The sequence below is a fragment of the Rhipicephalus microplus genome, chromosome 8 (assembly GCF_043290135.1).
Source record: "Rhipicephalus microplus isolate Deutch F79 chromosome 8, USDA_Rmic, whole genome shotgun sequence".
NCBI lineage: Eukaryota > Metazoa > Arthropoda > Arachnida > Ixodida > Ixodidae > Rhipicephalus > Rhipicephalus microplus.
In genome coordinates, this window is record NC_134707.1 from 69,974,737 (window position 1) to 70,046,825 (window position 72,089).

Below are 72,089 nucleotides of genomic sequence, written 5' to 3' on the forward strand. Positions count from 1 at the left end.
AGAATAGGGAAAATTCAGTGATAGGAAATTGCACATGACGGAGCTGCTGTAGGCTTCTGAATTATAGCTGTGAAATATTTTCCAGCATGTGTTTGCATCCCAGGTAGTTGGCAAGGTGGTGATTTCACTGCTATATAGAGCAGCAAAATCACCACCACCATTTGACCATGTTTCTGCTTCACGTAGAGAAGCGGGAACATAGTCAAATAACAGAATTCTAAAGAAGGGCTGAGAGAGGTCATCACTTCTCACGATGAATTCACTTGTAAACGCAGTAGTATATATCGGCATGAGTTAATGTAATATACAGATAACCAGAAAACAGTCTAAAGTATAGTAATAGCGTGTGATTAAAGTATAATCACGAAATACAATTTTGTAGTAGCGTTGCTTCATTGATCACTGTTTGTTTTCATAATTTTGTGGGTGGGTTCTACTTCCCAAAATGAGGGGGAGGAAGGGGAATCAACGTTATTGAAGAAACCAGCAGGTTTACGGGGCCGGGCCTAGGCGTCCCGTGAGGGAACATCAAGGAATTGCTCCGACACCGCCTCATGGGCGTGCTGGGTCGCCCTGGTTTGGTCGACAAAAGCGGCGCTCCACAGAGCGTCAAGGAGCTTCGACAAAAGGTCATGGTGGTAGTGTTTCTGTTGTCCTGGGCACTCCCACATCACTGCAGCTTCGCGAACCCGCAAGTCTAGATCCACGCTTGTCTGGGCTGCCATGCTGCAGCCGCTCTGCGAGCCCAAAACTCTGGACTGAGTTCCCGCGCAGCCGCGCTGCAAGCCGTCCTGTCTTCATACACAACAAAGTACACTCCATGAACACAAAAGCGTCAGCCGGGAGCAAGCGTGCTTTATAGCTCTTGGAGCGCCACACCAAAATAAACAGCTTGCCACGAGCGCACACGCAATCACCGCTTTCCTCTTCTACGGGCGTGTTCCCGGCTGCTGCTTCCAGCACGTGCAAGCCAGGACAAAGGACATCGGAGGGACAAGGCTCGACCCTTTGAAACTTCTCCCCTAAAATGCCGTAGGCTTCTACTCGCTGACTGCATGGCATGAAAATTGACTAGCACAATGCTTGGAACATGAAGAAAATTTTCTGACAGGAATGTTTGAAACTATATGCTCAAATCAGAGAAAGGCGAACACTTATTTTTGGCCTCTATGAGGTCGAGGGTGGGCTAGACATCGATTACCAAACTGCGGTAGAGTTAGACCTCACCGAGTTCTAGCTCAACTGAAGCTCCCATCCTAAGCAGCTGCAAGACCTACAATTTCCGGAAAAAATCATGAGGTATGTTATCATTTACAGCCGATTCACTCTCACACTTGCTATTTTATTCGGTCAGTTCTGCTACCCGTATTTATATATATCTGTGAATATTCAGTAACCAGTGTCAGTGTATGATGATCACAGCGAATATAAGACAGACGGGCCCTCTGGAAGCTTCATGTTCGAAATATGGGTCCCCTAATTGTCACGAATAAATTTCTATTAGTAGCGAGAAAGACTAACTAGTGCCAATTGACTACAACCTTCGAAGCTAATATTTAAATTATTTCGTTCGTTCGTTTCATCAGACTGCGTTTTTCTGCATTCTACTCCACCTTTTTGTGCGACAGTATTGAGTAAAAACTCACTCCTAAGATGACAATTAGTAGTGTGAAAGGGAGCATCGCGTAGTTATCCTCATCGCGTTTGCCATTTCATCATTCAAAACGAAGAAGTGTTGTCAAGCGTGAACGTAAGCCTTCCACTAATTTCTTAATTCCAACGTCAAAAGGCATCGCCCCAGTCGGCGCCAGGTGCGTTTCAAGAGGCCGACCCCGGACGTCCCAGCTCTTCCGCGAACCAAGTGCACGGCGAAAACCTCAACTTATAGATTTTTTTTGCGCTGTGCGCTAAAGCGTGCAAGCGGTTCGTGCGTGTCCTGCGACGAGCGCTCATTGATCGAGCTTGTTGGAACTGGCTTAAGAACGCCGTGAATCAAGCAGTTCTCGGAAGTCACCAGCAGAGTCGACATTTTCCTCTGTCATTGGCAGCATTTCTTTCGCTTTCAATGTGCGTGCCGCCCGGTGTTTAGTCATTCGAGTTGCTGCGCCACTTAACTCAAGGTAACGCGTAATAGTAGAGAACCGCGGAGTTTTGAAGAAAAATAAAAAAACAACTGATGAATGTCAATGGCTGCTTTCTGAATACGACACTTTTTTTGTGTGCACCTTCTCTGGCCCATACTCATTCTTTCAGAATATGATAGTTGGTCACGCTATTTTGCCCGTTTCACGAAAAGCTTTCTCTTCCATATTCTCCGTGCGTTAAGAAGTTTGATTACAATTAACTGTAGTTGAGATGCAAAACATATACACGAGTCATAAAATGTATATGAAGAGTGCCGTCTGGCAAATCAATTTTATCCACCTCGTCGGGGGCAGGGCAAATACTGCAATCAACTGCTAATCCGAAAGTAACAAGTTCGATCGAAGCCGCAGCAGTCACATTTCGATGTAGGCAAAATCCTGAAGGTCCGTGTGCTGTGCGATGTTATTGTACGTTGAAGAGTAACAGATTGTACAAAAATGTACATAAAACTTAAGGGGGGGGGGTATCACGCAGTACCCCTGCAAACTGCAGATAACTATATTTCTATGAAAAAGAGGTTTACTATCGTAATGCAGCTCAGAATAACTGAACCTAAGCCAGCGATCTGGTTTCTGCATGGCCACCTATCTGTTTTTACGAAGTTGTTGCGGGTTATGCTGCAATGTTAAGCTCTTGTCATAACTGCTGTATTTTTTTCAAGCTTATTTTTAGTTTCTAAGTTTGTCGCGTGCCACGCCGTGGTGGTCTGTGACTAAAACACTCGGCTGCTGACCTGTAGGTCATGGGAACAAATTGCGGCAGTGGCGGCTGCGTTATCGATGGAGGCGAAAATGCTGTTGGCCTGTGTGTTCATATTTGAGCGTATGTTGAAGAACCCCCGGTGGACGAAATTTCTGGAGCCCGGCATTACGACGTATCTCATAGTTGTTATTATTACTACTATTATTATTATTATTATTCTCGCGAGTACTTCATATGTTTCTTATTGTATATAAACTCTCGGAGTTATCAGTCGTATATACTGACCTGCAAGACGGCACTTGTTGCGCCCTTCATTTTTTGTGCATATTTCTTCCACCATGCAGTATTTTGAAACATTTCCTCACAAACACAGATTCACGTTCTGATAGACTAGATTGTACTGCTCGCTCTAATCAGCAGTGCGCAAGAAGACACATAACACGTTTTGTGCGTTCTAAGAGTGGAAGATTTGCTCGTTTTTCTACTGATAACTACGGAGATTCGCATGAAACGCAATAAAAAAAGTATTGTCTGCTCGCTTACTTGTTAAACTTGTCAGGTTTGAAAGAAACTGGTTCGTATGTTAGCCCCCCAAATCGCAACGTAGATACACGGCCAGCTTTTGTGAGAGGTCTGCCTCAGCGAGTGAGTCCCGAGTGTAAACCTGGCCTCATGGTGTGGGTGTGTGCCATACGATTCAACGCTGTAGTTCACATATCTTCACATCGAGTTGTTTGAGGTGCTCTAAGGTGACACCGAAGAACCAGTCGTTAGTATAGGGACTGCTTTTCTGCTGCATTCTCCAAGTAAAATTTACTCACGGCAAAGTTATTGATGTTTGGCGTTCCAACGCAAGTATGTACTCCACATGCTCATCATATGCACGAAACCTAGATTTTGTCAGCGTTTCAGAGGACATATGTTCTACTGGTATGTATTTCACAATGCTATGTCATTCTTTACGCGGTAATCAACATTTTGTCATCTAACTTTGAATAGTTTTCATACCTTGGCACGCACATCGGGTCGACGTGGCACATCATTTTTCATTCTTCGGATAAACTTAGATCAATACTTTCAAAGCGTAAAAATGAGAAATAGGTGAATAAATAAGAGTGAAACGCGGACACAGAAGTTCACAAAACTAATCCACTCAGAGTTCTTCCGACAGGTGAGTAGTTCGCAAGAAGCCCAATAGCGCTTGCACGGCCTTCTTCTGTAATAATGAGTGATGAGTCCATGGCGCAGTATACTTCTTTCTGACAGCGGCTAGTCACCTAACTTGTCGAATGTATTAGAAAGGTACTGTCTTTGTAGATTATAACACGGGCAATCACATAGAACGTGTCGAATTGTCTCTTCATCTTCGAAATGTGTATGGGGGGCGTTTTCGGCCATCCCTATACGAGACACGTACTCACAGGTAAACGCGACGCCCAACCATAATTTGCACAGAACAGTAGCGTCACCTCGTCGTAGTTTTGTTGGGAGCCGTAAGCTTAACCTAGGATGAAGGGATCGTAATTCTGCATGCGTAAAAATTCCCAAACCCCAGTGTAGGGTAGCATACCGGACATTAGCATCTGGTTAACCTCACTGCCTTCCCTTTTTTCTCGTTTTTCTTCTCTTCTTTAGAGCTTCGTTTCAGTGATAGATTCTGCTTTGTACGTAGCTGTGGGCAATAGCGATAAGCAGAAACTATTGACATAACTGAATATTTTTGTTAAAGTGTGTCGAAACCCCGTATGATATCATATTGAGCACGCTTCAGTAGGCGTTATGAAAGCTTCGAATGGGATACAGACGGAACGCTGGTATAGAAAAAAACAAGATGAACGCTGTGATTGCCCTCTATCCTCCTGCTCTGATGTCCCGACTCTAGCCCAGTTTAAGGTTTTTTAGCAACTGGTTCCCCGACAAGCGTTTCTAAGTAAGCGTAAATTTTTACTTCGAATGTCTGTTAACGTGGTGAAAAATTTCTGTTTATGGCGTTTTTTTCCGTTTTTTTAAATGTTCTCATTGAAGTAGTACTGTGCTTAGCTTCCCAACAAAGAAGCGGCCACTGCTCTTGGACAGGCCGACACTTAGAAGCAAATATCAAACCCACCATAAATAGAGACAGAAGAGGTACAGTCGCGAACTAAATGCAACTAAGTGCAGCAACACAGAAAAATAAAAATACAGAAAAATTACACTAAACGAACGTCAGGTGTCTTCCAACCATTCTTTGAATAATTCAAAAACAGCTTGCCCTCGAAAAAGCGCATTTTTAAAGAATCGAAAACCAAGTTGTATTCAACAGCACACTGTCACTGAACTTTGAATACAGAAGCATTCGCACGTGAAAGCAACTCGTTTTTGAGGAAGCCTTAGTCACTTTTTTGCTGAAAAGGAGTTGAGAATGTGTAAAGCGTTTCCGTAAGGAGGCGATGGAAGGTGTTTGAAATGGCGTCTCAGCGTCGAGAAAAAAGCGTTTCTGTTTTCTTTTTTTATCGAAAGTGCTTTGTTATACCTCATCGCAAGTGCCTTGTCAAAGCCGCAATTGGGTGGGGGGGCGGGGGGGAACGGGAGAGGTGGGTTTTATTAAATGTTCACGCGTTAATTTGGGAGAACCGTGTTGCCGATAAACACTTCTCTAGCACACCGCAGTTGAAAACAAGCAAGAAAGAGAGCCGTTCATAAGCCGCTCGTCGTCCCGGACGTCGTGAACGTATACGTTTCGCGCGGAGAAAAAACAGTGGAGCTTCACGCTGCCTCGCTGAACTCGTGTCATTACAGGGTGATCCTTTGACAGTTGAGCCCTTAGCGTCAGCGGCACCGAAGAACGAGCAATTAGCGCTAGATTTGACAACAAGAAAAAAAGAAACAAATAAGAGTAACATTATGAACATACCACAGAAAAGAAAGTAGCGTTCTGCGTTAAGGCGCTGCGCCGCAGTCTGAAGCAACGTCGTAAATAAGGTGCCTGAACTGTCGGCACACGAAGTACTTCCTTATTTGAAACAAAAAGAAAACGAGTGCTTCATTTCTTGCGTTTTTTTAGAGTACATCACGTTGCTGTCGTCATATTCGGCTCTCCAAATACTTTAAAAGAGTTGTCTGTGGGCGACTTGGTGTTTTGACATAAAACCATTCTGAGTTGCGCAACTAAACCAATTATACAGGAAGAAAGAGATGAGCTCTGGTACACACTGATTTTATTGAAGGCAGATGCACGCCTTCACACATTAACATACTGCGCAGGGGCATCATCACAACAACAACTGTAGATAAAAACGAAAAGTGAACTGAAACAAGGCGCAAAATAAAAATTGAACTTCACTATTGTACAGAAAAAGTGGAAGTGTCACTTACACACCCCTCCCTTGCTTTCCTGATCAAAAACAAAATGTTTCCAACGCCGCTATCATTATCGACGGAGCTTGGGAAGGGACTGGAGGGCATCACCGTTTCCTACACCTCACCCTAAGTCAACTGCTGGACCTAAAATAAAGTATTTTCGTATAACAGAACGCGAGGCATTTTTCACGTACTTCCATGTAGGAGTTTTCCAAACCAGAATCACGGTTCACAATGCGAGCATGTCATGCCGTGGTCAACGAGGTGAATTCTCCTTTCATTGTTAAGATTTCTTTCGTGTTCCCTCAGTCGGCCCTTCAGGCAGCGCCCTGTTTGGCCGATGAACGTTTTACCCGATGACAGTGTAGTCTCCTATACGCCCTTGTTGTCAAGCTCAACAAAACGTTTTTCATGCTATCTTGAAGAGCTATCTTTTTTCTCCAACATTATGATGAGACCACTCGGTAGATAGACTCCTTCGGGGCCAAGAAAACCAACAGCACGTAAAAATGACTAGCTACTTTTTTTTCAGGCAATGTCTGACTTCGTGCATCAACGGAACTGCTTCTGGTCTCTGCGTGTCCACCAGGGACCTCACACCATGTTTTGAGTCGCCTGGCTTGATCTTCTTAAGAAGCGGCTCGGCAAAAGACACGACGACCGACCCAGGGAAGCCGGCTGAAAAAACCCTCTCCTACTGTCATAATCGTAAGTGCGATGCCTGAAATGAGAGCAGCTTGAATACATTGCCTTGAGTTGCTAATTGCGAAGCCAGTTTAGCTCGACGTACGTATGCAGTTACCATCAAAAGGTGTGCCGCTCTGTTATCGATGCACGTTGTCATCCGCGGGATGTAATTTTGTAGCAACATCTGCGACGTGTTAAGAAAAATAAGGAAAAATAACTCCGTCGACTCAAGAGGCGGCTCCGTAAACGCGCCTAAAATGCGCTCCACGTCACCATTCAAAGTAAACACTGCTCGAAAACACTTACCAAAAGCGCCGGAGGACCGCTTGCATGAGCCTTGTGTGCTGTTAACGAAGCTGCATTTGTTTAGCTTTTCTCGTTTCGAAAGCGTGCGAGTAGCGCGTGTCTGTTCCTAATTAGTTCCACGACCGAGCGTGCACTGAATTGCTTCGAGCAAGCGACATATTTCGGGAAGTTGCTGTCGCCGAGCCTGTCAGACCAGTTTGAGTGAGCTGTTGACGTGGCCAGTCGTTTCAGCCTTAATTTTTAGCCCGAGGCAGCTCGCACGCGAGTAATTACGTGACAGTATTGCTGTCATTCAAACAATGTTATCTTTGTTAGCTTCAACTCTGCTAGCAATAACGGTGCAATCATAAGGTGGCACACTCATAATTTGTTTTGACCGTCCACGTCAGAACACATGCTCTGGCTGTGTGCCCGGTGACACTTGCCCAGTCTAACGACTCTGCCACGTTGGATGAGCCCTTCTGGCCGACCAACTCTGTATAGAGCCCTTCTGGTCGACCAACTCTGGGCTATCCAGCAGGCTGACGATGTGGCCGAGTGGTGTGACTTTTTGGTGCATATACATTGGAGCGGCTGGTTGCGTGATGAGACGCACTCTGTAGGACATTAATAACGTTTTTATATACATACCTGAGAAGGGCACTTTTAACCTCAGGTTCCCTTAATGTGCCGGCTAATTCATTTCGATATTTATTTTATTATTTAATCATAAGCTAAACCTCTTTTGAGGGTCGTCACAGAAATGGCACAATCAATTACTCCAAGCACAAACATATAACAATGGCCAACTAACAAGCGAAATTATATTGGACATTTTACCTGTCTAAAAATACCAAAAAATCATGTATACATCATTTGCTTGCACAGCTTCCTCTGGTAAACTATGTAAATGGAATTGAGTTTAGCTATGGGAGAACACAATGCGGCACATACCACATTAAGACTAAGGGGTCGGTGAGACAAAAAACTGTTTAGTATTGACGGCTTTCATCCGTTCATCTTAAGGCAAATGCAGCGCAGACTTCAAAAGGGCAGACAAAAAGTTCCTTTAGGCGGGCTTCGAAAATGGTGCACTGCTATTGCTTTATGATGACCAAGCAACTACCTAAAGATTTGTCTTTCACCCCTTTAAAACCGAAGCAACAGACGCGATAGAACCACGAGTCTTGATGCGATATTGATATATACCTGTGACGATCACCTCGACGACTTCTCTAATACACGTATAGTGAAACATTTACAGAAAAAGAGTACAGTACAAGGGATTATCGCTTGTCAACACCATCGGAGTTCTGCTGTTATCTGCAATCCGTTTTTTTAATCGAGCTGAATTGTATTACGGCAATGTGTATGCTAATCCAATGGGATCACATACAAAACGGACTCATATAAGCAGAAACAGCTTCAAACAGGCAAAGCTAATTCTTTAAAACCTTGTTTAGTGGCCGACACTTGTGGATGTGCAGTAGTCGCACGTATATTTTATTTTAAGCCCCTTTACTAACAGACTTGTATATCTATGGGCAAAATTCATAGAATAATCATTCGTTACGTTCCTTACGATTTCTTATATATATATATATATATATATATATATATATATATATATATATATATATATATATATATATATTTATATATATATATATATATATATTTCCTTATTTTATTCGGTGAGTGCCCCGCTTTGCTCAAAAAGGCGTTACAGCAGGGGGGTTACAGACTGAAATAAAACAATTCTTCGTTTATACAGCACACTTGCTTGTCTTGCAGCCGGTTCCAATCTCTAATGGTCATCACAAAAAAGTAAACATATATATATATATATATATATATATTTATATATATATATATATATATATATATATATATATATATAAATATATATATATATATATATATATATATATATATATATATATATATATATATGTGTGTGTGTGTGTGTGTGTGTTTTGTTCGCTTGATGACCTGTGATTTGCAAGCAGCATACGCCCCTACAACGTGTTGCTGGCTAATTGAAACCATGGTATAATATATACAGGCTTATTGTCTTAGTTGTAGCCTTAGTATAGTCTCATATTTCATTATTCACTCTTAAAACTACGTGTTCAATTTGCACGCTGTTAAAATTAGTGATCAACAGCGACTGAGAAATGTTTTGGTCACTGTAATTATTTGTCTATCATACTTAGATCAGAAATGGTAATGCTATACTTGAGGCTGTCGCATAGGCATGCCAGTAATTGAATTAAATGGAAACGAAACTAATTTAGCCATCAATTTTACATGGGAGATGGGCCAGTTACATTTGAACATAATTTACGCTTGTCTTAAAAATCTCCCTGCTTCCAATTAACACAGACGTCACAACACCTATTGTTGAAAAGAAATGAGAGTGCATCATATGGAATTGATGAATATTCATTCAATAGACTTTCATTCTCTTGTGAGATAAGATATTACATTTCCAACTTACACATTCGGGTCTGGATATGTTTTAGTGTTAACTAAAGTGAAGCAAAAGGCAAGTTCTGTTTAAAAGCTCTCTTTTTACAAAAATGGAAACAAACAAAACACTCAGGATGGTCTTTTTATTTTCTCAATCTTCGGGTTTCATGAGCGCGGATTAAGGACGAGAGTGTTGAACCCGAAAACAAGGGCTCCTTCGAAGCCCGCGCATATGAGAGGCATGAAATTCTGTTTTTTAGGGCCCCTGCAAGCATCGACATAGATAGCTTTTGTTATGCAAGTCTGAGCCACGTTTAGCTGAAGAGAAAGTAAGAAAGGCTCAACTTATATTGTCCTAAGAGCTCTTCACTTCGGTCTGAATTCGTGGATCTATTGGGCTATTGACTTTGGAACTCTGGTGAAATCTCTCTCTCTCTCTCTATTGTGTGTCTGTGTGTGTTTGTGCGTATAAAGAAGATCCGTCAATTATATGACGCATTTTCGTTCTTAGTGGAGCGCCTGCGACTGAGACGCATTTCTTTCTTGCTCTCCTGCCTTTGAATTTATCCCAGAAAGGAGTTTGCTCACGCAGTTCAGCCTAGGGTGAAAACGAGTGCTTTGCGTCGGTTACGAAAAAATCTTCCACTATGTTCGATAAAACACTGAGCGCTAGAATACGATTCAAAATTTTCAGGGTGCGAGGAAATCAGCTCAAATAAAACGTGCGGCGTCTATAAAAGGCTATAATTATAGCTTTTTCTTCATTGTCTTTGTGTCTGAATGAGTCATGCGGGTGGAGACGTCCATTCATTCCTACAATGATTCAATTCATACACTCCATACGTTCTCACTGGGTATGGTACAATGCTAGGAGGGTAACAGCAATACACTGAAGAAATGGTAGAACTAACTTACTTTACAGCAACAACAACGACAATAATAAAATTAATAATAACAATAATATTGTAGGCGAACATAACATTATACTTCGCGTTTTACATGGGAAAACCCTAGATATGAGTGTAAGACAGGCCAAACAACCGTTTTTGTGAGGGCCATGTAACAAAATTACACTCGTTATGATTTCTTGCTTCTCGCGAGAGAGGCGGGCTTCGAAAATTTGGCCAGCTAATGAAATTTAACGTGGACTGACATACCAGAGTATGCTGGCATCTAACATTTTGCTGCGTTTGATGTATGTGCAACCGATACGGCTCGAGCTTTCTGGTCATCATCCGGATTCTGGACACCTTAACCGCGAGCGAAAGATATTACAATACATTCCGATCATGACAAAGTTAGCGCTGCTTGTACATACCATGATGAGCATCTGATCCATTACGTTGTAGAGGGTTTTTTTTTCACTTTTTGAGGGGCAACCTTCCTCTGTTTTTTATCTCTTACACCAGGCTTATGTGTACGTCTTAAGCAACCTCCAGTGATTTATGTTATGGGGGGGTGCGGAGGCGCGATCTCCGACGCTGACCACAACCTAAAGACGGTTAGAACATCAATCAAAATGCATCACACTGCAGATCTGTTGTTGTTTCGTCCTGTTTAAAACGTATATTGTTTTACTCCTAGCTTTTGGGATAAATCACGGAGTGTAGTGGCGACCTGCCGGAATAAAGTAGCAAGCTTTACTGCCTGTTTTGTAGTGTCATCACAGACTGTTCTCCTCTTTCGTCGTTTCATGTCCTCTTTCCTTCTCTGAAGTAGAAGTCACACAACCAAAGCTTTCCTCTACGTAATTTCCCTGCCTTCATTTACTCAGGTTCGCCTGGGTGACAAAGTAGTTACAGTTCTCTGCTGCTGCCTCGAAAGTCGCGACATAACTGCATCCTTTAGTGGTCGCATTTCAGTAGACTTGCCTTCTGTGTGATACGAGTGCGCGTTAAAAAAAATATCATTGATTTTCACCTATGCTGCGTGCTTCGTAATCTTATCTTTGTTTTGGAACGTAAAATACCAGTACGTTGTATTGTTATATTATTATTTTAGCGTTCTCTGACACTTGGCATAACTCGAGTCCTCACTGGATGACTGACGTTGATGAGCGCTTACAGTAGCACCTCATTGTTTCCCCTGCGTGACGGGTACAATCCTTCCAGAAATGGTGTGTACGGCAAGGCCAGGAGGGTGGGTGGTCAAGTAACCTGGCCCCATCCCCCCACAAAAAAAATTGAATTCAAGAGTTGTTTTAGCGAGAAGCAATAACAAAAGTAGGTCTTTCTTTTCAAGGCTTTCAACAAATCTCTCTCTAACTGGAAAAGTTCCCTGGCCAAGAGCTTGGCCGTCTCCTAAAAATACAATTCTTATGCGAACGTATACTACAGTCGAATAACTACGTCCATAAGACAGTCTGAGGTACTTTTTTATTTTCGCTTTATGACCACATACCGCATGTATTTGTCTATTGCGAGACAATTATTCAGTGATTTGTATTTTGCATGACCACATAAATTGCACGACTGAGTAGTTAGTATCGCAGTAATATCGCAGTGATACTTTTGAGTATCAGTACCTCTCTATCATGACACATTTGAAGAAGGTGTTTTTATTGGAAATCAGATGTGTGAAACTTTTGTGGCTTCGTACTACAAAAATACGGTTGTCTTGTATTCCTTCATGTTTCTATCTCAATGCGAAATTATTTCATAATGTGTTGATTGTATCACAGTACTGGCTACTCCGCTGGTATGTCATTACTTCCTTTTTTTGTCGGAAAAGAACCGTCGTGCTGTTAGGAAAAAAAAATACTTTTCTCTGCTATGCTAAGCAAATGGGCCCTCTCGTCGCTGACACAGGGTAGGTATAGCAAAAGGTTTTCCATGCGCGAAGAATGACCCGTAAGGTAAAGCGTCTGAGAAACATCACGTTATAAGATCGTGAGTCGTATTTCTGAGTGCCTCCGAAAAAATTCGCCATGTCTGAAATCAGGTGAAGCACCCCTAATTTTTTTCAATGGAAAGCATTTTGTGAGTTCACGGATGTTGCGTTTAAGCCGTATCGACGTAATTGAGACGACAGCTTAACCGAGTAGGTAAGGTTGGGAAAGCGCAGCTTACGTAGAAATCTTCTCAGCAGAATAGATGAAGTTTGTAAATCGGTGTTAATAAATGCATTGATTTCTCAAATTTTTTATTATCATTAGTAATTGTTAATGTTTATACAGAGCATTAGCATCCCTGGAAAAAGCATGTATATCGGTGTGTGTATTCCTGTAATTGTAATCCTTGATCTTATTATCTGGTTTGTCCGAAGTATCTCTGAAATATTCTGTTACCTCTCAGATAAATGTATCTCAATCCCTGTGTTTGATGCTTCTAACGCATGCCTTTCGATATCTGTACACCAGAATACTTTCCTATCTCTGCTAAGGTCTGGTATTCCATCACCATAAAAAGTCTGTACACGCATTACATGCATGTATAACTTGCTATACAAACACGGGAAGGCATCATGAATATTATCCGGAAATGCGTGTCAGTAAAAACTGCGCCAGAACTCCTTACAGAAAGCGACTGTCATTTTCTTTTTGTTCTCTTCCTGAGCCCTTCATTGTACAGAGTTTTTTTTTTTGCTGGATTTATTAGGTCGGTGAAAAAGCGGTGTGCTCAAAATTTTCTTTTTTTTTTTCTCTCAAAAACTGACACACGCGGTGGCTTGCCCATCGGGCTTGCATGTACAATTCATGTTTACATTGCGCGTAGCCGACGGGGTTCTGAGAAGAGGATATACTAAGCAGACGTGATTAGTTCATCCAATCTTGGCTCTTTTATCCGTAGTCGGCCGCCTTCAGCCCGAATGAAAAGAACACGTGCAGACCGAGCTGCTGCACTGTGGCGTAGGCGGGGATTGGCGAAGGAACAAGCGATCGTGTTTGGGTTGGCTCTATCCGTGTCTACTTTCTCCTGACATTTTTCCCGCCCCTCTCTTTCCGGCTTTCTCACCGTATATATATATATATATATATATATATATATATATATATATATATATATATATATATATATATATATATAATAATATATATATATATATATATATATATATATATATATATATATATATATATATATATATATATATATATATATATATATATATATATATATATATATAGGCAGGCATGGTGGTTGAGTGGCCGTAGCGTTGCATATAGTCTAGTAGATCCTCCGTGAGCGGTCACAACGTGGTTTATTTCGACGTTTCGGCCTAGAGTCTGGCATTCATCAGGAATAAAGATAATACAGTTTGTCGCTGCTCAGCTTTATACAATCTCGAATCAGAGGGCAAGGTAAGAGGGAAAAAAAGGAAAGAAAAAAAGAAAAAAAAGAAAAGGAAAGAAAAAAAAGAAAAAAGAGAAAATTAATATACGGTGAACGCCCCTCGGGTGCCCCCCTTCCACTTTTCCCTCCACCCCCCCCATCTCTCTCCCCCCTCTCCCCTCCACCTTTCTGATGTCAGCGGTCTGTGTATGTTTCCGTTCACTAGCGCATTCCTCCCGATCAGACGGCGCGTCCTGGCACTGGCGGTTCGGTGCGGGGCAAAAAAGAGCTTTTCAGGAAGTCCTAAGCCTTTAACTACTCGGGGTTCCGTAAACAATTCGTCGTAGAAGGACGGGGGCCGCGTATTGTGGCAGAGGCTGGTCAGCGGCCATTTTAGGAAGTTCTAAGCCTTTAACTACTCCGCGCCCTGTCAACATTTCGTCGTAAAAATAGGGGTGCCCCGTATTGCGGTAGGCTGTGCAAGCGCGTGCAATGCGAATTCCTGGCCCGCTTCTAAATTACGCGTGTCGTGGGGGCCTCCCGGCTGTGCACATGGTTGCTGTTGGGCATGTCGTGCATGGCACAATTGATTGGGTAGTAAAATAAAACAGAAAACAGACGACAGCTGCACTTAGGAAGAGTAGTTACACTTGGAATTGTTTTAGGTTGTCCAGTGCCCTTCGCAGCTGCAGTGCCGTGAACTCAGTTACTATTTTCATTGTTGCCGTTATTGTTTTCTAATGCTTTAATTGCTGCCAGTGTACCAGGATTCTCATTTATTCCTCTATCGAGGTTGTTAAATCGGTGGATAAGGTATGACTCTTGTTGTTCACGTTCTCGATTTGATTTAAATCCCGTCTCTAAGAGCGTTACTGATAGTTTGTCGAATGCATGGTGGGGAAGATTGAGATGTTTTGATAGAGGTAGACTTGGGGCTGATTTCGCATGGGCTCTGTGATTATTGAAGCGAATCGTAAATGGTGTTTCTGTTTGTCCGATGTACTGCATACCACACACGTTGCATTCGAGTAGGTACACCACATTAGAAGAATCGCATGTTAGGTTTCCTCGTATGTTAATCGAAAACTTGGATTGCGTGCTGGTTGCTTTGTCTGTTTCTCGCATCGCCTTACATACAAGACATCGTGGCTTTAAGCAAGGGCGGCATGAATTGGGGGGTGATGTGTTAATTTGGGAGTGGACAAGGGTGTCTTTTAGGTTACGTGGTCGTCGGTAAACGACGCCTGGAGCAGATGGGAATGCGCGTTTCAGACGTTCACTTTGTTCCAGAATGTTGTAATGTCGTTTAAGGATTTTGTTTACATTGGGGAAGTTTGTGCTGTAAGTCAAGCAGAGGTTTGTTCGTTGTGGGTCTTCTCGTGGTGGTCGCTTCATAAGTAAGTCTTCACGCTTTAGTTTTCTCGCTTTTTGAACAGCGTCATTAATTACATGTGGGGGGTATTTTTGTTGCTCGAGCATAAGTTTTAGCCTCTGTGAGCTCGTGTCAAAGTCAGCGTCTCTAGAGCAGATTCGCTTAAACCGGTGAGCCTGGCTGTATGGAATACTGTTTTTACAGTGGCGTGGGTGATCGCTTTGGTAATGAAGGTATTGTTGTCGATCCGTTGGTTTGCGATATAGGGTTGTAGAGAGCTTCTCTTCTTCTATCGTTATGGTAACATCAAGAAAATTTACGGTAACTTGCGAGTATGTGTGTGTGAAGTGTATGTTCGGATGTACAGCATTGTAAGTGTCTCTAAAGCTGAGAAGTTCGTCCTCGCTGTGGGTCCAAATAAGAAAGATGTCGTCTATGTATCTTCTGTATAACATTGGTTTCAAGGAACTTTGTGCAAGAAATTCAGATTCTAGCTTTCCCATAAATATGTTGGCATAATTAGGTGCCATTTTGGTGCCCATAGCGGTCCCGCTGATTTGTCGAAAATACTCTTGGTTAAACTCGAATGAATTTAATTCGAGGACCATCCTCGTCAATGTTGCAATGGCAGAGAAATCTGGGGTGTTAGATTGTCTATGGTTTGTGTACATGTTTTGTAATGCAGCTATGCCGTCATCGTGAGGAATATTTGTATATAATGAAGAGACATCACGAGTAACCAAGTACGAGTTTTTCGGCACACAGATACCCGCAATGTCTCGAAGAAAATGTGTGGTGTCTTTTATGTACGACGCGAGGGTGCATGGAATGTGGCTTATTAGTTTGTCCACGTACCCTGATATGGGTTCAGTTATTGTACCGATGCCTAATATGATTGGTCGACCTGGGTTACCGGGTTTATGAATTTTTGGGAGGATGTAGAAGCGACCTGGACGAGGGTATGCTGCTTGCATCAGTTTGTGGTCAGTGTTGGTTATCTTTTCTGCGTCCAACAGTTTCTTTAGTTCTGTTGATACGATACGTTTGTATTCGTCTGTCGGATCACCTGGGAGGCGTTCGTAAAATCTTGAGTCGTCTAGTTGGCGGTATGCTTCTTGTAGGTAGTTGGTTGTATTAAGGACTACAATTGCTCCTCCTTTGTCAGCGGGTTTTATCGTTATGTCTGTCCTAGATGCCAAATTTTTCATGCTTATTTTTTCAGATTTGGTCAAGTTTTCTCGGTTTCCTTTCTGTCTGTGGTATTCGTGTACTATATCTTTCTGTACTGCGGTGATATAAAGGTCCAAGCACTTGTCTCGATTACTGTTCGGTGTCCAATCATTTGATTTACGACGGTGAATTGTTTCGTGGTTAGAAGGCATATCTAAGAAATATTCGCGCAACCTTAAGCTTCGAGCGAAGTTGTCGAGGTCTCGGAGTAAGTGGAATTCATCAAAAAATTTTGTGGTCGGGCAGAAGCTTAGTCCCTTAGATAGCAGTTTTACTTCGTCAGGTGACAAGCTCGTGTCCGATAAGTTTACAACCACAGTGTCACACGGTGTGTTCCTAGATCGGTGCTCGTTTGTACCATTAGTGTTATCCTGGGTGGTGGTGTTGTAATGATAAGGCACTGTATCAGGGAACGCGGGTTTGGGCACATGGTCTCTTTCGAGTTTATAAAGTTTTGTGGTCCTGATGGCTTGGTATTTATTCTGCTCAAATTCTGTTAATTGCGTGATTTCTTCGTTCGATAAAGTGTTGTGGCGGAGAATGGTGTTGGTCATAGCGACCAGTTTCTTTACCTGCTTGTCACTATGATTAAGAGCAATTTCTGTTAATTTAAGGGATGCCTCAAGGAGGACGTTTTTCCATGTTATTTGGTCGTGTTTATCTAGATTTGTAGCGGCTGGTGTGAGGGAGAGTGTCATACTCTTGGGGGCTATTCTAGCACGAAGGTACACTTGCAATGTTGATTTATGCATTTCATGTCTAATTCGTTTGTCAGCAAGTTTTCGTACTTTAAGGAAAGTGGCACTGCAACTGGGAAGTGATGAGCTGGACTTACATTTCAGAAGTCAATCGTCTTTTGGGTGCGGGGGTGGCACTGATGAGGTGCGCAGGTTGTAGTTATGTCCGGCAGGCCTTCGTCGTTGTGGGGAGAATTTTGGCGTTGGGCTCCCGGCGAACGTGTTCGTTGGCAGTTCCGGGGTCCGTAATAGGGGGACGCGGTTCCGTAGTTCGGCAGGCTTCCCTTTGAGGAGTGGTGTAGTGGTGCTGTCGTGTAGTGCTTCTGGTCTCGACATCCGCAATGGAGGGACGCGTGTTGGCTGTTCTGCAGACTTCCCCCCTAGTAGTGGTGCGCTGTTGATGATGGTGAGGGGGTGCTTGAGGCTCGCGGGAGTCACAGTTTTGTTGATCGTCGGGAACTCATCTGTGGTGTTGGGTGGGTGTGGGGCTCCTGGTGTATGTTGATATGCAGAAGTCTTCTCGTGGATGTCTTGGATTATATGTCGTGGATTATATATATATATATATATATATATATATATATATATATATATATATATATATATATATATATATATATATATATATATATATATATATATATATATATATATATATATATATATATAATAAAACGTTTCAGGATAATTGATGACCCTCCTCCCCAAACAAAGTGCCCCTCGCAGACGGTGCAGACTAAAACTCCATTTTCTTGCACTAGAAACAAGGAGCAGCAAAAAGAAAAATAAACAAGTTGAGGATATGTGGTTCTATCTACCGTTTTTAGAGAGAACATTCTTTTGATCACTGAGCGAATGCTTCGAGGCTCCAATACCTACACGGATGGCCTCTCTTACAACTCCGTGTACAGCTCCTGCAAAAGAAGTCCACGGCTTCTGAAGTGAAATCCATTGACCTCTTTTCCGATTAGAGCAACCAGCCACCGCATATTAGATACGTACGAGGGTATTGCACTACTCATTATTTCATGGCAGTGGTGGCTGCATTTCCGATGGAGGCAACAGTGCTGTAGGCCCATGTGCTCAGTTCAGGTGCATGTTAAAGAACCCCAGGTGGTCGAAGTTCCGGAGTCCTCCACTACGGCGTCTATCATATACATATGATAGTTTTGAAACCTTAGACGCCAAATATCAATCATATCAGTCATTACTACCGATTTCTTTAGTCACTTATCTTCGCGAAGGGTAAAACTGCTGTACTAGTACCAACCGTTTTGTTTTCTGCCTGTCCTCACACATCGGCATTCTTGTAGCCTCCCTTTAGGCCAATGTCGCAGTGCACTCGTCCTCAGCTATGCCGTATACAGCGTAGTCACTAAGGTTCAAAATTAAAATGTCGTTCGGTCTAGACATACGCGTTAGCTAATTAAGCGGCCGGTTGATGGTGCTAAATACAATATTCTTCCCTTACGGCTGTTCAATATGAATAAGCGGATGACAATTTCTTCTCGGTCCCGTATCTATCCGACAAAATAATGACACACGTTTAGAGAAGTCCCCCTTTGTGCTACGTGTGTTGAGGACAAATTTTTATTGTCTTCAAGAATGCTCTTCTGGATTTTCAATTTATTTAGCCCTTTTAATTCTCTTTTTCTGCCAAAACACCGTAATGAGAGAACTATCTCCCGGTGAATCGATTAGGCAATCATCTACCGGTGTATCGATTAAGCAATAGCATATGTTTGAATACTAGTTAATGCTAAACTTGCTGACAATACCTTTTTTTCCTTAAGAGCTTTCAATATTGAATGCTCGATTGCAAGAGGTGTGTAGACGCAGTTGCAATGTATATTTTCTGCGTAGAATAAATTAATGGTGCCCAAACGGTTGCAAGAATACGCAAATTTGTCCTGTCCTGTAATAACCGTTACCTTGTAATAGTACAGCAGTCTACTGCGTAAAATTCATAGCTTCAGGAAAGGCCTCCTTGTGGTTTTCTTTAATGGGTCAAGAGAATGGGTAGCGCGTGCTTGGGTTCTGTTCACATTCAAACTTTCAATATTTATTAGGCAGTGGTACCGCCCTCAATGGTTGGGTGAGTACTGATGTTTTACGAAACTTTATTTGCTAAGTGACACACAGAAACTTTGGATACCCAATTGATTTCGTTGTAACACCACATTATTTTGGCCGGCTATGTTGCAAAGCGAGTCATACTCATCGTATGCAACCCTAATTTAAAATCACTGGTATTTATAGAATTGCGTGAGTGGACGTGTTGGTGCATACTATTAGGGAAAGAATACGTCGTTTCTTTAATAAGCAGAGGCTTTCCTCATGGTGATTCCGCAGAGATGCCACTATGCTTGAAATGTCTTCGATTGTCAACACGAGGAAAGCAGATTGCTACATGCGTGCCAGCCATTACCGCCACCCACAGGGCACGTCTAGTGAGTCTCGAGATAATCGGTTACGTTTTCTATCAACTTGTTTCTTCTTCGAAAAGTGATCGATGCTGAATGATATTCTGCCATTTATAACGCTGTCGGGATAATATGACATGGATGTTCTTTCTGGTATGAATTTAGAGTGCCCTCGTCAAACCCCAGAAATAGTGACATTGCTACGAGTGCGGAAAGCTAAACGTCCAATGCAGTTGGCGTTGTTCCAGCGCTTAGCTATACTATTTAGCAGTGTCGTAATCTTCACTGAAGTTTCAGGGGTGAAGTCATTGCGCGCCGCAAAATGTCCCTTCATTCAGTATCCTCTGCCCGGCGTCTACAGTAGATGTAATGTACATGGTAACCCGAAACACCTGTGAAAAACAAAGCAAAGCAAATCAAACAAGCAAACAAACTGTTGCGGTGGTCTAGTGGTTAGGGTACTCGACTGCTAACGCGAAGATCGCGGGGTGGAATATTGGCTGTGGCCGTTGCATTTTCGATGAAGGTGAAACCTCTATAGGCCCAGGTGATTAGGGTTCATGTTAAAAAAAAACTCCAAGAGGTCAAAATTTCCGGACGCCTTTACTACGGCGTCTCTCATAATCATACGGTACTTCTGGGACGTTATATCCTTGACATAATATTATTAGTATTGCCAATAATATTATTTATGAACATTATCAAGGATATTGATGTATTATTATTATTATTATTATTATTATTATTATTAATATTATGAGAAAAATGTTTGTCATGTGGCTGCTAACCAGAACAAACAAAATAAAAGGCCGCAATCTCCGATTTGAGGCACACAACTTCGCCTCATCATGATCATTTACTCGCTTCCTTTGCTGTTCTTTTCTTTTAGCGGATCAGTCTAAAAACTCGCTTACTGTACTTCACTAGCCCAAATTTTTGAAGACATAAACACCACAACAATTGTGTAGCTCACATTATTTAGGTGTTTTTGTTAGACATTATTATTGACGTCAAGTGATAGGAGGTAATTGCATATTCAGGCACGAGGGACGCTATATCCCAAAGGAGATTTAATAGAACTATGGGATTTAGGAGCGGGTAAACTACACAGGGTGAGACTTAAGTAGAAATGACAATCTCCAGGTGACACTCAAGACATGTGCTCGATAAATGATAGCCTTTGCATGTACGCATGTGGCTTTTATTCATTTCTCGTTACAAGTGTTTCAAATCTTTTTGTGCTAGAAAAATTGTAAATGGTATAGCGCATAAAATATATATATAAAAGTGCACCTCGCCGATGTCAACAAAATGCTGGAGTACAACCGTCTTCGGACTTCCTCGTGTGTTAGTGAAGTTCGACTTAAAGGAAGGTGGTAATTTTTATCAAAATGTCAAGAATCATACTTCTCCCTACAAGCAGGAAGTGATTTTGTGGAATAAGATACTAAATTAACTCGTCTGAAACTTGAAGATTTTCTTCGTGCGTTCGGCAACCTATAGAATGTTTTCTGTCTCCTTTCACGTGGTGTAGAAATGCGCTGTGTATACCTCCGTTTAATCTTTGACAAATATGGCACCGTTATCAATTCTAGTGCTATCTTCTGAAATGACTTCCAAAATGGCATCCTGGCTGTGATGCACGCAACTGTCTCGAAATTCTCGAAAACGTCCTGCCGCAAGTTTGCAGTAGTCTCGGGAGGAAAGGGTTGCAGATGAGGTATGATCCAATATTGTTCCTGTTTGCTCCTTCCTAATTATCTGAAGCTGCAATGGTAGCAAATGCCGCCTGAAGTGAATACTTTTGGTACGTGTCTGGGTGGCAGGGCACCGACGAGGATTTGCGACTGGGTTGTTTACCTTTCGGTCAATGGGTTGGGGGACCATGAAGATTAATGAACGCATGCGTACGCTCCTCAGAACATTCTGGTGTCTCTTGGGGGGCTAAAAGAAAAATACGACAGTTTGTTGCCTGTTTTCTTTTGTACCTTGTTCAAGGAACAGTGGCACTAATACGAATGTAAAGGAAGTGCGCTCGAAAGAGTAGCTGAATTCAGTATTCAATCCGCGAAAGTAGGGTGATAGCATACGCCAGTGTCGATTCGACATGAATGATGAAAAGGCGTGTAGTTATAAGAGTGGGTGATCGTTAAGGCTTTTGTATGAATGGTTCGTGGTCACAGTGTTGCGCTACACTTGAATAACAATGTTATGTGAGTTTTTGCTTTGAAAAGCACGATATTACTACGAGTGACGCCACAGTGAAGGACTCCGAATAGTTCAAACACTTAGTGTTCTTTGTCACTCACTGCAATCGTACACAAGATTCTAGCATTAGGATTATGTCGAAATGTGACCACCACCTATGCGGTCGAACTAACGACCTTGCAGTGGACAGCCGAGCACAATAACCACTGCTCCACCTCGGCGGACTGGGTTTCACTTTCAGGAAATTCGGTGCACACGATGGGGGGACAACCACTGATAGAGCGGCGTACTAAGCTGCCACTAACTCCATGACGAGTTGGCAATTTACGTTGTTGTGGGCTGTGTGATTTTGTTGGGCTGTGTATGGTATATTAATAATTCTTAAGTAGATTTACACCTGATCTCACTCATGTGACTCTTGGCCCTCTGCGTGGAAGACACGTTTTCAGACGATGATGTGCACTTAGCTTAAAAATCAAAACGAAGTTTAGACAACTTTATGCAGTAGGTGTGCCATGATGACGCAATGAAATGACTGATGCGGTTTTTGGTGGTCTAAACCTTACGGGATCTGTGCGACCCACCAAAATGTTTGCATTATTGCTGCGGAAAGAAATTTTCGTTCCTGCTTGCTTGCTTTCCCAAGTTCGAATGGTTGTTTTTTCGACATTTTGGGGGTGTTCACATATCTAGGACCGATAGTCACGCAGCTGAATTATCAAGGAGTGTGCTTGTTGCAGCATTCAATTTTGATCCTCTAGTCATTGCCGGACCCATTCAGAGTGTCATATTTTTTTGTCGTGTGGTGGTCGTAGTCATTGAGAAGGCTCGCACTGTGTGGTATATTGAAGGTTTACATCGAAATATATTAGGGCAGAGTGATGTCTTGCGCTGTCCCGGTCACAACAAGTAAAGCCCTAACCACAACTCTAGCACCTTGTTGCGATAACTTTTCTAACTCCACATATACAAGTCATACGTATCAACTAGTTTCCCCTGTAATAACTGTTCTGCCACTTGTGTGCCTAACTAGTAAATACAACTTCAGTAACACTCGGAAACATGGCAATACCTTCGAAAATAACGCTGTAAAAAGGTAAACATCAACGTCGAGATTGTTGCAAATAAATTGCTTTACGTTATTCTTTTTACTGAACACACATATTATAAGGTTGAATCGTCGTAACACATAAACGTAATTATAGTGAAAATGTAGAGAAAAAAATATAAGTTGCCTGCAGTGGTTGTAGTCCAAATAAGTCGTTAAGCCCACCTATGTCTAAGTTTATGGGCTCTTTTTTTATGACGACGTGCCTATGCTGCTTGCTCAGTTGCGAACATTTTAGTTAGCTCCGCTTTCAGCGGGAACTGCACAGGCTCCACTTCACGAAGATCTTTCTATTGTCCTCTCCCTAGTAAGCAATGTCAAGTTAGTACTCGTCAAGTTTATTCTAAAAAACTCGTCTAGGTTTAGTACTCGTCTAGGTTTAGTATAAAGTACTCGTCTAGTTTAGTATAAAGTTTAGTATAAAGTACTCGTCTAGGTTTAGTATAAACATTGTTTAGACTAAACTATGTTTGGTCTAAACAGATGCCAGCAGTTTTGAGGAGTGTGAGTTGTTGCCAAGAGAATCGGAAGCAATGTAATTGAGTAGAAAGCGAGGAAAAATAATGTTTTTAACGGCTCTGGCAGTTTGTGTCTGTGGTGGTTGCCATATTTTTATAAGCTAATAAAAATTTCGCGTCGACATATGGTAAAAGGCAGCAAAACCAGAATTTGAGCAGCGTAATGCATTATAGATGATAATATTATGATTGAATATGACATAAATGTTGGCAATATTAGTAACAATGGTTAATAACACAATCGCGTTAATAACACAAGAGTCGGTATGGGGCGATGCACGTTATTTATCAGTAGAATTGGGGTAATGTTTTTCCATGTTACTATTCATGCGATGACAACATGGTAACTGCGAAGAGGACAAATTTCATACAAAACTTTAAACATATAATTTTTTTCAGACTGTATAATAGTTTGATGAGCTATCTGCTTCATTAGGGTGCTTTAATTAGAAAACGCTCAAGACTGAACATAAAAAACGACATTTAGGAGAAGCGTATTGTCTTGTTCAGTTTTCCACCTGTTGGGATCTTCCCGCACGTTTCCTCCGTTTCGCATGCTTAACCGTGCGTGTACAAGATGTGTGCGCACGTATTCTAAATATAGAGAGTACCTGCCGAGACTCTAGTTACATATTGAGCACATTCCTCTCGATATTTGAAATGTTCAAATTGAACACCCTTTTTTAGATTGTTTTGTTCTGTTTTATGAATACGTATTAATTATTCTAATTAAGACATCCCTGTGTTTTGAAGCTTTCTTTTCCGCTGATAAACCATTTATCAGTACTCTTTGGAGGAGAAGGAGGAGGAGGAGGAGGAAGAGAAGCAATGAAAGGCAGGGAGGTCAACCACACGCACGTCCCGTTTGCTACCCCGCGCTGGGGGAAGGGGTGAGGGGATTAAAAGAGAAGAGAGAGAGATGTGAAGGCCAACGTGTGTGTAGATGTGACCTTGTCCATTGCACGCTTATAAGCGATCACGTAGTCCGGTCGTCTTTAGAAAACTTAGCAATGCTCGCGTCGATTTGCTGGCCAGCGACGCGTAGAGCCATGAGCCAAGTATCTTCTCTTCGGAAAAAGGTGTACTGTCTAGTGTCTCCAACGTTTCGCGTAGCAAGTTGCGTTCGCTCGCAAAACGTTCACATGTACACAGTAGACGTTCTATTGTCTCGTCAGTGTCGCACGATTCACATCGGGAGCTGTCCGCCATTCCTATGCGAAAGGAGTGCGCCTTTGTAAAAGCTACTCCTAACCACAGGCGGCACAGTAAAGTTGCATCCTGGCGGGAGAGGTCCGATGGAGCTTGAACCTTTCTCAATGGGTCCAATTTGTGTAGGCGGCGGTTCCTGACACTGGGGTCACTCAGCCAAGTTTCCGACATGGTATTAGCGAACGAGTGAAGGCCCCTTGCAGCGTCGGTTCTCGACAATGGAATCGGGGATGTCTGGGCGTCCGCGTGGGCGGATCGGGCAGCATTATCAGCAAGGTCATTACCGACAATACCACAATGTGCCGGTAACCACTGGAACACCAAGTCATGTCCTTTCGATAAAACTTCGTGAATCACTTCTCTTATTTCATTCACTAGTTGTTTATGCTCCTTCTGTCGTAAAGCTGATTGCAAGCTCTGAAGGGATGCCTTGGAGTCAAAGAACACAGCCCATTTTTGAGGTCGGGCTTCCGTGGTATAAAGTATAGCAGCACCTAAGGCGGCAAGCTCCGCTGCTGTAGATGTTGTCCTATGCGACAGTTTGAGGTTTATAGTGACCTGGTACGCTGGGATTACAACAGCACCTGTGGAGCTGTTAGCGAAGACCGATCTATCGGTGTAAATGTAGGTCCTCTGGCCATATTTATCATTGAGTAGCGACAATGTCACCTGTCGTAGGACCACTGTTGAATGATGGCTCTTGTTCGTTATTCCCGGATTATTGAGGCACACCTGTGGTTGTTGTAGGCACCACGGGGGTGACGCTGGTCTTGTTGCGGGAGTGAAGCCAAAAGGGAGGCATTCTCTATAGGCAGAAATAATCTTTGAAAAGATCGCGTGTGGTCTTTCAAGTGGCAACACTGCAACATGGTGACCAGGAACTCGGCAGAGGTGTCTTATGTGGGCTCTCAAATTGTCAGTGGTGATGTATGTTCTAATTGAATGCTATCTTGCGATCATAATTGCCCCGTAGGTTGACGTGCATAGGGGCAATCCTAAGCACACGCGTAGTGCTTGTCCTTACAGACTTTCGAGAGTGCGGATGTTCGTCTTGCACGTACTTGTCAGTAACGGCAAGCTGTAGCGCAAAAATCCCAGAAACAGTGCCCTGTATAGCTGCATCATTGACCTTATCGATGCGCCCCAAGATTTTCCGCAGAGGAACAGCATTTTATGGACAATGGAAGTTAGCCTTCTCTTCAGGTAATTGCAGTGAGAACTCCACGAAAGGTCCCTGTTAATAATCACACCCAGGAAGCAATGGTTCTTCTGGTATGAAATATTTTGTCCATTGATGGTAACGGGGTATTGTGTCATGGCTCTGCGGGTAAACGCGACCAATGCACATTTCTCCGTTGAGACGGAAAGACCTTGCATGCGGAGATATGAGCATGCCAGGGTGGTAGCCTGCTGGACTCTTGCACGTACTTGTAGACGAGTTACAGCCGAAGTCCATAGAAAAATATCGTCAGCATATATGGATATGAGGATGGCACTTGGCAATATTTCACGAAGTCCTACCATCACGAGGTTAAATAAAGTGGAACTTAATACGGCGCCCTGAGGGACGCCACGGGAGTTATAGTAACTGGTGGTAGGTCCATCTGAGGTTTGTACAAAAAATGACCTTCTCGTCAAATAATCCTGGATTCATTGGAACATCCGACCACCGATTCCAACAGCTTCCAACGAGTCTAGGATGGCTTTATGTGTTACGTTATCATAAGCCCCTTTGACGTCGAGGAAGAGTGCCAGTGGTATGCGCTTGAGGCTCTTCTGTTGCTGAATAAATGTTGTGAGATCAATCGCGTTGTCAAGAGATGACCTACCTCGCCGAAAACCCGTCATGCAGTTTGGGTATACGTTATAGCGCTCAAAGTACCATTCTAGGCGTGTAAGGATCATCCTTTCCATGACTTTTCTTACGCAACTTGCGAGGGTAACAGGGCGAAATGATGTCAAATTAAATGGTGACTTTCCTGCTTTGAGCAGTGGCACAAGTCGACTTATCTTCCAATCCTGGGGAACATAGCCCGCCAGCCATGAGTGGTTGTAATAGCTTAACAACTGTCCCCTTGCCTCCTGTTGAAGGTTGGCTAGAGCGGCGTAGGTGATGCCATCGGGTCCTGGTGAAGATTATCGTCGGGAAGCCGCCAAAGATGCGTCAAGTTCTTCTATAGTGAAAAGATTGTTCATTTCGTAGATGCGGGGTTCAGGAACAACACTCCTATTGGTGCCAGCCGACAAGGCGGACACACCAGCGACTTGCGTACAAAACTCATTTGCCACTTCAAGTTGGGTGTGGCCTGAATGTAGGGCTAAAGCCATGAAAGGATGTCTTTGTTGGTGAGTCGAGCGCAGGCCACGAATAGTGCTCCAGATGCGTGACAACGGCTTTCGGGGATCCAATCATTCGCAGAACGATTTCCAGCGTTCCTGTTCAAGTATGTCTAAACGTCGTTGGACTTTTTTCTGTATGCATCGTGCCAGCCTCAAGTCGCATATTGCTTTCGTCCACCTGTATCTTCTTTCCACCCTTCGGCGAAGCGCGCACAGTTTTTCCAGTTCAACGTCGAAATCTGAACGCTTGCCGGTGAATGGGAGGAGACAGGAAGCTTCTCTCATTGCCTCTTTGATGACATCCTCCAAGTTCTGGTCAGGGTGTTCACGGCATATATTTTCCATGAGTCGCTGAAACTCGGACCAATCAATTCTTTGTATTGTGGTCTTGGGAAAGGAGTTAGTAAGACCCCTTATTCGCATATAAGTTGGATTGTGGTCACTCCCATGCATTTCGATTTCTGAAAACCAGTGCACTTGCGACCGGAAGTTTCTGGATACCAGAGTCAAATCGAGCAACTGCTGTACGTAAGGCCCCGCTGATATGCAGGACTGCCATCATTTAGGAAACATAGGTCATGCTTGGAAGTGAATGACACGAGGTTTCTTCCTTTAGCGTTGATCGTCGAACTACCCCAGATTAAGTGATGTGCGTTGAAGTCTCCAGTTATAACCCATGGGCCCGTTGTTGTTGTCAGTATGTCTCGTAGTCAGTCTTGTTCAAACCATCCGGATGATGATATGTAGACACCAATGAGTGTGAATGACACTTTTTCCTTTTTAACACGTAAGCAGACATATTGATTGCCATCATGCGGTTGAACTGCATGATGCACATATGTGAAATCTGTGCGAATGTAAACAACCACCTTGCTGCGTTTCTCGCACGTTGAATAAACGAAAGATTCATACCCTGATAGTTTAGGAAGTTGTTGCACGTTTGGTTCACATATAACTATCATAGGAATACGATTCATGAATATATACTGACGGAACGAAGAGATGCAAGATCTCAGGCCTCTCGCGTTCCACTGCATTATCGACGCTTGTCGGACCTCGTTGCGGGAGGAGAAAATTGGTCGAGCCATGGTTGCTACTGGAGACTTGCAAATACTGGACTTAGAGCATCCAGTACTTGTAGTGCACTCTGAGCAAGTGGAGACTTCAGGCTGGTGCACAGCTTTCGCATGGCATCCAGCAGTGTTCGAAACATATGATGACTTCTGTGTCCTCCTCAGGCAGCTTGTCAGCGGCTGGCTGGAGTGATGTGATTGTCGATGTGCGCTTGGGATTTGCAGGTGGCTGTGATTTCGGCAATGAAGGCCAAACTGATTCATCTGCAACAGTGCTGCACGTTTGTTTGTTGACCGCGCTGGCCGCCTTCGGTCTGGGAGGCAAGGGCGGTGGAAGAGAAGGGTGGTGGAGTGGTGCTTTCGATGCAGCGTCTGCGGCATTCTTTGATGAACTGCGGCGACGATGACGCCTTTTTCGGACGGTCCTCGCAGCGTCTCGATGCGACGAATTGTCTTTGACCATTTGTTTCAATACCGCTATTTCTCTTTGGATTTTGGGGCATTCTTTCGACGAAGCTGCATGTGACCCATGACAATTTGAGCATGTGAGGGTAGTTGCTTCGCAGTCATCTGCAGAACGGGCTTCCGCGTAACGAGGACACACCGTTCTATTTCCGCATACGCTTTTCACGTGGCCCATCTTCATGCACTTATAACACTGTGAGAGCTTCGGTATGAAAGGTCGCAATGAATGCCGAAAATGGCCCACCTTTACGTGTGAAGGAAGAGAGTCGCCCTTGAACATGATCTTCAAGCAGCGTGAGTTTCCCAAACGGACAACTTTTGCGATGACGCTGGCTTCATTTACCTGTTTGACCAGAACATCGAAGTCGGAGCTGGGAATGGCAGTATCCACATCGTAGATGACTCCAGTGACGACGTTAGAGCTCACAGGAATGTAGGAGCGAACTTTCATTCCCCCCAACTGGTTGACGTCGCGCAGTACATTAAGTGCCGCAGCATGCAAAACGTCGATGGCCAATACGTTCTTACGCGTGTTCACTCTGATGTCTGTGATCTCGTTTGGCACGAGTCCTTCCAGCATTACCGAAACAGATTGCCTGTTGAGGCGCTTCATGTTACCGTCCGGTACCTCAGGGACAAAAAGGATAGTGTTTGTCACGGGTCTCCTTGGCACTCTGTCGTTCAACGTACTCGATGACGAAGATGTTCGGACGTTCCGCCTCTTCGCTTTACGGCTCAGCACCAGCTTAAAATTGTCGTCGTCAGAAGGCTCTTCGCTGCTCATTGAGTAAACAAGAGTGCCCTCGCTGTCGTAGTCGCTGTAGAGTCCTGTACGCTTCCTGGATGCAGCCACCGCCGACGCCGCCGTAACTAGCGGACGTCCGTGGGGGTCCACGTCCATCACCGACGGACACGGATGTGATATTCGCGAAGTTCACTTAAAATTAGGTGAAAAAAGAGAGCACCTACTGAAACTGCGATCTGCTAAGCAATCACTTCCAGTACTTATTGGGCGACACAAAAAGTGGGTGTAGACACTATCGGCCGAGCATTTCTTTCGTAACAGTACTGTTTGAAATGCAAGTCTTGTGCGCTTTGCAATTCGCAGACAACAAGCAGTGGCGCAGTCTCTCACATCAATGAAACTTTGAACTTTTCTCGAGTAAGAGCACTATTAGTGTCAAACGTTGAGGACAACTCTGTACCTCTTCAGAATGAATAAACTTCGTATTTGACACCGACCTAACCCAAAGAACATGTTTCATTTATAGCCAGCGCGTACCAGGCTCTGTACACCATCACTCCCTCGTTCGTTTCAGTGAACGTACTTGATATTGCAACACATAACTCTCTGGGCGGCGAGTGACGCATTCCGGGCGCTATCGAAATGACGTTGCCCTTGCGAAACCACGGTTTTTAGCGCATATGTGCCTCCTTTTGCATGTGAAGATATCAGCTTCGTAGGGGCACCCTCAACAAATCAGGTTCGCTCAAACATTGCGAAGCAATGCTGTAATGTAATCTCAAATATGACCAGGGTCTTTGCTGCTTCCACAATCACAGGTAGCCTAGCAAGGTCTCTCTGGCGTCATATACGTAGCACAGTGATTGCATTATTAAGATCTATGAAGACAGAATTAGTTTTGTGCACTAATGATCCAATGTTATGCATCAGCATGCATCACTAGCTCAGGTTTTATCGCGTTTCTCTCAACTTTACCTATCGACGAATTCCGATTTGCTCTGGAGCTCTTAGATGGCTTAAGTTACTTATAGAATTTTACATAGCTCTGTGACTTTGCAAAAAGTTGCCAGCACGCCACTCAACTTGCTGATCTTATTCATTTTGTGGGAAATTTAATTGTGTCATTTCTTAGGCTCGAGAGTATATACGGCCCAAAAATGCGCCCAGTAACACGATTATTCTAGGGATCGATGTTCAAAACGACCGCTGCGCAATCATGAGAGCAATGCATTGCTGCAATAGTTGCCAAGAAATAACGAAAAATTTTCATTCATCAGCAGAAAAAAAGAAAAAATTTGAAATACTCTACAAATTAAGTGCAAATGGTAAACATGAATTTCTTGATGAGATTAAGCATTTTAAACAAATTTACAATCCTTCAGTATTTAATTAATGGTGGCTTTTATAGTATACTACTAATGATTTTAATGTTTTGTGAGTACTTGTAGAATACTAGGGCAGCCGGAGGACTCGAATGCTCCATCTGCCTTTCAAGACTCTTGGTAGGGCAGAGACAGACGTACGAATGTCTGCCGAGTTACTAAAATATTGCATACAGCCCGTGCCACAGTTTTTTACTTCTCAAAATAGTAACCAAGAGAATGGAGTGAACATCAAGCAGCCACATATTGCGAAGTTTAGACAAAGCACCAAGAAAGAATTCCCTTAGGGCAAACTGGCTGTCATGAAAGTAGCACTGATGTGCCAAATCTTTGTGGGCTGCCTCCACCAACCTGTCTGCAAATCACAGGAACGCAGTGTTATACTCTAAGACCAGTTCTATGCTCAGCCATGTATCCTTTCTGCTGAGACATCATACTAGCATTTGTACCTTTATAGAGTGTCACCAGCAGACGTCGCCTTTCAGAAGTCGTGATGGTTTTGCGACACTTTTTTCCTCTAGGAGGAATGCAAAAGGAGAGATTTGGAGAGTGCAATGCAGCGGAAGCACGAGAACTTACTAAAAGTTCTTATTTTCTTTATATTTTTTATCAAGGGGAATGCATTGGGTATGATTTTAAAAGTAAATGAATGAACAATAAATTATGGTTGAAGTCTCCACGGAACTCCGGACATTTTTGGTACGGGCTCTATTTTCTTTCCCGTGGAGTTGTTTCACTGAAGCATAGAAAGAAACAAGAGAAGACGAGTAAAATTGAGTTTCTCTGAGTCGCATGGTACTCGGTTTCGATTTTCGCATAACGAGATGAAATCGATTTTCTCAGTTCAGCATGGATGGCTTCTGCTTTCATGTACGCACAGCACAGTGATTCTGAAATGTAGACGACGGGGTCCTGCCCTTAATCCCATTATTTTTTTTAAAGCGAAGTATTTCTTAGGGGAGTTCGGCGACTTTTTCGCTAGCTGATACACACCAAAATTAGTATTGCGTGACGTGGCTGTATGAAAACATAATTGACAGGTTCATACATAGAAAGCATGATACGCACAGCATAATTTAATTTTTGCTGGCTGCTGCTTTGCCTTAACTCAAATTCCAAAATGTCTGAGATCTGCTGGCTTTTTTTTTCATTAGCGTGAAACGTCAGTATTTGACGCTGCCTTGCAACAGGTAGACTCAAGTTATTGAGCGCTATGGTCGAGTGATGAGCACTGCGGAAAGCTTTTTTAAAGTGTAACCCTAGCATGGCGCGGACCACTCCTCCTAATACGTAATTAATTTGTTGCTATATCCGAATCATAACATTTTGGGTCAACAGTCCTCATCTTAAGCCTAATATGGAGCTGGAATACCCATTTGTTGCTTCCATATGCCCGTTGATCCTTTTAAGAAAAACATGCTTCTTAACTTTACAGACACACGAAGTAAGATATATTGGCCCCATATGCTGAATGGCTCGCAGCTTTCCGGGCTTAGGTATGAGGACCACTTCTGACGTTTTCCATTATTCTGGTATTTTGCCGTTCGTCCAACACGTGTTGATGTAATCTATGAGGTCTTTGTCACCTGACTGTCTAGGTTCCGGAGAATTATTTTCAACAGCCTATCAGGCTCGGTGATTACTTTGGTCTTGAGGTTCAGCCAGGCAGCTCTTATTTCTTGTTTTTAGTAGTTCATATCCAGATCTTCATTAAATGAGCCTTCTCACTCCTTTTGATTTTTGTGCGGAGGTTTCGCAAGCTACAATTATACAAGATCTTCTCCCAATACTCTCATTGATATGTAGCGTTTAACGTCCCAAAGCCACCATTTGATTATGAGAGACGCCGTAGTGGATGGCTGCGGAAATTTCGACCACCTGGGGATCTTTAACGCGCACCAAAATCTGAGCACACGGGCCTACAACATTTCCGCCTCCATCGGAAATGCAACCGCTGCAGCCTCGATTCGAACCCGCGCCCTGCGGGTCAGCATCCGAGTACCTTAGCCACTAGACCACCACGGAGGGGCCATTACTCTCACGTTGGCCTTGTATTGGTGCTTCATCTTAGTCGTCTTGGCTCTCGATGCTGCGTTGGTGTTGTCTGGGTCGAGTAAGTGTCTAGGAAACCTCCTTGTCTTGGTCGTGCTTGTGTTTTTGTCCATAGTTTTGCACCTCACTGCATAGCTATACGCAAAGCTGTGTGCAGTGTTATTCAATTTGCTTGTTTACTTGTGTGTCTTTTCTCAGATTTCTGTTGTTTTTTCGTGGGCATTTGTTCAAGGACTTCATTTATATTCGGACAATAGATGAACACGTGAGCGGCCTATGAGTCAGGCTATACCGCACTCACAAGCCGTGAAGTAACAAGCAGTTGGTGGAACTAGTGGCTGCATTCCAGCAAAATATATTGTCCTATTGTCAACTGCACGTGAAATCGAACGATTTGCAGTGGCAGTGTAGAAAGCGATTCTTCCACTCCTACAAACTCTGCACGTCGTACGCGCTATAGCAAAATGTCGGCCACCAGCGGTGGGCGGGCTCTAGAGCCGGCAACTTCTACGTCTTCTTTTACCCCGAATATGCTTTTACGGCCCACTGTTCATACCTGTGCTACAGACACTCAACCACTAGGTTTTTGCTGAAAACAAGTTTCTGGTTCACCATGTCATGACCACTTTAATTCTTGTGCGGTATTTCTTATGTGGTTGCAATTTTTTCACTCCGATTGTACATGTCATGGGCTTTGCGCTGGTCACATTTTAATCTTCTCTATATTCTTGACGTTCATCATCGGACAGTTAGAGGACTATTTTTGACGCGAATTTGCGAGAATTGTTTGTTGATCCATGTTGTGATACACACAATCCAACATCGCCAAACGTGACAAAAATACCAAATTTTTTGCCGTGTCGCCTCTCAGGCAGCTGAAGCAGGTCTAAGCTGGCCATTTTGGTGTCTTTACATCTCGTCCGACGATTTCATTACACGTATTTGTTTTGAAAAATTTCGAATCTGATCTTCTTTGTTCCTATCATTTTTCGCCGAGTATATAAAGCTGCCCTAACAGAAGCAGAGGTTCGGGCAGCTTTGCAAAGCAGTAAGCGCAACACAGCACCCGGTACAGACGGGATTACGTACACACTTCTGCGTAATTTATATTACCAGTCCATCGAATATTTACCCGCTTTTTACAATGAACATTGGAAAAACGGCACGCTACCACCGGAGTGCCGACACGCAGAAATCATACTTATTCCAAAGCCTTGCAGGCCGCTATCCCTCCAGAATCTTCGCCCTATATACTTAACTTCATGTGTAGCTAAACTCTTTGAACGCATTGTCCTCTCTCGACTACAACCATTTCTCGAAGACAATCACTTTTTTCTGATACAATATTCGGCTACCGTCCTGGTATCTCTACACAGGACGTATTATTACAGCTTAAGGAGGGCGTGTTAGATAGCCCCACTTCAAACCAGGTCCGAGATATTCTGGCCCTGGATATGAAGGGTGGTTTTGACAACGTCTCCCACGACCTTATTCTTCACAATCTCGCTTCATCTCAGTGTGGCTCACGTATCTACAAATACGTCCGGTCCTTTCTTTCTGACCGCATGGCCACCATTGGGATTGGAGACCTCCGTTCGGACGTCATTCGTCTCGCAGGCAGAGGAACACCACAGGGCTCGGTTCTCTCGCCCACTTTGTTCAACGTGGCTATGGCCAAACTCCCTTCCTTGTTACAACAGGTTCCCAACATCCAGCATGCCATCTATGCAGATGACATTACAATTTGGGCAACCAAAGGATCAGACGGAACCATTCAGGACGCCCTGCAGAAAGCTGTGTCTGTGGTACAAGGCTATGCTGCTGCTGACAGCCTTACGTGCCTAGTGGATAAGTCGGAGTTCTTATTGGTATACAAGCGGCGCCGCAAAACCTCTGATTCTCCTGACATTTCGCTGTTTCTTGATGGCCATCCTATTCCTCTGGTACCACGAATTCGCAATTTAGGCCTCTACCTTCAGTCCAACGGCAAGGCCTCGCACACTACACACCTTCTGGCTCAGCAGAAAACTCAAATTACACACATGATCCAACGCATCACCAATCGCAGGAGAGGCCTCTGTGAGAAGGATGTCCTCCGCTTAGTACAAGCACTCATAGTTAGTCGGCTCACCTATCATCTTCCCTTTCACAATCTCACGCTAGCTCAAATAAAAAAGATGGATATCCTTCTACGAATAACTGTGAAGGCGGCTATTGACTTCCCTCCACACGCATCTACACAACGCCTCCCTCAATTAGGAGTCCACAACACCATAACCGAACTCATCGAGGCCCAGCACAACAGTCTACTCCAACGGCTCAGGCAGACCCGTCCGGGCTGCGCCGTCCTGTCTCGTCTTGGCTACCCGATTCCTCAAAAACCCGCACAAGTACCGCGACATAAACTTGCTTCTACTGTCCGCGCACTCATCAAAGTGCCTCCGATTCCACGCAATATGAATCCCTCCCGCCACGCCGGTCGTCGACGTGCCCGAGTTCAGGCTATGACACGCGTCTTTGGTGATGGTACCTCAGACTTACAAGTACTTTACACTGATGCAGCACGCTACCCAGAGAAGTTAGCCATGTGTTTAGCCGTGACAGATGACACAGACGCCCTTGTGGCGTCTGCCACACTTCGCACTACAGACAGTGGTCTCGCAGAGGAAAGAGCTCTCGCTCTGGCAATTGTTCACGCTACGACACTGTCACATGACTCCCCTGTCACCATTGTAACAGATTCACAAGCTGCTTGCCGTGCTTTCGCTCAAGGACTTGTGGCTGCACATACACACAATATCCTCTCTTCTTTCTCACCGTCTGCATTACGTCCTGTGCGTATCGTCTGGACTCCTGTACACGCCTCTCTCCATAGTAATGAACGCGTTCATGCGGTCGCCCAAGAGCTGACCGGCCGGGCTCCATTGGAAGAGCTGTCCAATCCGGACGACGCATCGACAGAACCACTAAACTACAAGGCCACGCTGGAGTACTACCGACAGGGCCGTTATACATATCCTTCCCCTCATCCTTCACTTAACAGAGCAGATGCTGTCGCTTGGCGGCAAGTACAGACCAATTCATTTCCTTGCCTTTATATGCTAAATTGCTTTCATCCGACTCTCTACCCCTCCTACTGCCCCTTCTGTGGATCCGTACCGACGGTGTACCACTCCACGTGGGAATGCTCTGCCCCACAGGGCGTTCCTCCCATTCCCAATCCCACCCCTTCCTCTTGGGAGTCTGCTTTGCTCAGCTTACGCCAGCAGGAACAGCAGCAGCTGATCCAGCGGGCTCGCAGGGACGCGCAAGGCAATGGAGCCCTGAACTGAGGGCCCCACCCAAAGAAGGCTCAGTGTGCATTTGTTATTATTCAATGTTTATTCTCTCTCTCTCTCTCTCTCTCTCGCCAAGTATAACGTGATATTTCACGCAAATTTCTCGCGTTTGGTAACAATCTGTTAGATGGTCAGTGTGTACTCTCTTGTGAAAGTAACGATGCAGCAGTCAGTGGAATGCAATTATTTCCATAGTAAATTGATATATTTCGGCAGCAGTGGTGGCAAACTACCGTGCTTTCCAGCCAAGACACGTCGCAGGACACACATGGCTGCAGGCGCAAGTCGTGGACTGCTGTTGAAGCTAATATACAATACCCAAAACGGGACACATATACATGAGTCAACCTGAGCTGCCAACGAAATTCCAAAAAATTAAAAGATATTACAAAAAATGCGAGAAAAAAGGCAAAGGGAGGGTGGTAGGAAAAGAATAGGCAGTTTTATGCCAGAATAAAACCATCTTAACTTGTTTGAATAGTATTTGTTGGTGTTTGTCATACCGAAACCACTACATGTTTATGGTAGACGCTGCATTGCAGGCCTCAGGAATTTTGGACCACTTTGGGTTTTTTAATGTGCATCTAAGTATAAGTACAGGGAGCTCAGGCTTTTCCGCCGTCACCGTAAATGCGGCGCAGCTGCATAAGGTAGGTGACTCATTAGCTTTCTGGCTTCACACAAGTCATCATCATCCACTTCGTGGAGAAGGCAGGATTTCTTTTATCTCTACTCGTGATATCTGCCAGTGATGAATGGCTTGCTGTGCGTGAAGATTATTATTCACTTAGGGGGAAGCCGCTGATCTGCTGCTAAGGACAGCTTAGAGGGTGTCAGTCACATAGTAAAAATGAGTGCGGTACATGCACGTACATTTTATAGCGACACTTCTCTTATCTTGACTTAAACAAGTGACGAAGCAAGGAAAAGCTGGTTCCGTGTCACGAATCGCGCTTTTTGTGGTAGAATCAAAATGCATACAGCCAGGCTGATTAGGTCGAGACTTCCTGAATAACTCATAAGCGGACGCCCATGAAATGTGCTCGAGTGTTCAGTTGTGCGCGAAAATGGATGCACTAAAATCCATTACCTGTTATTTTGGGGCTGACCTCTGGTAAGCCAGATAACCCCACATAATAATCAATCTGTTGAGCCAGACTTTCAGTTAGCAAGCAATACGTCACGCATTCAATGATGTAAACAAGACAGAACAACAACAAAAAAACAGACTCTTCATATACCTATCACACAATAACCCTACACGATACCTCATTAACGTAAAACATTGATCATTCGGCAAAGGCTTATTCTGCGGTGACCCGCAAGGCCGCCGTCTCTGTTATTTTCTAGTTAATTACGGAGCTGGCGCCCAGCTACGAGATAATGCGCTCAGCCTGTATGGACCGAATATGCCTTTCTAAACAGAACAATAAAAAAGATGACCTCGGGACTCCTTCCCTACTGAAACGTTCCGTATGAAATCTTACGGAAAATATATGGACTCCGTAACATTTCCTTATGCTACATACGGAAGAAATAAGGAGTTTTATGGAAATATACGGAAGTTGTATGACATTCACGGAAAGCTTCTTATGGAGTATATGAAAGGATAAGGAAATTGTATGGCGTATACGGAAAGCTTTTTATGGAGTATACGGAAAGATAAGGAAAATGTATGGCATATATGGAATGCTTTTTGTGAAGTATATGGAAGGATGAGGAAGTTTTATGGCCTGGATGGAGTGAGTTTTATGGAAAATATGGAAAGATAAGGAAACTTATGGAGCATACGGAGAGTTTATTATGGAAGATATGGAGGGATAAGGAAAGTGTATAGAGTGTACAGAAGCTTTCATAAGGAAAATGCAAAATGTAAGGTCTTACGGAAATATACAGGTTTTGTAAGGTGCTAACGAAATGTGCAATAGTGTATGAAATGCATGTAAATTGTTGCAAAAGTGTGGAAACTCTACAGTTGTCACATTTTCAGCAGAAAATCCGAGCTCTATAAAGTTATAAATGAATGCACAGGGACATATATAGTACAAAAGAATAACGCAGGCTAGTCTGTGTTGTCAGTCACCGCTGTTTGCCCTTTTCCAGAATAAATACAACTTCTGCAGATGACCAGCTGCTAAAGTCTGTCAAACGGAAAATGTGTCATTCACAAGGAATGACAATAACTGTCATTTTACTTGCATGCTGTCACACGAAAACAACACAAAGCAAAAATGCATAACTTCAAGGGCTCGTTTTGTGGTAGAAGCAATAATAATGAGAACTATATTCAATGTGAATGAACTTGTCAATATTAATGAAACTGTTCTCATTAACAATGGCAAAGAGAAATGTCATTTTAAAATATCGACCATGAGCTTAGCTCTCCTCAGCACCAACAAAAGAAATGAAAATCTATGAAAACTAATTGCATGTAGGCTAAAAATATTTTTTTATTGATAGTATGTGCTCCTATAATATAAATACAGCTATACACAACTTGCCACAGCTTCACGACAGAAACGAGGTAGGGGCAGAGGGAGTGGTCAGAAAACTAATTAAGTATGAGAGCACAACTGATATGTACGGACACATAATGGTGCTTATCATTGATGCTGGATGGTCGTGTATAGAGCTGGGTCGTTTTGAGATTCTCAAAAGCATTGTTTCAGACCACCATGCAGATTACGCTTCAATTGTAGTGCTACATAAGACACAACTTATGGGCCGGCCAGCTTTAATGAATAAGAAGATTATAGGTTAAACAAAAGCTTTAAGATATATCATATCATGGCTGCGTGGACGCATACAAGCTATGTAAAGCGCAATAAAATGAGGACGCTTGAGCTTCTCTTGATGCTTCAGTTCTACATAAATGCTTCAACTTTGCTGCAAAGAAATTTAACCAATGTCTGTGTGTGCAACATTGTCCATTTCAAACTATCTATATGTATATATCAAATTCCTACTGCGAGTTAAGCTACGTAGCACTCCATAACTCTTTCTTTTATTAGGGGAAATTTTTCAAACAATCAACATTATTTATTTTTTGTCTCATGACTTTGTGCCCGCAATTCTTGGTTTGGCTCGATCACAATTGTGCAGCCCTTATTTTGGAGGAATCAAAAACATCAACCAAAATATATTTTGAAACTCTTTCTCGGTGATATTGCCTTCACTCAACTGCCACAGCGTGAGATGAGTCATATAGCAAGTCTTGCACATACCTAGGGCCTACCCTTGAAGAAACTGGTCCGGCTGTGTAATGCTCAGTTTTTTCTCAAATAAATTTTTTGGTTTGAGTTTTCTCACTTCTCGAGTCCCTTCACAATGAAGCAGACCCAATGTTCCCTTACTCCTTAATTTTGTTATATTATAAAATAAATAAAAAAAATAATAATGAAAATAAAAAATACTTATAACTGTTGCACAAAAAACACAGTCCCTCATACGTACTTGAACGCAATATTGCTTTAATTTTGTTTTAGAACCTAAGGCATTAGAAAAAATAGCAGTACAATAAAAACGTTAAAAACGTTAAAGCGTACGTGAACTGAGTGCGTTAGCTTGCTAAGCTAATCGCTCTTTTTTTTTCTTTGTTGCTTTGCATATCATGACTGTTCACATTCTACATATTTACATATTGGTCCAAATTCAAATGCGTCACAAAATACACCCACAGAATTCATTGAGGTACCGTCAGCTCTTGGCTGACTGTTAATCAATACTTGGGCATTCGTAACAATCGCTCAATGCACCCAATCCAGTCTGGCACATCCTCTTGGCTTTTCAGCATTTCAAGAAAATGGCACACAGATTTACAAAAATATTCGTGCACAGCTACCACTTCTACATCCGCGTTTTCAAAGGCACATCGGGTTTTCCATATACTGTGCAGGCCCAGAAGCATGATAAGATCATAAGGTACACCTGTCTCGTTTTTAACCGAAAGAAAACGGATGCCATGTGGACTTAACGGTAATTCTTTTTTCAAGGTTCTTTGCAGTATGTCCCAGAAAAAGACCCCGCTCCAGCAATCTATAAACACGTGTTCAATTGTTTCCTGTTTTTTACACAAGTGGCAATTTGTGCTCCATGGCACGAATATTCCCTTATCCTGCAACCACGTTTTAACTGGTAAGGTACCAGTATGTAATTTAAAGAAAAAAGTTTTGACCCCTGGCGCTACAAGCATTCTTTTAACACGTTTCAAAACATCCTGTCCTGGGCCTGCACAATATAGCTGACGCTATAATGGAACATGCAGTAAAACATCGACAAGGTCTCTATACAATTTTTTACATGGTACTTCAGCCAGATACTCTAACGAAAATCTCACTGACAAAAAGCGGAAAGACAAAACAACTTCTTTTAAATACCCTTGTATTGGTCCTTGCATATTTGATGATGATACGAGAAATCCCGGCAGCACTCTAGATAACCTTAGTTGTATAACAGTTCTCAAAAAGGGGTCATCCACATCACGCAGAAAAAGGAAACGATTGACTAGATGTCGTATGTACAAATGAACTAATCCGAGCCCGCCATCTCTAACTTTTCTGAACAGGTTTGTGCGGCTTGATCTTTCCCATACAGAGCTCCATATGAAAATTGCAAATACTCTGTGTATTTTCTGCACACTTATTCTACTGCAGTGCAAAACTTGCATTACGTACCACAGCTTGCTCACCAGAAACAAGTTGCACGTTGTTGCCCATGCGAATATCGAAATATCCCAACCTTTCCATTTTTCTACATCATTGCGCAATGCCTCTGTTTCTTTTTTCCAATACGGTTCACTGTCATGATAGAACTCCAGTGGCACTCCTAAATACTTCACTGGTGTCTCCTGCCATTTATTGCTTAGAAATACTCTTGGCTTGACGTCCCATTCCCCGTGCCAAAAGCCAAGGCACTTACCCCAGTTCACGGCACTACCACTCGCCTGGCAAAAAGTTTTCACAGCATTTACAGCATGCACTATACTCTCATAATTTGTACAGAAAACTGCAAAGTCGTCTGCGTATGCAAGGAGGCTAACCACAGCTTCATGCAATTTAAATCCGCTTATTGCAGGGTTATTATTTACACCTAAACAGAAAGGTTCAATAAAAATAGCAAAAAGCAGGGGCGATAGTGGCCACCCCTGTCTCACTGACCGCAGCACAGGTATACGCTCACCCACAGTTTTATTTATTACCAATCTCGTCGCACATCCAGTGTAAGCCATGCACACTCCTTCGCTAATCAAACTCCCTACGTTAATGTGCTCAAGTAATGAAAGGAGCACGTCGTGCGGCACGCGATCAAATGCCTTTTCGAGGTCAATTTGAAGCATGGCAACATTGAGATGTATAGCGTCAGAACTTTCTAGGATTGATCGTGCTATGTTTATGTTGGTCATTATTTTCCTTTCCTTTATGCCACAAGTTTGGTGGGGCCCAATCAGTTTTGTCATAACTGTCTGGAGTCTTCTGGCCAATATTTTCATTAATATTTTATAGTCAACATTCGTTAGGCTAATTGGTCTATATGCAGTAACACTTCTTAACTTCGCAGGATCTTCTGTTTTAGGTATTAAGACCGTGTGGGCTGACAAAAACGATGGTGGAAGTTGTGTCCACTTGAAAGCCTCGTTAAATACCTCCCTCAAAATAGGTGAAACTACGTGTTTGAATTCCTTGTACACTGCAGCACTAAGGCCATCTGGTCCTGGAGACTTACCATTGTTTAACTTATCAATTGCTTTTTCAACTTCTCGCTCAGTTATAGGCAATTCCAAAATTTCCTTTCTCTCATCATCAAGCCTTGGCATTAATGAAATGAAATCGCTAGTAAAACGTTCTGCTTGTACACTGGTTGGTGTGAATAACTCTTTGTAATATTCGAAAAAAACACCGGATATGGCTTCTTTTGTATGGCACCTTGTTCCTTTATATTCTATTTGTCTTATTTCATTCTTACAGGCATGTCTCTTCTCAGCTCCAAGAGCTCGTTTTGTTGGCATTTCTCCCGCTACCAAGTTTTCTGCTCGAGGTCGAATCAATGCTCCACGATAACGTTCTTGGTCTATCAACTCTAGCTTCTGTTTAGTTATGTTTATCTCCTCTGAAAATGTTCCGGCCTGAGTACATTCATCCGCTACTAACTGTTGCAAGTTTTCACGCAAGCGCACTTCAAGTTCTTTTTCAGCATGTCTCAGGATACTGGCTCTCTCAAGTGCTTTCAGTTTAATGGTCTGTTTAAATATTTCCCACTGATGTCCCCAGGATTCAAGTGTTCTATTTAGTATGTCTTCTATGCCCTCTAGAAAAATCCGATTAAACTCTTCATCCTTTAGTAGCTTTACATTAAATTTCCAGAGGTCCCAAGAGAAATGTTTGTTATTCCTTTTATGTTTACCCATTGAGAATGAAACCAAACAACGATCACTAAACGTAACAGGTGTAACTCTGTAATCATGGCACGAAGGAATGATTTCGGAAGACACGTATACTCTGTCAAGTCTAGCATGGCTTGAACGCTGAAAGTGGGTAAACATAACCCCTTTTCCACTGCAAAGACATCCACCCACGTCCTCTAGCTGAGCTTTCGCCACCACATTGATTAGAACTGCAGTGCTTAAATCTCTGTATGGCCTAGAACTTGATTTATCTATACTCGAACAAACGCAGTTGAAATCCCCGGCCAAAATCAGTTTACGTTCACATTTCAAATACACATCAAGTTTTTCAAAAAACTCCTTTCGCTCTTGAATCACAGTGGGTGCGTACACACAGATTACTCTCCATTTTTCTTTTCGTAGGGATAAATCACATATAATAAAACGACCCGCCTCGCAGGTAGTTACAGACTCCACTTTCGCATTAAGGCTCTGCCGAATTAACAAGAGGCAACCTGCAGATGTACCCACTGCGTGACAAACGCACACATCAAACATTCTCGTGAAAGGCTGCACCATTCGCTCAGCGTGCTCTTCACTCTCTACTTTAGTTTCCTGTACAGCGACGATGTCTACATCTTGTTCTATAATCAGGCGGTAAAGCTGGTTTTGCCGCCGTTTGGCAGAAAGCCCACGTACATTTAGTGTCGCCAATTTAAACGTGGCCATCGTGATGAGAGAAAGCCGAGGGAAAGACCTTACCAATACCTAAACCACTGTCCGGCCGACGCTCAAGGCGTCGTCCCGTCGCCGCCGCGTGAAAGCGACGACGAACGCAGGCGGCCAGCACCCTGAGACTTTCTGGAGCCAGCCACTCGCCACTGCCCTTGATCTTCCTGGGTCAGACGCTGCTGGGACGCCGCGTCTCCCTCATTCAGGCGTCGCTTTACTGGCGTAGCTTCAACTGTATCCATGTCCGAAGTAGCGTCGGACCCGATGACTAGTTCAGCCTTGTGCTGGGTTTCCATTTGAGTCGAACGCCGTTGCGTTGGAGTGCCTATAACCGTATTTTCATCTGTGTCTTGCTTAGGTGTCTTCATCTTTCTCTCGCTGGTCGCCACTGCATGAGACGCCTCCACTCCTGCCTTCGACGCCGCGGCCCTCTCTGCTTCCTCTTCGTCCACGAGCAATTCACTATGGTCGGCATTTGTTGCTCGACTTGCTGCACTGACATAGGAACGAGTACAGTGGGCACACAAACACATATTTAAAAAAAATGTTGTAAGGTGAGCACTCAGAAGCTGAACACTTCCAAAAGGCTCAAAGAGGTAAAGGTATTGTTTCTAGCTACTTTTTGGGCACACATAGCTAGTTGTGCTGCTGCAGTTGAAAAATAAGTTAAATGTTAAAAATTGATTGAAGGTGGTTTTGCACCCATAATTGCAGTTACATACAGAACTAGGTTTCAATGCGTAAGCAAAATCTGTTCACTCTAAATCAATGCTAATGAAATCTGAAATTCAGGAAATATTCACAGAAAAGCTCAGGAAAGGCGAAGTGGTTGCCCCTTGAACGTGAATGAGATACCCTTCTTCTAAAAAGTCAATAGATAGTCTAGTAGTCTCGATATTACATGCACTTTAAAATATTCAGGTGTGGTGCTTTTCATGCATGTTATAATGAGAGGGGTTTTAATAGAACTGTTGTCACTTTGCCCTGCGTTGCTGAAATTGATCACATAGTTATAATACATGAATCACTTTATGCCTTTTGATTTTATGCAAATGGTTTGCTTACCCAGTCGGTTTAACTTGATTTGGATAAAATCATAAATGCTCTAAAATTTTTTTTACTGTACAGCAGGTTTATTTTTAAAATACGCGACCATTGATGTGAACAAAAACAGTTGGTGGCGTGCTTGATTAATCCTTCACTATCACCATTCTAACTACACCTGCTACAGTGTATAGTGTGACAAAAGTATTAGTACTTACATTACTGGCAGCATACACTTTTATGTTTCAAAATGTGTTAAAAGCCTGGTAAAAATGTGTGTACGTTTTTTTTTGCTCCAGCTAAATATTCTGGTCTAGTCAAAGTAGCTTCCGCTCTTTTAAGGTCCTCAAACTTTTAGGTGTTCAAAAGAAGTATCAATGCCATATACTTTCTTTGTCAGCCTACTCACCACTCTGATAATGAGAATTACCTGACAGCATTACCCAGTAAAATAAAGGGATGTTATAAAAAGTAATGTCAATTCAATTGTCAAAAAACGTTGCCAAGTTACGTATTTGTTCACTTTTCTTTTCACAATTTTGTTAAAGTTACTTTTGATAACATCCCCTATAGTTTGTTTGGCATCATTTTCTGCTAGTTCTCATTATAATGTGTTCAACAAAGACAACAAACCCTTAAATTTATAGTTCTTTCCTTTACTCATGAATCTGAAACAGTGAATCTCAGTAATCATAGCGGTGTGTGACTTGTTTTTTTTTATCAGTTGTGCATGTGTTCAAGTACATGCATTTAGGTGGGAGGGCGAACTATTACCACCTCCAGTGACTAGCAGATTTTCTGGCAACTGACAGATGCATAATGCTGCCAAAGAAGTATAGAGATATTGGAAGTAATCGTAACGTAATTGCGATCGTAATGTAATTGCCATTGGGCAAAAAAAAGGTGTCCCACACACGCCATAATGGTAACAGGCAGCGCTGACTGACTCTTCCATGTATAAATGCACATATATACCGTACAAAATGGAAGAGGGATAGCCGCCATGGTAGCTCAGTTGATAGAGCATCGGACATGTCATTCGAAGTTCGCAGGCTCGGTCCCTGTACAGGCCAGGTTATCTTTTTTTCCTTCTACTTTTCTTTCTTCACAATTACAACACTTCTATTCTTCTTGAAGATTTTCTGGTGTAAAAAAGGTACCTCATAATCTGAAGAGGCAAACAGAATGTGCCAGTGTACGAGTTAGCTCTTGTAGTGGTTACAAGTAAGATATGTTTTGAAGAATAAATTCTTCTGCCACTTGCCTAAAGAATGGCTACAGGACATGGCGCTGGATGCACTTTGTTATTTTTGAATCAAGCTATCTTGTATTCTATTTTTATAAATTACATGGGATACACATGACGGTATCACACACTTTAACGCGACAAAAATTATGCAGCGAACAATGTTCTAAATGCGAAATTGCATAAGGATAAGTTGAAAACTGCACCCTCAACGAGAATGTACAGGGAGCACAGGGTGCAGGCGTCATTCCTTCTGCCCGTGCTTTTCAAGTGCGAGCTGTTTGCACCTCGTCCTGACCAACTAACTAGATTGAGATGTGTTGTTAGAGTGCAAGAAGATGCTCCACGGGAAACTAGGTTTGTCTCAAACTCTGTGTGTGTCTTTCAACCTATATTGTGCCCGGTTCAAGAGTTCACGCAGACCAGATCGTGTAAAACAGGACCATGTAAAATGGACCGTGTAAATATAATAAAATGGACCATGTAAATAAACAGGATCGTGTAAAATGTCATTTTTGTGTGCAACTGTAGTTGTGGTTGTGCTGAATGACCTTTCTTTATATACACTACATAACAAACTTGCTCCTTTAGAGTCGAGTGCATCTTCGGATCAATTGTAAATGTTTGCATATGCGAGGCCTTAAGTTTTAAAAGAAATTCCTCAGTGTGCCACGAAGAAATGTGTGTTCAGTGAAAATTTGTATATTATTATATACAACTCTTAAAGCCTCGTCTACAGCTTTGTGCAGGTTGACCTTGAGCAGAAAACGATGAGCGGCAGCAGCCCCCAGAAAAGAGCAAGCACCCTCCAAGCTCCCGAAGCTCTCTGATACAAAGTGTTCTGCTACAAAGTGTTCTCCTGTCGGAGGTTGGGGGTAAGGGAAGCAAAAAAAGATAAATGATAGACAAGAAGAAAAAAGAAGAAAGAAAAGGGGGATGCAAAGTAAAAGTAGTGCTACACTGCTCCTACTTTGCATCCCCCCCCTTTTTTTTCCCTTGTTTTCTTTTTTCACCTTTTATGTTACATTTGCATTGTCCCATCTAGTGCATGAATCATTGACACATGGCTTTGCTATAGCAAAGATGCCTATGTGGTGTTGGATTGAACAGTGCATTGTACTTCATTCAGTTAATTACAGACTGATCAGTCTTGCAGTAAGTGCTTCCTGTATATCACACATGTTCAAATGAAAAGTTTGCGCTTGGCTCTTAGTATGCGGGTATATAGCTTGTGTCTTGGACTACTCAAAATGAATGTTATTTTGCTGCTGTTTATGGTAATGAATTTACCCAACATGAAAATATCTTGCCTTCTGAACTTTCTCGGACCTGCCTTTCTTTTTCTTTCCTATGCAGGCATTGTATGTGAGGGAGGCAGTGACAGAGAGGTGATAGCTTGAGCTTCGGAAAAATAAATGCTGGCAGCGAGACAATTACGCATGAAACATTCCAGCCATTTTGCCAACCGTCCTAAATGTGTTTTGAAAAAAAATGTTGTGCTCGTTTACTGTATTGAAAACAGCAAAATGCTAAAATATATCGCAGAGAACAAAGTATTAGGCCACGTTGGTGCCTTCTGGACTTCCCAGGATGTCGTCTGGGTGTTGTAAAAAGTAAAAAGTGTTTAAAAAATACTGCCTCTTTTACACCAAATTCATTTTAGGTATTAAGTAAGGTGATTGTGTGTAGTGCATGAAGCTCAGTAATATTAGTGCAATTTTTTCGCCACATCAAAAGCAAGGAAGCAGTTCTCTTTATATGGCGATTTATATGATTACACTTTGTCTTAAAGTAGAAATGAATTTTTGAAGTTTTCTTATGATGGCTGTTTTCTGCATTTGATAGACGACAGCTTCCGTTCGGAAGTTCCTCATGGCCCTCAATAGGAGACTTCAAAAATCATTTTCCTCATTTAAACAAAAAATGTAATGATAACACTTGCCATATAACAAGAACTGTTTATTTGCTTTCAACTTACACATAAAAGTAAATTTCAATTAGACAAACACACAGGTCCAATTGCATCTCAATGTGGACAAAAACGATTATATAGTGATATTTGTAATCTGGACCTAACATTATTTTTTTTCGTGAGATAAAACTTCTGTAGTGAGTATTTGTGGCTCAAATATTCATGCAAAGTGCAGTATTGCCATACAAGAAATTCACACGATAAACAGTTTGGCTGAATTCTTCAAAGCCTACGTAGCGGAAAAATTGCACTAATGTTACTCGGCTTCAAATCCTTTAAGAAGCACCTTTACTTAATATGTAGATCAAATTTGATCTGGCAAGAAAAAGCGTACTTCGAAATTTTTCTCACAAATAACACCCGCACGACTTTCTGCGAAATTCTGAAGGTACCCACGTGACCACTACTTTTTTCTCTTCAAAACATTTCTGCAAATAACTATTTTCAGAACAGTAAATTACCATCATTTTTAAACTATACATCTGTGATGGTCGCCAGGCAGTGTGGTTTGTATGTTTGGTGTAGAATAGCCCAGTGCGAAAAACAACAAATGGCTGAGCAATTTTTGACGCTCGGGCAATTTCGAAAGCATCTGTTTGTTAGAAGTGATTCAGTTAAGCCCTTGTCTTTATGCTTAGGCCCAGAAACAAAACACAAGTAACCAAAGTAGTCCTAAGAGTCATGCAGTCTCGCTGTTCCAAGGCTTGTGGAGCCTAATTTAGTGCAAGCTTCACCATTTTTTTAAAATTCAGATTCAACCAACAGGTTTTGGAGGCACAGTGCATTTTTCTAAATAACTTGTTTCACACCAGTTATTTAGATAAAAAGCGGAAAGTAGAGGTAAACATACCATTTTAAAGGCATTGTAGGTAATAACAGAAAGGACTGCTTTCTTTTCTTGCGTGGTGCTTTGCCTGAACGCTGTGCTTTTTGTGGTATAGTTCAATGTCTAGTGAACATAGGCCTTAAAAACTAACATTAGCCATGTTGAGGTCGATTTCTTGGTTATAGTCATAGTAGCCATATTAAATATTATGACTTCAAACTTGATTGTTCTTTTGAAGATTTTTTCCTTGCATAATGATATTTCAGAGTCTTAGTCAATTTTGTTATAAGAAAACGTGATGTCATAATAGGGCCACTTTTTGTAGAGTCGTTCAGTTCTACCTTATCTTTTACATTCCTAATAGAACAGTTATTTTCAATATCGGTATTTAAAATGGAATGAGCATGCTGTATGTAGTGAGGTGCAAGCACGCACAGATAGCACATGCACCCAGCATTTCTGTTGGCAGTTTATTTCTGTTATTCTTGATTTATATGTGGGGTTTCACGTCCGAAAACCACTATAGGATTATGAGAGACGCCGTAGTGGAGGGCACTGGAAACTTCGACCACTTGGGGTTCTTTAACGTACACCCAAATCTGAGCACACGTGCCTACAGCATTTCTGCCTCCATTTGAAATGGAGCCGGGATTTGATACCGCGACCTGCGGGTCAGCAGCCGAATTTTTGTTAGTCTTGCTTCCCTATATGTGTGCAGTTTGGTTACAGTTATCTGGCTTGCACAGATTTTTAATGGCACCTGCCTGGTCCTGCTTGCTTTCATGGTGATTTTAATCTTCATATGTTGCATAGGTTTAACTCTCAAAATTGTTCAAGATGCCAATTTTTGCACAAACTGTATAGTATAAAGGCAGCAGATGTACATGCACACACTATTAAATGTACATTGAGAGCTTTCACTTGCAGTTCCTAAAGTTTTACTGTGCAGGAAGCAGTTCAATTATAATTTCATAAGGACAAATTAATCGATTATCTCTACCATTGAAAATCGTGACAACATAGTTATTTTCACTGTGATAAGCATGCTGTTATCTTTGATGTGGCAGAAGTAATTTATACACTCATTCCTTCTATTATTCACATATGCATAACATGAAGGATTGTGTGCCTTACATTTTCAGTTTCATTCTGTGTAATATATTTTTGTGCATGTGAACTAGTGTGCTAACATGTGTCTCTGACATGATTTGTGCCAATTATTTTCATTTCCAGGTGCCTATGAAGGACACATGTGTTCTATGGCATTGACCTTCCAAATTTACAGTGGTGCCGGAGCCTCAAGCATCATTTCGCTGATCTCCACAAGGCGTTCATGAGATAAACGCCGCCACACTTTCACAGTGCTATGATTATTATTTATGTTTAAACATTTCGTTCTAAAATTGTTGTTACATTGTGTTTTGTGCCACCATTCGGTGGCTTAGGTGGAGCTCGTGAAGTTACGGTGCAGTCGTCTCATTTGTGTACGATCAACACTGCAATGTCACTATTCACAGCTGGAGCATACAGAAAAATAAAAAAATATATTTATTGTAGCAGGGCTGATGTGTATAATAATGCTCCTCTATTGATAATAGTAACATTATAAGTTCTTTAGGTCCTGCATAGAACACTGCATTATTGTGTTGCAATGTAACCACCATTTATGATCGCTAGCATGTTAATTTAGTAGTTTTGTAATGTATTTTATTTAAAAGGTAATTTTGCTTCTGCATCACGACAGTTAGAAAGATGCCGATGATTCAATCCCTCATCATGCACATTTAAAAAATATTGTGATTTGTACACAGTATTGCATATACTCAAGATGTGGACGTCTATTCAATTTACACATTATATTGCTTTGCACTAGATTCAGACGTAACATGCAGACATTTCAGTAATTTCCGCATGATACGTCGTTCCATAAGATCACTAAATGACAATCACTAAGCACTAAATGACAATTGTGATTAAAAGTCCTTGGAAGTAGCCACAATGCCGTGAAAACAAAAGATGAATAACAATCTTACCAAGGATCGGTGAGGAAGCGTGTGTCAAGTTTCCGACACAGAAATTTTTTATTGTTTTGGCAAGAACTACTTGTGGGTCTCCTTAACCCTGATGTCAATAAGCGACATAATATTTTACTTTGTGAATTATAATTGAACTCTTTCATATTTATTTGGAACATTTCTCAAGTTGACCGCATTGCTCTTTGGAAATACATTAACGTTTTTATACGACCAATGTTATGCACGGTAAAATATAGTGTTGGCTAATAATATTATGAAGGCACCATCGGGGTACGCATATTACTCCGTCTATAATACCGGAGCGAAACTCTTTACAAGCTACTATACTTTCACTTTTGTTTCTCCATCTCCCCACGTTACCTTCACGTGCGAGTTACTCTTATTTACATTGATATGAAGTAGATATACTTCATTGCAGACATTTTGTACTGTGTGTGTTGTAACCATAACATTTTGAAAAAAAAAGAGTACCTCGAGTGAACATACGATTTCCTCTCACCTAAAACAGATTTGCCAGTTTTCAGAGAGCCTACATTGCCCAAACATTCACATAGCCCATACGCCGTTGGTATCTGGATTCTCATTTGTGTAATATAGTGACAAGCAGCACGTTTTGCAAAAGCTGCATGCCAAGTCTTGTAAAAAACGTCATGGTGGAGTGCTCAAAAACATATAAATATTCCTTGAGTACATAAACACGCTTATCGAGAATGAATGTAGCAAAAAGAGATGACAGACAGCACAGAAAAATAAGCTAATCCGGACGTGCCCAGTAATCTAATATTCCGGCTCCTCCATTTATTTTTCTCTTTTTCATTGAGTGAGCAAATCGAGTTTCATTCTGTGCTCTGAGTCCATAGCGTTTCAAGTGCGTCAGCTTCACTTGGGCAGAAGGTGCTCCCAAATAGCAACTCAGGTGCCTCTCGTCCTGCCGTCGTAAGCATGTTTGGTTGTTTGTCCAGCAATCCTACAAAAAAAAGTTTTTGTGGCCAATGTGTTGGTACGTAAGTGAATTACTTGCACTCTTGTTCACACTGGATATAGAAGAAAATGGTGAATGTACTCATCACGTTTATTTAGACAATCCTCTTTCTGAACGCAAGCTTAGTTTACACAACGTTTGTGTATACGCGTCCTTGCCGGAACCACGTTTCATCGTAACATAATTGGGACTCTTGAGGACCACAGAAGCGTACTTAAATAATACTGCAAGTGGCTGAATAGCGGCTACCAAGAAATAAAGAGAATTTTGGTTTCTATTAGCTTATGAATTTTTAATACTGAATCATCACCGATGTAACGGTGATGATTTGGTAATGTATTACACTTTGGTACTAGAATAATAGGTGACCTCGTCAGCCAATCCTCGCTGAATATTCTGTACAGCGAATGCATTGTATAGGAACAACTGTGTTTTGTACTACGGTTTCTGCTTTTCGTGGAGCCTCTGCGAGAGCAAGCATATATGTGATTTATACTACTGAGTTCCCTCATATGCCTTTCTTCTAATAAATTCAGTTAGAAAATGAATTTGTATTTCAAACTTGTCGTTTCTAAACATGATTACATTGGTATGCTTTAGTCACAACCACCTTCACATCGTCTTCACTGTAGCCCAACGCGTCAAATCTGTCGCATATATGTATCACTACAGATTTAACAAAACCAGAAAACCCACTGTTTCAGTCAATTCGTAAAATTTACACGAGAATTACTACTGAAAGAATATCGTTGTTGCTTGGCTGCTCTTTCCAGAAGCCATTAGCAGTTTTCAATCGCACAGTGTTCTTTAGAAGTGATTGCATTTTCAGATCGGTAGCGCATTATGTGGAAATGCGATGAGTCAATTGGCTGCAGTAGGTAGGGAGGTACTAAATTTAGCGACAATATAGGAGCGCGCAAGGTAGAAAGAAGGAAACCGCTTTAGAGGAATGACATGATTGTGGATGCAATCCGCAGTTTGGCAGCACGAGTGTTAGGAGAAATCTAACTCAGACTGACCAGAGAAATCACGGAAGCAGAGCAGATTAGGGCGAATGCGAGCGCGTGCATCAGTGTTCCCTTCGTTGCGCTAAGTGATAAAGAAGTGTACTTTTAAGTAGTTGAAGGAGAAAAACGAAACACCTTGGAAGCGGTTCGTTTTGTTGGGGTGACGTTTCTCGGTTATAGTTGGTTGAGCCTGAGTGCATCGTTGTTCTCGTGCAATTTTTTTTTCATAATAAAACTGCAGTTGTGAGTTAGCGTATCTCGTGGGAAGTGCTTTCTTTCCGTCTGCCTCGTTCACTAATATATTTCGATGTTATGTAGCACCAGCATTCCACTATCTTGATGTAAAGTTTTATGTGGTCCTGAAGAAACCATCTTTAAGTTTCCATTGATTGCTTCTTTAGCAGTTGTGAGTTCAATCACGCAAAGGTGAACTGTTGTGGGCATGCCATGTTTGCTCGTAAAACTGCTACGAAATTCTCGGCTACCATTGTTGGCTTCCAACTATACATTGGACTTCAAGAAGTACATGAGCAGTTCTGCAGTGTGGCACGTACGCCCAGGAATGGCAGCTTGAATATTGTATGAGTCACACTTGTGAACGTTGGCTTTTTAATGCATGGGCATTATTAGCGAAATATAACAGTTCAGTGAAAAAGAATAAACAGAACAAAAGAAGCTAGAGAATTTGAAGCTCTAATTTGCTGTAATACTTGCGTTGGGTCTAGTTTGTACACAGCCAAATAAGAAGAGAACTTCTTAAGCGCAAATAACACTGAAAATTTGAAAATAAAAAGGAGGTCAGGAAAAGAACAGGTTGGCGGTAAATTAACAACTGCTTTATTCATCTCAGAGCATCGCACCAAAGTTGCTCACCCGCCTCATGCTCGGACCGTAGCCCACTCATTGTCTTTTTTCGCGCTGATGCCCAAAGGCTGCAACGTTCTCTCTGCCGGTGCCATGCAACACTCCTGCTCGGTACTCTCCAAAGAAGGACTTGTCAAACATCTGTTATGGTAATTCGTTTTTGACCACCCCTCACCTAAAGCCCCTATACCGGGGACTTTGAGGTAACAAAAATAAATAAATATTTCAAAACCCATATATATATATTGCATGCGCATGCACAGGTTAGTATTGTATACGTACTAACTTATAAAGTTTCATGTTTTATCACACCGCAACACCTGAATACACACGCGTAGTTTCATATTCCTCGCGTAAAGAACAATATCCCAAGATGTGCTCAGAAGATTCATATTCCATGGCATGCAAAGAAACAGAGATGTCACTGATACAATCAGATACGCTTTTCTTAATGTGAAGTGGTCTCAAAGGAAACTGCACGTCTTCACTCCTGCTTCTGCCTAGAATCAGCGCATCGTAACATCGCGTTGCCCACTCAAAGTAGGAATTCAAATGAGCCTCAAGTTGTGCCCCTTGGCCTACTTTGTTAGCTAGTTTTTACTCATGTTCCTTAAGATGTTCAACTAGCATCTTCCCGTATGCCCAATGTAGAACTTGGCACATACTAGATGTATGGAGTATAGGTCATGTAAGAAATGAGAAAGAGACTGTGTTTACTTTGGCACCCACGTTTGCTACTATAGCTCATGTGCGAGAGCACAACTTTGAGATCTTGTTGGGCGCGGAAGACACCAAGCGGACGCCATGCCTGTTAGCAACTTTGGTGAGTTGATGTCTGACCTTCGAAACTTGGCAGCCCGCAACAAAGCATAAAACTGCTGTGTCCTCAACGTTTCCGTCTAAATATAAGGGCAGGGAATAAATGTTTTGATCCTGCGATAACGCGGCTGTTGCGGCCAGAGCCGCCGTGCCTTTTTCCGCATGTAGCTCGGGGAGTTTTCCTAAGAGTACTGCGTTTTCACGTATCCGACGCTAACAAAGGCATATTCGCAATGAACGTACGTGTGACCCGCTTGACGTTGGTAGAAGTAAGAATTGCGAATGCGGCGCTGCACCTTGTCGATTGTTTCACTCATGCATATTTTTCGTAAGTCATGTACCGTCGTAGATTTCCCTCATAGGAAACCCAAGCTGAAGTCAGGAAAAGACGCTCGCATTGCTGAAGTGTGCGTTACTATAGGGATAGACGCTGCTGAAGAAGGCGGTTTGTCGCCAGATTTTGCAGTGCCAGCGGCAAGGACAAGTACTGTGCGTGCTTCTCTTTTGATCCAAAGCACGGCCAGTCATGAATCGTTTCGTTGTGGTGCACCACAGATAAATTTCGAGGGCTTAGTGAATCCTCGGAACAGGGGACGACTCTCATATGGCGAAAGTAAGTGCACTGTGGAAGTTTAGTTTGCACTGTCGATCCTCGACTCAACTGTTTTCCTCTGCAAGAAATTTAGGGAAAACTTGGACTTTGAAACACGAGCGCCGAGACGCCCAAAGCATGTTACCATAATCATCGTATATCACGCTACCTTTAACCTATAGATAATATGAAGAAACGATTATGTAAACAGCTCCGACTACTCAGTTCGTCATCTTCCTGAGACTTTTGCTTGCCATCCAGTCCTATGGGCACACTTCCGACTACATCAGCATTTTATTAACTGTTATCGCCAGGTTCAAAATCTGTTTTTCGCTTTTTCTACTGGTTGACATGAAAATACACTTCATATCGACTTGAATGTTTCACAAAAACGCATGCACTTGATTAAATAAGGTGTATTTTCTTGCACAAGCGACGACATGCTAGTGCAGCGACTGTGTCAGTGCCTACTGATTTTTATCAGTAACACAATAGCTGGAACGACATAGCTTATTGCTAAAAACCAATACGCATGTGCACGAAAGTATTTCCACGTGTTAGTTTGTGAACGCGTACTGAACGACAAAGCTGTGTTTTCACGTATACGGAAAACGAGTAACACGGCTGCCGTCCTATACGGCCGGCGTGCGTATTGCGTACTCAGCGCGCCATCGACCGGGCTCTGAAGAGAGGATTGATTAAAGGAACGTGATCTGTTCAATAAGTCTGGTTCTTTTGTTCATCGTCAACCGCATTCAGCCCGAACGAAAAGACGCCGCATGGGCCGGGCTGCCGCCCTAGCGTATGCATCGTGGGCAAAAGAACAAGACTTCGAGTTCGCGTTGTCCGCATGAGCATCCCTCTATATATTTCATCACTACTTTTCTTCGTTCTTTTCTTTGTTTTTTCATTTTATAATAATGTTTTCTCTCGGGAAGCAACGACGTTCTACCGCTGAAGTGCTGTTTGCAAGCGGCATAGGGTAGAACTCAATTTTCTTGCTCTGGGCTAGCGGGAAGAGCCCTAAAAAAGAAAAAATTGTGAGTTTTTCAGAGAATTGATGTTTCTTTTTTTCATAGACCGAACTTGCGTACGCTGTTTTCACTATACGAATGCTTTTTTCTATTCCGTGTCAATCGAAAAAAAAGTTTGTTGTTCCTGAAGTCAAATTTATTTGCCTCTTTTCACTTGCAAATAGAGCAATCAGCCACAGTGCACGCCTACGCATGTAGGAAATATACTCCCTATTTACTCAACCATCCTCCCAAGGAAACTTAAGATGTCACTAGCAAGCGATTCTGCTTGTCTTAACATGCAATGGTACCCCATGGGTGCACAGCGTTATCTCACACGCTATGTCACCCTATAGGTATGAACCAAACGTCAGTTTTAACAAATTGTTTCAGCAGCCAGAGCTATAGAGAAAATTTTTCGTAATTACTCATTTCACAGGTTCTACAATTAGGAAGCGTTCTTGACCATTTTTTTACAGTTTTGGCTAGCCGTGTATATCACCCCCTTGAATGAGAAGCTACACGTGACCGCTTCGCGTGGACGAGATTTTGTTTTAAGGATCTTTGATTGAGCGTGCACTTTCCCCCTTTTTTTTTACCCCATGCGCTGGCATACGATTCTTTTCCGTGCTTGTTATTTCAGTGCTTTGAAATATGGTTATTCGACCTCGCCATTCCTCGAATAAGCGAGCATTCACCGACGTCCACCGTGGATGTTTTTCTTGGCAGCACCACAAGTCTTCTGCTCCCGGGCCCTCCAGAAAAATGCGACGTGGCGTCTCCTGACAAGAGGAAGCTTTGAGGTTGCTGCCTTATCAGAGCTCCTTCCTGAAGGTTGAAACGGCAATAATGTTTCTGTTTTTAGCAAGTTCATAGTGTACTACTCTTTAACCAAATCTTTTCAGGAGCACGTAGGTGGGCATGGTGGTCTAGGATCACTTTTTTTTTCAAGCGTGGTCTAGCATACTTCTAAGCACTCTTGTAACTTGTCCACTTTGTTTACTTGTTTTAGAAATAAATGAATGTGGAAAAATAGGAGCTAGGCAGGAAAATAGGTGTGAGCAGAATTGAACTGAACTGGTAAAATTTAAATTACACTAGCAATACAAAAATTGCGGTTGTAAAGAAAACCTTAAGTAGTACACTACAATATGAAAAGTAAATCTTGTTCATGCTCTATGTACACTTTCTGAAACATATGAAGTATATGATTGACAGCTCGAAGCCTACTCTGTCAAAGCAAAAATTATATACATACCTCAATATAACGTTCATCAAATCAGCTGTAGGGCACTCCGATATTTTTTTGTGGCGAAGACCAAAAAATACCAGTTTCACGAACAGCTCCTGTGAAATAAATAAATGGTTTTTAAGTTATGCATGTTGAGGTCCCACGAAGCCTGGTAAAGCCCGGTTTACACTTGTATATTATACTGAACTGGAAAACAACCTGGTCTTCACGCGTTGTCGTGGTGGTCTTCTGGCTAAGATACTCGGCTGTTGACCCGCAGGTCGTGGGATCGAATCCTGGCTGTGGCGGCGGCATTTTTGATGGAGGCAAAAATGCTATAGGCTCGTGTGCTCAGATTTGTGTGCACGTTAAAGAAACCAAGGTGGTCAGAATTTCCGGAGCCCTCCGCTACAACATCCCTCTTAATTATATTTCTCATAATCATAACCCCACATATCTATCACATTATTCTGGTCTTTTCTCTTTTTCCTTTTCACCGTTTTTCTACATGTACCAGTACAAGCAGTGAGATGAAGTGCTCAGTCAGCAACAATTTTGTCTCTATGATTATCTCCTCGTCGATATTCTAAGCCAGGAACCTGAACTACTAAATTATTTTTGAAAATCTTCAGTCGCTCCAAAAGCACTGATGATCATTTTCGTGAAGGGTATTGGAAGTTCAAAAATGGTTTCTATTTCTCGACGTCATTTGTCTTTATACGTGCACGTTTTTACTAATCTCTGAAATGAGAACCATACGAGTCACACTTTCATAGCGGACAGTCAGGAAATGCATAAAGCGCCAAAAACCTTCGTAAGAAGACATTACTGTTAAGGGACTGCCGCACTTTTGCTCACCTGCGCATAAGAGGGAGCCTCCGCCACTTTCCAGGTTTCAAACGTCTTCTGGTCCGGACAGCTGCGCCGGCTAATTATGCCGCCGGTCGATAGCCGCCCCAAAATATGTTTCTTTTACTGCTGATCATTACGCCTAGACAAGAGACCATTTCTTCTCATTGTCTATCTGCCGTACGGAATATAGACACTCAATGGAAGGCTTCTCCACTAGTGGTATTTGCGCAGAGCGGTAACGTTCAGCGAAGCAGTTGCACATTTATTGCCATTCTTACTCCATTCTTATTGCTGCTTTGGCTGACGCAATGGTATGTGAGAAGCACCTTTTTTTGCGTAAAATACTTTATAGCGTACAGGCTTCAATATTTGCGCTCGACGAGCTTAACTCACGCCTTCCTCGTTCTTCCAATTGCTTCATTTTTACCCTTCTTGTGTAAGCCTCATGTTGCCGAAGCTTACCTGCATGTTTGCGACTAATAGTCAATTCTTGCAGCTTTAATATCCGGCAGGACTGATTTCCTTGTTTCGTTTTGGAATAAAACAACTGTTCATTCAATTTGGATCTAGAGGAAAAGCTCATCGTGGTACCATAAAAAAAGTGGTGATTCCGTCAAGCACGTTCCGGGAGTGTGAGCTTTCGAAATCGTCGTGTTTGCGAGGAGGTATCACTATCTTTCTCGCATAGCTTGATACTGGTGAACGAAGCTTCATTTGCTGGCCCATAAACTAAGTGCACGTACTTCATTGACCTCCATGTTGTAGCTCTACCATCTCTTGGTTTCAAATCGCGGTTTGAAGTAAACCATCCTTGCATTGCAAAGACAGGTTTAGCTTCACTGTTGATTCTAGATTTGATTCAAAGTAACGCTTCGATCAGCAAAGGAGTACTTCATATTTTTATTCAGAATATGGTATGTTCCAGGGTTTTGACATAGAGATACAACCTTGGTGAAAGTTGGTATGTAAATAGGCCACACAACTATCACCTTGTGGTATTCCGGCACTTACTTGAAGTGGTGACTACATGTCGAGTTTTATGAGAGAAGTTACTTTTGTTTAGACTATGGCTTGTAATTGCTAGAGCAAGGTGTATTCTTGAGCTGATGAGAACAACACTTTTTACAAAGAAGAGCTCGTTGTATAGTGTTCAGAATATTTGAAGAAATGAGAAAAGATTGAAGAGAGCATGTACTTACAGCAAATTTTATTGCTGAGAAAGAGGGAATATATACGCTATAAGGGGAAGGTGATAACAAAAAGAGTGCACATACAAAAAAATGGTGAATAGCATGTTGATTTGCGGGCCTCATATGGAAAGATACTGAAATTCACAATCTAAATATTGGATCGATGAAGCACTTGCGCACTCCTCACTTGAATTGCTAATGAAACAAGGCTTCATAAATTTGACGTCGAATTCAGCATGGTAGGAAAAAATAACTGAAGACCACAACATCAGCTATGGATGGCATTAAATCAAAGTGTTACAAAAAAATGCAAGGCGAAACGCAACACTCAGACACAAAAGCGGCTTGTTTTAAATACATCACTATTCGCAATGTTCTCAGTAACCTAATAAACATTCCTCAATGAAACAAAAATTATAATGCAGGCATCATTCATTGCTAAGTTTTGAAAGCTTTATAGAGCGCGGATTTCGGGTGCATGCCCTGCGTGAAGCAGCGTCGCCGTAGGTGACCTCGTCGCGTGAACAAGCGCGTTGCAGTGGCATTGAACAGGCCCCACCAACACGTACAGCAGGTACGACAGTAAAACGAAAGCAAAAGAGAGAGAAATAAAGAAAAATTACGGCATATTCACGGGGTGAATGATGATGAATGGGCGAAGCTCCGGAGGGATTCATCGGTAAACTGTGAATCTTCCGTATAATTCGCCCAGTCGATCATCATGTAAAGACGTGAGAAACGCTGTGTGTGTATATACACAAATCAACTTTTATTTGTTCTTAGACGATGGATGGCTTGCGATGTCCTTTCATTATGACGGCTTTATGGTCTGTGAAATGAAGGGAGAGCGGTTCCTGTATAAGATCTCGCGTCTTTCATCAACTACAAGTACCGCTTTCTAGTTTATAACATCTTGCATCTTTTCATCATCAGCTACAAGTACCACCATCTAGTAAACACTACAAGAACTAAACGAGAGGTGGCTACATACAGGAGACGGTACCGCCATCTAGTGAACACTGCAAGAACTAAACTAGAGGTGGCTACATACAGGGGACGGTACCGCCATTTAGTGAACACTGCAAGAACTAAACTAGAGGTGGCTACATACAGGCTACAGGGGACGCACAGCCCACGCCCTAAGGAGCTTCGCCCCTAAAAGGAAGAGACAGGGACGTTAACCTAGACGAATAGGTTTGCTACCCAGTACGGCGGTTGGGAAAAGGGTCGGAAAGACGATAGATATAGAGAAATATAAAATAAAGTAGAAAAAAAACCACATGCGCACACATTCAGGGAGGGAGTTCCGATCACAGTCGTTTGGACAGGCCTGTTGAACGCAAGAAGCAGAGGAGCGCCTTCACAGCCTTCTTCTGCGACATAAAGTCCTGTCGGCAGCGCAGGATTCTTTCTTCGGAAAGAGGCTGGTTGTCCAGTTCATCTAATGCATTGCAGAGTGGCTGTCTCTGCGAGCAGTATTGTGGGCATTCACACAGAATGTGCCAAGTTGTTTCATCACTGCCACAATGGTCGCGTGCAGCAGTGTTAGCCATTCCTATGCGAAACGCGTACGCATTGGTAAATGCAACGCCCAACCATAATCTGCACCGCATAGGAGCGTCTCGTCGGTGTAATTCCAAAAGAATTCGAAGACTGAGAGTTGGGTCTAAAGTACCTAACCGTGCATGGATGAAATCTGACTCGTTCCATTGTGACGAGGTGCGCTTGAGAGCAAGCATGCGGAGTTTCCGTGCAGCGTCAGTTCAGGAAAGCGGAAGAGATATTTCATCGCTTTCAGTATTGGCAGAACGGGCAGTTCGATCGACCCGTTCATTGCCAATTATTCCACAATGTCTTGGGAGCCATCGAAAAGCTATTTCATGTCCTTCCTCAATGAGTCGGTGAGTCTTTCCTGCAATCTCAAATACCAGCTGTTCGTACGGGCCGTGGCGTAAAGGTGATAGAAGGGATTGCAGTGCCGCCTTTGAGTCACTGAAAATTGTCCATGTTTGTGGCTGTTGGTCGTTGATGAATTGCAATGCGGCACGAATAGCTGTGAGCTCTGCTTACGTTGATATCGTAAGGTGGGAGGTCTTGAATTTTCTTGTCGTGTATTTTATCCGTATAACAAATGATGCCGTTGAAGTCTTGTGTAAAACAGAGCCGTCGGTGAATACGTGTATACAGCCTTGATACGTCTCGTATAACAGGAGCAGAGCAAACTGTCTAAGAGCAGGTGACGACATATCTGCTTTTTTCTGGATGCCAGGTATAGTTACCCTGATGTTAGCCTGAGTCAGGCACCAGGGAGGAGTCCAAGGCCTGGCGGCGGGTGTGAAGCATGTTGGCAAAGATTCGCAATATGTGGTGACCGTTCGGCAAAATGACGAACGTGGTCTGTCTGCTGGTAAAGAGGCTAGGTGGTGGCAGGGTGTCCGAGCAATATGCCTTATATGTGTCCTGAGTGCCTCAACGTCGATATGTGTCGTGATGAGGTGGTCACCGGCGATAGCTTTAGTAGCCATTGTCGACGCACTACGAGGCAAGCCGAGGCAAATCTGGAGTGCCTGGGACTGAACACAGTGTAGCGTTCGAAGGCTTGTTTTGCTTGCATTGGTCAATGCCGGTAAACTGTACCGCAGAAAACCGAGAAAAAGTACTCTGTACAGCTGTAGCATTGCACTGGGAGACATTGCCCAAGTCTTCCTTGCAAAGAACTTCAGTATATTAAAGATGTCCATTAACCGTTTCTTCATGTGCGAAACGTGATCACTCCATGATAGATTCCTGTCAATTATGACGCCCAAAAACTTGTGCGATCGAACGTATGGTACAGTTTGACCATTGATGCTTATAGTGTGCTTATTCATAGGCTTTCGTGTAAAAGCTACGAGAGCGATTTCCAAGCCTCGATTTCGTAGGGTAGCGTAATGTTTCAGCGGCAGCTTTCTGAATTCTCCCTCTTAACTGCAGGCGTGTAACAGCCGATGCCCAATCGCAGATATCATCTGCGTACATTGATAGCCTGACTGTGCTTGGCAGATGCTCAGTGAGAGCAATCAACGTAAAATTGAACAGCACAGGGCTGAGTACGCCACCCTGGGGGACGCCATGGTGGCTGTAATGTGGAGAGGTTGCACCGTCTTCAGTGCTGAGAAACAAGGATCGCATTGACAAATAACTACGTATCCAGCGATCATCCGACCACCTACTCCTATATCTTCGAGAGCGGTAAGAACAACTTCATGCGTGACGTTGTCATACGCCCCTTTAACGTCTAGGAACAAAGATTCGCAGAGACGCTTACGGCCTTTCTCGTGTTGGACGTAAGTGACCAGGTCAACTACGTTGTCGATCAATGCTCGACCATGCCGAAATTCTGCCATGGCATCTGTGTAGATGTTGTTACACTCCAAGAACAACTCCAGGCGTCCCAGGATCATCCTCTCCATAACTTCGCCCACACAACTAGTCAATGCAATCGGACAATATAATGAGAGCTCCAACGGTGACTTGCCTGGTTTCAGAAGTGGAACTAGGCGACTTGTCTTCCAACTTGTCGGGGGCGTTCCATCTTGCCAGGATTTGTTGTACAACTCCAAAAGGTGGATTATCGCGCGTTCACCAAGATGACACAAGGCCCTATAAAAAATTCTATCGGGCCCTGGTGCCGACGTGGGTCCACACAAAGCTAGTGCTGCTCTGAGCTACACAATTGAAAAAGGCATATCCATGCGGGAATTCAGTGTTTCTGGACACTTAGTCGAGGGCAATAGGCTATTGGGCACTGCGAATGGCCCAGATATTCTGGCCCAGAAGTCTTCTGCCACGTCAATGCCGCGTCTCTGTTTAGAAAGTGCGAGAGCCCTGAATGATGACCACTGAGTGGGTTTTGTGCGGAGACCTCGTACCGTCTTCCACAATCGGGATAAAGGTTTTCGTGGGTCAAGTGACTCACAAAAAACAGTCCAACGTTGTGACTCGCGATTAGTTATCCGGCGCTGAATCTTCTTTTGTATACGTCGAGCAATCCATAAGTCTTCTATCGCCTCCTTGCGTGGGTATCTTCGTTCAGCACGCCGTCGGATTGCTCGAAGTCGTTGTAGCTCAATGTCAAATTCCGTTACTTTGGGAGAGCAGGTTAGGGTACACGTAGTATTGTGTATTGTGCTTTTAATTATCTCCTCTATGTCGAGCGATATGTTCGCTTCACATTGCTCTTCCATGCGAGACTGGAATTTCATCCAGTCCACTCTCTGAACACTATCGCGTAGCTTAGCATGGGACAATCCTTCGATTTAGACGTAAGTGGGATTGTGGTCACTTCCATGCGTTTCTATGTCTGGAAACCACTCAGCATGCCTGACGAGGCCTCGTGAGACAAGGGCCAAGTCAAGGCAGCTGCTATACCTTGAACCACGTAGGAGCGTTGGACTGCCATCATTTAGCAAGAAAAGTTGGTTGTCGGAGGGGAAGGACACCAACTTTCTCCCTTTAACATTGGTCTTCGAACTTCCCCAGATTGTATGATGGGCGTTGAAGTCACCAATTATAATGAATGGGTGAGAAGTTGCTGACAGGATACCTTGTAGTCTGGTATGGTCAAAACGGCTTGACGGAGAGAGGTAGGCACCCACAACTGTGATGGTAAGTCTCCTTTTCACTGTTATACTTACATATTAATTGTCGTCATGGGGTGACTCCGAGTGATAGATGTAGGTGAGGTCGCGGCGAATAAACATCTGAACTTTGCTATTGTCCGCAGTTGTAGACGACATGAATGACTCATACCCAAGAAGTCTGATTTCTTTCTGCAAATTTGGCTCACAGATGACAATGATGGGGAACTTATTGGTGTACACGAACCGACGGAAATCGGCGATGCGTGACCTCAGTCCCCGGGCATCCAATTGAATAATTGCTGCCTTTCGGACCTCTTCTCTGAAAGACAGTGACTGGTGAGCCATTATTTAATCAAGCGCTGCGAGTACTAGACTCAAAGCATCCAGTAATTGCAATGCACTTCTTGCTAAGAATGTGTGCATGTTGCTTAACAACAAGCGAGTGGCGTTAATGAGGGGTCGCAAAAGAGCTATCACTTGCTGATCTGTGTTCCGCAAGTCCTCCATTGCAGCAGCTTGCCCTGAAGAAGACGGCTTCTGCTGCGGCTCTTCTGAGCGTTGTGTACGCGTAAGTGGAGGCCACTCTTCTGTAGAGACTTGCCTGCCCCTTTGTTCCTTTCCAACGTCTTTGTTTGCCGTGCTGGAAACTGTAGCTGGCGATCTTTCCTGATGCGTCGACTTATTGCCTGAAGCTGGCGCTGTCCGACGCGAAGGCCTTCGACGGCGACGTTGTCTTCGCCGGATTTTCTCAGCAGCTTCTTTGTGGGTTGAGCTGTCTCGTATTATTTGCTTCAGAATAGAAAATTCTTTCTTCATGTGCGCACATTCTTTCGAAGAAGCCTTATGAGCACCCTGACAGTTAGGACACTTCAGTGTGGTAGCGCTACAGTTGTCTTCCGCGTGTGGTTCGGCGCACCAGGGGCACGCTGCTAGCTCCTGCAAACACCCTTTACATGGCCGATCTTCTGACAATTGAAGCATTGAACGGGTATAGGAATGAACGGTCGAACTTGTTGACGAAAGTGGCCAACCTTCACGTATGCGGGAAGACAGTCACCTTTGAACGTTACTCTCAGACAGCTTGTGTTACCAAGCCGTCCAACGCTGACAATGACGTTGTCTTTACTCGCTGGTTTTATAAGTATTGGAAGGTCTGCGTTTGGGATTTCCATGTTAATGTCTTAAATGACTCCCGATGTGGTCGCACCATCGGCTAGAATGATGGACCAAACTGCGATGTTTCCCAGTTGTGTTACTTGTTGCAGCGTGCTCAGTACACTCGGGTGCACAACATCGACAGCCAGAATGTTTCTTCTTGTATTAAGCCGTACGTCTTTAATCTCCTTCGGCACAGTGTTCTCGAAATAGAGCGAAAACGCTTGCCTGTTCAGAGCACGAAGACTTTCGGTAGCGTTCTTTGGCACGAACAGAATGGAATGGGGCCATCGCTGGTGCACCGTTTTCACGGTGGCTGTACTTGACACCGGCGATGGATTGATGATCCGTCGCTTGGCTCTGCGGTCCAGAACAGGTTGAAAGCCGTCATCTGAAGACTCGTCGCAAGATGCGGAGTACAGCTCAGTGTCATCGCTCTCACTGTAAGTGTTTCCTCGCTTCCTCGAAATAGTGGCCGCGGTCGAACCGGAGTCTGACGTCACCTCGTGAGGTTGTACATCTATTACCGCAACGTAAGGGGCAATATACCTCAAAACTGCAGCGAAAAGTCCAGAAAAGCACTGAGATGAGCGAGATGTAGAAACGAAAGCAAAGTATGTGCCTCATGTACAGGAGAAAGCCAAGAAGACTGGTACGCGTAGCACTTGGTCCCCCTACAGACATCAACAAGCTGTATCTCACTAGTGTAGGTGGAGACTTCAGAATAGATCTTGGGATAGCCAAACTACACAGATCGCTAGCCGACGAGTTTCTTCAGTTGCTATCTTACACACTCAAAACTGTCATGCCTAGAGGCTACAACAAGATTTAGCAGCCACACTTCTTGGTCTGTGTGCTCCCTTGCCGCACGTGCGAAGGACATACATAATTGAAAATTTTGTTTAAGTACACTAAAAAACGGACAGACAAAAGAGGCTGAAAAGGACAGCGCTTGTTCTCCCAACTGAAGGTTTATTCATCAGAAAAGGTATTTAAAGCGGATACTTAGTCTTTCGCGCATGTGAATCAGAACAGGGTGCAACAGAAACCTCTTTTTTCAGGTTTACAAAAATTGTACATATTATGTATCATTTGTTCTATTTTACAAGTACTAGGTGTCCCAATACGCGTACTCTTTATCATGCAGCACAATCGTAGCTTGGCTAATACAGTCATGTCCCCTCTTTCAGATGTGGTAAGATTCCACCATCTCACGTGTTAGCTGATCCTTGTGTCGAAATAATATATCTGTTTCTTTAAACACAGGACAACATCCGCAGCTACTAGAGTGATCTGCAAGATGACTTTTGCCCGATGCCTTAACAGATACGCGATGTTCTCCAAAGCGGTCGTTCACGCATCTTCCTGACTGGCTATTGTAGACTTTTCCCCAATAAAAAGGACATCATGTATACTACTCTTTTTACGCACTTCACAAACATGTTTCTGTGTTCTACGGAGCAAGCTTTCGAACCTATGGGCTTATTAATGCGTGGACATGAGCTTGCAAGTTTGGTTTTTGCCGAAAACTTCATGGCTACGCTGTATCTATTTCCAACGTGCTTTAAGTTGTGGGCCAACTTGTGCACGTATGGAATGAGAGCCATTTTCTCTCGCTTCTCTCTCTCCGAAATGGATCTTCGTTTTCTGCCCGTCATTTCTCTGGCTAGGACCGTGCACACTGAGAAAAATAATTGCTTCGGGTAGCCCACCTTCTGGAATTTTTCCCCCTGACTCCTGAAACTTTCATTGATTAGATGCCCACATAATTTCTGCAAAGTGAACATAATAAGAAATTTCAATATCCACCTCTTTACCAAGTTGGAGTGCCCAGACGCGTTATCTATTACTTTCTTGGCACTTCTTGGTTGATAATACCAGCAAATGTGTTCCCCACCAAGTTCCCATTCTAAATCCAAGAATTGCAACTCGTTATTTTTAGGCCGCTCGGTAGTAAACTCAAGGTCCATGCTAATTTCCTTAAACACCTTTACCACGTTCAGGACCTCTCGGGAAAGATCAATGCCATGCGTGAATGTCAGGAAGCCATCCACACACCTGAAAACATGTTTATCGATTCCAGAAATGTGCTGCTCGATTCCCCTGTCAAATTTACTCAAAAATATTGCACTAAGAATAGGTGCAACTGATGAGCTCAATCATATTACAGATCGCTGTAGGAAAGGCTTATTTTTCCAAGAAACGAAAGTAGAACTTAAATTAAACGACAGCAGATCCAGGCATGACTCTATTATGCTGAACTGCTAGGAAAAATGAAAAAATTGGGCTAAGCTTTGGGCTGATATTTGAATTTCTACTTTAACATCATGCACATAATCTTCGTCCTGGTAAAAAAAAAGAAGATATCATTCCTTGATTCGATCTGCAACCCTCTTCAGATGGTGACTCCCCTACTATGAACAGAAAATGTTGGTACTTACCTGACTTCTGTTCTTCTTCCACTATGTTTTTGAAGATCACACGAACGAAGTAGTGTCTTTAGCATATGCTGTGATAGGTCATACTCAAAAAAAGTGAAGCTGCACTGTGGTGCAAAGTGTTAGATGCAGGAGCCTAGATCGCTATATATCCATCTATTCCGATAAAAGAATGTTTATTACCACCGCAAAAGGCAATTCGGTATTGCACTGTGGCTACTTCATTACGCACATTTACAAATAGAGGACCTTCGGGAATTCTAGTAGTATCAACGAAAAGAATTCTCGTGGAAGCATGCAAACTGCGCTGCACGAATAGTGTTCACAAACTAGGAGAGACTTTCTGACGCTAGTCTGCAGCAGCTCGCACGAGAAAAAGGCTTGAGGAGACGCGTAATATTGTTCTTGCATTTCTTTATTCGGCTATTACTGCTATGGTCGCAAATGACGCCCGCAGCGGAATATTTCGGCTTGTGTGTGGCTGGCGTGGAAAATATGAGGATTTGCGACTCGCCTGTTTACCTCCAGGTAGCTAAATTAGCTGGCAATGAAGAACAATGAACGTGTGCGCACATGCTTGAAGCGATTTCGGTGTCTCTGATGGAACTGCAACATGAAAGATGAGCATGTTTCTTTCTTCTTTTTTGACCTGCATTTTCCTACTACGTCGCTAATGCAGCTAATGCAAATATAATTAAAGTGATACTGCGCTAAACACGAGTGAAATTTGCTTCAAATCCGCTCATTTCAGCGATACCACGAACTAAAGGCGATCGTACAAAAACGACGAAAGAAATGAGGAAAAGAATACTTCGAAGAGGAGTGATTAAGCCATTCATATGGGCAGTTGATGTGCGTGGTATTCTACATGCAAACACACTTGTAAAGATGAAAAAAAAAAACACTCTCTGCAAACCCACTTTAACAGAAACCTACTCCACGCAATCGCTTCAGTTATGCGGAGAAGCATGCCATCTTTGGCAGCAACTGCCTTTGTTTAGTCGCCCGTTTACTTTCTTGTGTGCTGTGTGATTAGTACACGCTGTATAAACTTACAAACTAAAAGCAACGTGTTGTTAATGGCGTGTGTAGTTTATCTCTTCGGGGATTATTGGCGATGCCTCAATTATTATTCTGTTATTGGACTGATGGAACCCGTTTAGTAGCTGCTACCCATGCACTTTTTCCTACAAACTAACTGTAATTCCGCCCAGATCCCCTGAATGAACCAACATTTCTTTCTTACATTCACACCACAACGATGTCTTCATAGCTGCCTCTCCCAGCAGGAGGAGTCGGTCCACTGAACTACTCTATGCGGATGATATTTTCATCCGAAATTCACATTATGTATTGGTATCTAGACACTGTCTATTAACATTCATATTTAACGTGTTTTTTCTACGTGGCGGCTAGCAAATAACGCGGGAGAGAACACGCGAAAATTATATAGTGACCGCACTCACATTATTCCTATGAGATATTGCTTTATTCGAGGCGAGCTGTAGCTGACACGCCCTTATGATGATATCTACAAATAACGAGGTTATACAAATGATGATGACACGTCCAGTTGACAAAAAAGAGTTGGCGACTGCGCGCACAATATTTAGTCATGTAAGCTTTTCTCCATTCGCAGGGAGTGCGCCAACCAAAGACGGTGGTGCGCCAAGTAAATGAGTTATTTTTCTGCATATATAAAAAATTTCTGCTTTCATTCAGTGCATTCACAGTTAAATCTTCAATGAGGTCCAGGTCCACCCACGTTGTCATATCTCGTCCAGTTCCCTTTCTGAAACCGCTTCTACAGAAATGATAAATTACTCGCATTGCACGCGTCAGAGCACACAAATGACTGCATGTTGTCGGCTACGGCGGCGTTCTGCAAATCACAAACATTTAGCAAATAGTTAGTCCCACAGGGCAAAGAATGAAGGGCACAAACATGAAAAATAAGTGGAAGGCGAAATAAAAACAACAAGGCGGATCCTAGGTAGCGTGAGAATCCATGATATGTGAAGCACGATTGAGGAAGTTTGACGTGTCACTTTAAAATCAGCATATAGTTACGAGGCGGACGGGAACTATGCCGTGGAAAATTTCCATGTCATGATTACCATGCTTGGGTCTGTCTGTCATTTATCGTCGTCGTCTATTCACGTCAAGTGAAAGCAAATTTATTATCACGTGACATGATATGTGGGGCTAGCGAAACGGCCACGAGCACACTATGAGCGTAGCATGTAGTGATGTTCTGCATCACACGCATGTCATCATTATCATGTTTGGACGTGTCATATACCTTCGTTTTCTATAAACGTAATGCGATATCTAATTTGGGATATGTGAAGCTAGCGAAACGGCTATGAGTGTGCTATGAGCGTAGCTTGTAGAGATGTTTTACAAACCATGCATATCATATGATTATCATGATATGCATGGCGTGGCGTGTAGGGATGTTCTTACATGACCCGCATCTCATGATGATAACAATTGCACCAGTCATTTACCGTCGTCATCAATTCAAGTTCCGTTATACCTGATTTGGTATATGTGAAGCATACGAAACTACTGCGAGCGACCCATGAGCGTTATACCAGTCATTTACCGTCGTCATCAATTCACGTTCCGTTATACCTAATTTGGTAAATGTGAAGCATACGAAACTACTGCGAGTGACCCATGAGCGTGGCGTGTATTCATGGCTGGCCATAACATAAATTTTATGACATGCATGTCATGATTTTCACGTTAAAGTCTGTAACTAATGTTCGCCATGCAGTCATGTCATATCATACCAGTTTTGCAAAATGCCATGCGAACGAAACTACCGCAAGAGCAGCAAGACCATGAAAGGTAAATTAAGACAATGATGACATATATGTCATGATTTTCATGTTGTAATTAGTCAAATAAGCTTGTCATTCAGTCATGTTATGCCATACCAATTATGGTATTCATACCATTATTGAGATGGCCATGGGAGCTAAAAGCCGTTGGCAACTAAGTAGATAGGCTTTCTTAAAGTCACCGCCGTACGCTAAAAAATTTTCCGCATTTAAAAATGTTGATGGCGGCATTAACCAACCGAAGGCTTGAAACAGCAAAACGGTCTGAGTGGCACTGCGCAATGGCTCAAGTACTTCAGCCGCAGCTGTCACACCGGCGCCCCGCAAACATGTCGGTGAATTTTCTATTAGCGGCGTCATGCAACTTCAGTTAGCCCACCAGCAGCCGCAGCCGACTGTGTGCATGCCAACCGGGACCAATGAGCAGAAGAACGAGCGAAAGTGGGACCGCTGCCTAGACTGCTGCTTGCGAGTTAGCGAGAAGACGGCCATCTCTTGAGTTATATTTAGAGCATTCCAAATGCCCCGCCGCAGGGGTGTAGTGGCTAAGGTACTCGGCTGCTGACCCGGACGTCACTGGATCGAATCTCGGCTGCGGCGGCTGTATTTCCGATGGAAGCGGAAGTGCTGTAGTCCCATGTTCTCAGAATTGAGAGCACGGTAAAGAACCCCAGGTGGTCGAAATTTTCGGAGCCCTCCACTATGGCGTCTCTCATAATAGACACCTTTAGTTGGGCTTACGTAACGAGCCCATAGAGAAACATACTATATAAAGAGTGGCCACTCGAGCATCTTCGCGACCTAGCAAGATAGGCTCTGACCGACCGCTAGATGGCGCGCCCATGGTCGCTTCTACTCTTCTGTCACGGCATACAACAGGTGCCTCAGGAGGTCAATGAAAAAATAAAGTTTGGCATCAAATTTTTGCAAAGAAGAAACTTTAGTGATTTGTGCAATTTTTCACATCCGCTTTACAACGTGTCGCACTAAGGATGTTTAATGCTTTAGCACAAAAATCGGTAATGTTTGACTAGAAATTGTTTCTCTGCATTCATTTTGCTCATAGGGTATAAATTCAGGTGGTTTTGATGTGCTGTAGATTTACTCCTTGCGTGCACGGATGAGTGTGAGGCCTAGTCCTAAAGACACTCGCTTTCTTAGGATGAGGTTACGGGTTCAGGTTCCAATCTCCGCATCGGAAAGAAAAGGATTTAATATTTTATTAATGCAAAAGAAATTATTGGGTCTGACCAGCCACTCGTGGCGCTGAAAGCAGCGCAGTAGCTGGGCCGCAGGGCCCTACGACAGTGTCCGCTCTTTATGTAAGTATGGTTTTCTATGACGAGCCCACATACGCAGCAATACCACGGAAGATAACTGCGCATATGCAGTACGTAATGCATCAATTCCAGAGATGTGCAGTGTGCGCACAAAAAAAAGCGGCGTGCGTAAACGTGACGAGGCAAAGCGTACGCGGCCTGACGCTCTCACGATATTTTGATATATATTGGAACCAGATAGCTAAACGGCAGTGACGGTGTCGAACGCAGAGAGCAACAAAGTCGGCCCAAAACCAGTATATATTATTTTGAGGGACGATGTTGCGCTGCTACCGCAAGAGGGCGCTAAAATGCACCCAAAAGCTGCGTGATAGCGTGATAGCAACCTGCAAAGAGCGGTGGTCAACGCAAACAAAGAGATATGGCGGATGAGTCGAGAGAAAGGCTTTGAGGTGGTGGAAATAAACAGAGAGGTGCATAGGTGGGGTGGTTTTCAACGAGACAGAATTCACTTCGATGGGCGGCTAGGTCATGTGGTGGGTTGGCGACTTGCAGGACGCGCAGTAGCTTTTTTGGGGGGCAAGCGAGCCCTTCGGGGTGCAGGATAGCTAGTAACGAGGAAAACAACCAGGGAGACTCTTCGACAGGTGGTATGGACAGATACGATTCCAAAGTGGCACCAATATTGATACGTAGAGTCCGGGGCACAAATAGACGTAGCCACGAGCGCTGAGCCAATTCAGACATAGGGTATATTAACATGCAGGGTGGTAGGAACAGGCTGAAGTGGGAAGAGATAGAAGAACAGCTAAGGGAAGAGAGGCCGATGGTATACGGTTTTGTAGAAACACATCTCAGG